This window comes from Heterodontus francisci, chromosome 5 (genome assembly GCF_036365525.1).
Source record: "Heterodontus francisci isolate sHetFra1 chromosome 5, sHetFra1.hap1, whole genome shotgun sequence".
Classification (NCBI taxonomy): Eukaryota; Metazoa; Chordata; class Chondrichthyes; order Heterodontiformes; family Heterodontidae; genus Heterodontus; species Heterodontus francisci.
In genome coordinates, this window is record NC_090375.1 from 189,582,747 (window position 1) to 189,654,835 (window position 72,089).

Consider the following 72,089-nt stretch of genomic DNA (forward strand, 5'->3'; position numbering starts at 1 on the left):
CTCATAGACTGAGAACATCTCCTCTCCTGTCTGCCTGCCTCCATCTCTTTTCCATGGAACTGAATCTTGTGAAGACACGTAAACTCAAAGAGAGAACAGACTCGCGTGTGCATGCTAGCATGGGAGTGTCATATATCCGTAGGCATTAACTGTGTTAGAGCTTAAGTTTAAGGTTTAATAAATGTCATCTTTCTGTGATGTTTGTGCTCATTTCTTTGCCTTATAATTGGAAAGTTGTGAACAAGGATTCACAAAGGGGGAGCTTAAAACACAGTGTGTTTAAAATTAAACCCTGTTACAATAAGACCAGGTGAAGATAGTAACAGACCCATAGACACCTTTCGCACCTGGTCATAACAATTGCATAGCATGCTTTGACTCAAATATTCTTAAAGTCATGGTAAAACAAATTTGAAAGATAACACTTCACTTAAGAGATGGTAATGAAGCAATTGCTGTTAATTATTAGTGTACAATGTTTCACAGAAGAACCCTTGCAATCAGACCTTATTAAAAGGCAAGTTCTCATGAAGAGACTGTTATGAAGGTATTCCGTTCTTAAAATGTTTTGAGGTCTTGTGTTAACGATTATGGACATTGGTTCATTTGGAAAACTGAAAGATTCCATGGATGTGGGTTTTTTTTTTAACAAGGGTTGCGAGGAAGACACTTGAGTTTTGTGTTTAAAAGCAACCTTTACTGGATGTCACAAACCTTAAGCTAAATAAACAACAAGAACCTGAGTGGCCAGGGTTTTTTTTTACAAAGAAGTGACATGTCAAGATTTATGGTGGTCAGGAGGGTTTGACTTGCTGTTGGGGTGTGGACTGTTTTGAAGGCAGTTGGAGGTTAGCCTGCCAAAAGAGAAGACCAGTTCATCTTTTCTCCACCTCTCTAAAGATCCCTGTGAATCCAGTATGATAGATGAAACCCTTCATATTGTATTTCTCCTGGAAATCCTACCAGACTAATTCTCGACTCTCCAGAATGAACTGTTTCTGAAAAGATCCCAGTGACCCATCTCCATGTACTTGGACACCAGACCAAAGGACAACTGATATCCTTCCATATCTTCTTTGTTTCCTTCAAGAATTAACAAGTATTTGGGCAAACTTTGGTTTTGTCTTTTTGTAAAGTGAATCTCTGCAGAGAAAACCTCTTCATTTTTATTTTAACTGCTATGTGAGCATGTGTGTTGGGTATCTAAAAGGGAAACAGCATTGGTTCAAACATGGACAAAAGAGCTGAATTCAAGAGGTGAGGTGAGAGTGACTGCCCTTGACATCAAGGCAGCATTTGACCGAGTATGGCATCAAGGAGCCCTAAGCAAAACTGAGGTCAATGGGAATCAGGGGGAAAACCCTCCACTGGCTGGAGTCACACCTAGCGCAAAGGAAGATGGTTGTGGTTGTTGGAGGTCAATCATTTCAGCTCCAGGACATCACTGCAGGAGTTCCTCAGGGTAGTGTCCTAGACCCAACCATCTTTAGCTGCTTCATCAATGACCTTCCTTCAATCATAAGGTCAGAAGTGGGGATGTTCACTGATGATTGCACAATGTTCAGCACCATTCGTGACTCCTCAGATACTGAAGTAATCCGTGTAGAAATGCAGCAAGACCTGGACAATATCCAGGCTTGGGCTGAGAAGTGGCATGTAACATTTGCGCCACACAAGTGCCAGGCAATGACCATCTCCAACAAGAGAGAATCTAACCATCTCCCCTTGACATTCAACAGCATTACCATTGCTGAATCTGCCACCATCAACATCCTAGGGGCTACCATTGACCAGAAACTGAACTGGAGTAGCCATATAAATACCATGGCTACAAGAGCAGGTCAGAGGCTAGGAATCCTGAGGCGAGTAACTCACCTCCTGATTCCCAAAGCCTGTCCACCATCTACAAGGCACAAGTCAGGAGTGTGATGGAATACTCTCCACTTGCCTGGATGGGTGCAGCTCCAACACTCAAGAAGCTCGACACCATCCAGGACAAAACAGCCCGTTTGATTGGCACCCCATCTACAAACATTCACTCCCTCCACCACCGACGCACAGTGGCAGCAGTGTGTACCATCTACAAGATGCACTGCAGCAATGCACCAAGGCTCTTTAGACAGCACCTTCCAAACCCGCGACCTCTACCAACTAGAAGGACAAGGGCAGCAAAACATGGGAACACCACCACCTGCAAGTTCCCGTCCAAGTCACACACCATCCTGATTTGGAACTATATCGCCGTTCCTTCACTGACGCTGGGTCAAAATCCTGGAACTCCCTCCCTAACAGCACTGTGGGTGTACCTACCTCACATGGACTGCAGCAGTTCAAGAAGGCAGCTCACCACCACCTTCTCAAGGGCAATTAGAGATGGGCAATAAATGCTGGCCTGGCCAGTGACGCCCACATCCCATGAATGAATTAAAAAATATATCTATTTATATTCATATTTCAAACTGTGTGTTAATGCTTTGCATCTTTACTGGATATATCTTGTTTTATAATAAACTGATAAATTTGTTGTTTATTAAAGAAACCTGATTGGTGTATTTTATTCAGGGATAAAGAGTAGAGTAAATGATTGACTGTATCGGTAACTGGGTAAACATTTAAATATATGTTGTGACCTGTGGAGACGTGGAACTAGAGAAAGGCAGTGCACTCCGCCCACCTCAGTCATAACAAAACACATTTGGCAACATTGGTTTATGAAAAGTGAAACATGTTCATATCTGACCACCATAACAAAGAAGTTATTTTGACCAAATTACCAATGACTTTCTTCTCCTATTTTATTTCAGGGTATGAGTGCATTGCGTAGAGGTCATGACAAACAGGGGTAATCACTACCTGGCTATCAGGAAGCCCCAAAAAAGAACACAAGTGTAACCTATGTTACTTTTCAACACCTGTAGATTTTACAGCACAGTAATAGACCATTCATCCCAACTGGTCCATGCCAGTGTTTATGTTCCATACAAGCCTTCTCCTACCCTACATCATCTCATCTTATCAGCATTTCCTCCTATTCCTTTCTCCCTTATGCACTGATCTAGCTTTCCTTTAAATCCATCTAAGCCACTCACTTCAGCTACTCCAGATGGTAGCGAATTGCACATTCCGTCCACTCTCTGATAAAGAAGTTTCTTCTGGATTCCCTATTGGATTTAATAGCAATTATCTTATATTTATGGCCCCTGGTTTTGTTTATCTCCCGCACAAGTGCAAACATCATCTCCTAACCTGTCAAACCCTTTCTAATCTTAAAGATGTCCATCAGGTCACCTCCTTAGCCTTCTTTTTTCTGGAGGAAAGAGCACCAGCCGATTCCATCTTTCCCAATAGGTATAATATCACAGTTCTGGTTTCATCCTTGTAGATCTTTCTTGCAGCTTCTCTAAGTGCTTCGATATCCCTTTTATAATATGGGGACCAAACTGTTCACAGTCCTCCATGTATGGTCTAAGCAAGGTTTAATACAAGTCTTTCTCCAGAATTTAAAAGTGGCAGTCCCAGTAGATAAATTAGAATTAGAATATTACAGCGCAGTACAGGCCCTTCGGCCCTCGATGTTGCGCCGACCTGTGAAACCATCTGACATACACTATTCCATTTTCATCCATATGTCTATCCAATGACCACTTAAATGCCCTTAAAGTTGGCGAGTCTACTACTGCTGCAGGAAGGGCGTTCCACGCCCCTACTACTCTCTGAGTAAAGAAACTACCTCTGACATCTGTCCTATATCTATCACCCCTCAACTTAAAGCTATGTCCCCTCGTGTTTGCCATCACCATCCGAGGAAAAAGACTCTCACTATCCACCCTATCTAACCCTCTGATTATCTTATATGTCTCTATTAAGTCACCTCTCCTCCTCCTTCTCTCCAACGAAAACAACCTCAAGTCCCTCAGCCTTTCCTCGTAAGACCTTCCCTCCATACCAGGCAACATCCTAGTAAATCTCCTCTGCACCCTTTCCAAAGCTTCCACATCCTTCCTATAATGCGGTGACCAGAACTGCACGCAATACTCCAGGTGCGGTCTCACCAGAGTTTTGTACAGCTGCAGCATGACCTCGTGGCTCTGAAACTCGATCCCCCTACTAATAAAAGCTGACACACCATATGCCTTGTTAACAGCCCTACTAACCTGGGTAGCAACCTTCAGGGATTTATGTACCTGGACACCAAGATCTCTCTGTTCATCTACACTACCAAGAATCTTCCCATTAGCCCAGTACTCTGCATTCCTGTTACTCCTTCCAAAGTGAGTCACCTCGCACTTTTCCGCATTAAACTCCATTTGCCATCTCTCAGCCCAGCTCTGCAGCCTATCTATGTCCCTCTGTACCCTACAGCATCCTTCGGCACTATCCACAACTCCACCGACCTTCGTGTCATCCGCAAATTTACTAACCCACCCTTCTACACCCTCTTCCAGGTCATTTATAAAAATGACAAACAGCAGTGGCCCCAAAACAGATCCTTGCGGTACACAACTAGTAACTAAACTCCAGGATGAACATTTGCCATCAACCACCACCCTCTGTCTTCTTTCAGCTAGCCAATTTCTGATCCAAAGCTCTAAATCACCTTCAACCCCATACTTCCATATTTTCTGCAATAGCCTACCGTGGGGAACCTTATCAAATGCCTTACTGAAATCCATATACACCACATCCACTGCTTTACCCTCATCCACCTGTTTGGTCACCTTCTCGAAAAACTCAATAAGGTTTGTGAGGCACGACCTACCCATCACAAAACCGTGCTGACTATCGCTAATGAACTTATTCTTTTCAAGATGATTATAAATCCTGTCTCTTATAACCTTTTCCAACATTTTACCCACAACCGAAGTAAGGCTCACAGGTCTATAATTACCAGGGCTGTCTCTACTCCCCTTCTTGAACAAGGGGACAACATTTGCTATCCTCCAGTCTTCCGGCACTATTCCTGTCGACAATGACGACATAAAGATCAAGGACAAAGGCTCTGCAATCTCCTCCCTAGCTTCCCAGAGAATCCTAGGATAAATCCCATCTGGCCCAGGGGACTTATCTATTTTCACACTTTCCAAAATTGATAACACCTCCTCCTTGTGAACCTCAATCCCATCTTGCCTAGTAGCCTGAATCTCAGTATTCTCCTCGACAACATTTCCTTTCTCTACTGTAAATACTGACGCAAAATATTCATTTAACGCTTCCCCTATCTCCTCTGATTCTACACACAACTTCCCACTACTATCCTTGATTGGCCCTAATCGAACTCTAGTCATTCTTTTATTCCTGATAAAGGCTCCAGAAAAATGATAAAATGAACAGTTAATAGGCAATTATAAGATTCTTGAAAGGTATGATCAAATTTAAGTATTTGAAGACTGATAGAAACTACTTGATGAACTTTGGTCAAATTTCTTTTCGGATAATGGGGCAAAAAGATTCCCAACGTGTTTATGAACTGTCAAGAACAGTTCATAATTATTTCAAGCAGTGTTGAATAATACTCCCCGATGCACCAGTGTCACTTTCTTTTTTCTCTCTCTCTCCGCTCCACTTGTGTCTTCTCCATGCGAACACAGATTGAATTAGTGCTAATTACTGCTACATTTGAAGGTAATTTTATGCTGTGCGCTGTTGTTGGAAAACACAAGGGGTCCCTTAAAAAGCTGTCAGAAGGCAAAGACTTTTATCCCATATGTTTATGAAGCATTCAGGACCCAGGTTCGACTGGTGGAGGAACAGTGCTGAAGCACAAATGGTCTTCATCGTTTGTCACTCTTATTATAGGCTGCTAATTTTAGTGCTGGTGTGGCATTTACAACATGCTGTTAAAAATATGAGCATGCCGACATCCACTTATGCATATTATGTTAATCCACTTTGTCTTTATTAACTTTGCTTTTCCCAATGGCAATATAATACAAAGTTACATGTAGTATGCTCCAAGACAGAAAACTGCACAACTGAAGACAAGTACATTTAAAGAGGCCTGGTCATTTACTGGATAGATGAGGGGGTAGGCTACATTCATAGAGCAATACAGGACAAACTCCTTTTGAAAGTTCACTGTTATGCTGCCTATCAGAACCAGCTGACACCACGTTTTCTGATAGAAATTGATCATTTCAAATGCGTTTAGTGAGAAAGTAACTTTCTAACTGGTACCAGGGATGAGGGACTTCAATTATGTGGAGAGACTGGAGAAGCTGGAATTATTCTCTGTAGAACAGAGAAGGTTAAAGGAAGACTTAATGGACGTGTTCAAAATCATGTGGAGTTTTGATGGAGGAAATAAGTAGAAACTGATCCCATTGGCAGGAAGGTCAATTGTGAGACTAGCTAAGAGGAAAAAGGAAGCATACATAAGGTCGAGGAGGCTGAAGAAAGACGAAGCTTTGAAAGAATATCGGGATTGTAGGCGCAATCTGAAACGAGGAATTAAGAGGGCTAAAAGGGGTCACGAAATATCTTTAGCAAACAGGGTTAAGGAAAATCCCAAAGCCTTTTATTCATATATAAGGAGCAAGAGGGTAACTAGAGAAAGGATTGGCCCACTCAAGGACAAAGGAGGAAAGTTATGCGTGGAGTCAGAGAAAATGGGTGAGATTAAAAACGAGTACTTTGCATCGGTATTCACCAAGGAGAGGGACATGACGGATGTTGAGGTTAGAGACAGATGTTTGATTACTCTCGGTCAAGTCGGCATAAGGAGGGAGGAAGTGTTGGGTATTCTAAAAGGCATTAAGGTGGACAAGTCCCCAGGTCCGGATGGGATCTATCCCAGGTTACTGTGGGAAGCGAGAGAGGAAATAGCTGGGGCCTTAACAGATATCTTTGCAACATCCTTAAACACGGGTGAGGTCCCGGAGGACTGGAGAATTGCTAATGTTGTCCCCTTGTTTAAGAAGGGTAGCAGGGATAATCCAGGTAATTATAGACCGGTGAGCCTGACGTCAGTGGTAGGGAAGCTACTGGAGAAGGTACTGAGGGATAGGATCTATTCCCATTTGGAAGAAAATGGGCTTATCAGTGATAGGCAACATGGTTTTGTGCAGGGAAGGTCATGTCTTACCAACTTAATAGAATTCTTTGAGGAAGTGACAATGTTGATTGATGAGGGAAGGGCTGTAGATGTCGTATACATGGACTTCAGTAAGGCATTTGATAAGGTTCCCCATGGTAGGCTGATGGAGAAAGTGAAGGCGCATGGGGTCCAAGGTGTACTAGCTAGATGGATAAAGAACTGGCTGGGCAACAGGAGACAGAGAGTAGCAGTGGAAGGGAGTTTCTCAAAATGGAGACGTGTGACCAGTGGTGTTCCACAGGGATCCGTGCTGGAACCACTGTTGTTTGTGATATACATAAATGATTTGGAGGAAAGTATAGGTGGGCTGATTAGCAAGTTTGCAGACGACACTAAGATTGGTGGAGTAGCAGATAATGAAGGGGACTGTCAGAGAATACAGCAGAATATAGATAGACTGGAGAGTTGGGCAGAGAAATGGCAGATGGAGTTCAATCAGGGCAAATGCGAGGTGATGCATTTTGGAAGATCCAATTCAAGAGTTAACTATACAGTAAATGGAAAAGTCCTGGGGAAAATTGATGTACAGAGAGATTTGGGTGTTCAGGTCCATTGTTCCCTGAAGGTGGCAACACAGGTCAATAGAGTGGTCAAGGAGGCATACGGCATGCTTTCCTTCATTGGACAGGGTATTGAGTACAAGAGTTGGCAGGTCATGTTACAGTTGTCTAGGACTTTGGTTCGGCCACATTTGGAATACTGCGTGCAGTTCTGGTCGCCACATTACCAAAAGGATGTGGATGCTTTGGAGAGGGTGCAGAGGAGGTTCACCAGGATGTTGCCTGGTAAGGAGGGCGCTCGCTATGAAGAGAGGTTGAGTAGATTAGGATTATTTTCATTAGAAAGACGGAGGTTGAGGGGGGACCTGATTGAGGTGTACAAAATCATGAGAGGTATAGACAGGGTGGATAGCAAGAAGCTTTTTCCCAGAGTGGGGGATTCAATTACAAGAGGACACGAGTTCAAAGTGAAAGGGGAAAAGTTTAAGGGGGATATGCGTGGAAAGTTCTTTATGCAGAGGGTGGTGGGTGCCTGGAACGCATTGCCAGTGGAGGTGGTAGACGCGGGCACGATAGCGTCTTTTAAGATGTAGCTAGACAGATACATGAATGGGCAGGAAGAAAAGAGATACAGACCCTTAGAAAATAGGCGACAGGTTTAGATAGAGGATTTGGATCGGCGTAGGCTTGGAGGGCCGAAGGGCCTGTTCCTGTGCTGTAATTTTCTTTGTTCTTTGTTCTTTGTTCTTTAAACAGAGGTCACAGATTTAAGGTATTTAAAAAAAAGATAAGGGAAGATAAGATTATTATTTTTTACGCAGTGAGTTGGTAAGATCTGGAATGCTCTGTCTGAAAGGGTAGTAGAATGGTTGCATAGTGGTAATGTTATTGGAGTAGTAATCCAGAGGCTGATACTAATTATCTGGAGACATGTGTTAAAATCCCACTATGATAGCGGAGGAATTAAAATTCAATTAATCAAATAAATCTGGAATTGAAAGCTAGTCTCAGTAATGGTGCCGTGAAAGCATCATCGATTATCGTTAAAAACCCATCTGGATCACTAATGTCCTTTAGGGAAGGAAATCTGCCCTCCTTACCTGGTCTGGCCTATATGTGACTCCAGACCCACAGCAAATGTGGTTGATTCTTAACTGCCCTCTGAGATAGCCTAGCCAGCCACTCAGTTGTATTCAAGAAGGTGGCACACACCACCTTCTCATGGGGCAGGTACGGATGGACAATAAATGCTGGCCTTGCCCACATGAATGAATTTTTTAAAAACAGATTTGATAGAAAATTTCAAAACAGTGCTGGATACATTATTGAAAAGGAAGTATTTGCAGGGCTATGGGGAAAGAGTAAGGGAGTGGTCCTTATTGGATAGTTTTATCAATGAGCTGACACCAGCACTATGGGCTGAACTTCGGTGAAGTTACAGTGGGAGATCAAAAAACACTGCAGAAATTCAGAGTGTTTGGGAACGATCTGGTCTATTTATAAAACTAAAGATTGGGGAAGAGGTGGGATATTTTGGGGGATGTCTGATTTACAGGTAAATGTAGGAAAATCCAGTAAAAAAAGTGCTAAAATAAAATAACAAAAGAAAAGATCTGTGTTGGGGCCTCAACTATTCACTTTATTCATTAATGACTTAGATGATGGGATAAAGAGCCACATATCCAACTTTGCCGATGACGCAAAGATCGGCAGTATTGTAAGCAATGTAGATAGAAGTGTGACATTACAAAGGGACATTGAGATTTAGTGAATGGGTAAAATTGTGGAAAATTGATTTCAATGTAGGTAAATGTGAGGTCATTCACTTGGACCTAAAAAGGAAAGACCAGAATATTTTCTAAATGGTGCAAAGCTAGAAACAGTGGAGGTCCAAAGAGACCTGGAGGTCCATGTACATAGATCATTAAAATGTCATGAACAGGTACATAAAATAATCAACAACGCTAATGAAATGCTGGCCTTTATACCTAGAGGACTAGAATACAAGGGGGTCAAAGTCATGCTACAGCTATACAAAGCCCTGGTTAGACCACACCTGGAGTACAGTGAGCAGTTCTGGGCACCATATCTTAGGAAGGATATATTGGCCTTGGAGGGAGAGCAACGTAGGTTTACCAGAATGATACCTGGACTCTAAGTATAAAATATGAGGAGAAATTACACAAACTAGGATTGTATTCACTTCAATTTAGAAGGTTCAGGGTGATTTGTTTGAAGTTTTCAAGCTATTACGGGAACAGATAGGGTGGATAGAGAAAAACTATTTCCACTGGTCAGGAGTCTAGGACTAGGAGCATAGTCTAAAAATTAGAGCTAGACCTTTCAGGAGCAAAATTAGAAAACACTTCTCCATACAAAGGGTCGTAGAAGTTTGGAACCCTCCTCCTCAATGACAATTAATGCTAGTTCTATTGTTAATTTTAAAACTGAGATCTTTGTTAGTCAAAGGTATTAAGGGATATAGGGCAGAGGCAGGTTTATAGAGTTAGGCCATGATCTCATTGGACGGCGGAACAGTCTTGAGGGGCTGGATGGCCTCCACCTTGAAATGAGCACTTGAAACGCTGCAGTGTACAAGACTACGGGCCAAGTGCTAGAAAATGGGATTAGAATAGTTAGGTGCTTGATGGCCGGCACAGACACAATGGGTCAAAGGGCCTGTTTCTGTGCTGAATAACTCTATGACTCTATGGTCTGCTTCGATGAGAGTGAAAGCTAACTCGAAATAGAAACTTCAGTGACTGTAAAGCACACACCAGAGTCTACCTTGTGAGGCATTTAGCTGTGTGAAGGGTTTCCTCAGCTACTTACTAATGTTCATCAAAACAATGGTCGGAATTGTACGGTGGGCAGACGGGAGCCAGCCTCCGACGTAAAAGTCGGTGGCAAACCCGCTTCCGCCTCGCCTGGGGATCCGTTCCGTATTTTACAGGTCCCCAGTCTTTACTTGTTTCAAGGTGGGACTTCCACCCGCTTGAAGGAGGAATTGGTTGGGCCCCTGTGGGGCAAGGGTGGTCGGTTGGGGGGAAGGGTGCTGTGTTGGGTGCTGGGGGTGGTTAGGATAGCAGGGGGGCAGGCCTCCATCTGGCACCCTGTGCCCGATGAGCAGGGCCCCCTCCCCCCGCACCCCCCCCCCCACCCCCGGGACAATCGGCAGCCACCTGGTTTTTCCAGGTGGCTTTCCCCGGCTCCAGGATGCCCGCTTGCCACGCGTAAAATCCGCGTGGAGGCGGGTGAATGCCCTTAAATGGCAGTTAAATGGCTACTTAAGGGCCCTGATTGGCCTGGGACAGATGGGCTGCTTTACCCCACCACCACCGTACACGCCCCCTGGCCCGCCCTATGTGAAGGGAGCGGGTTAGGAAAGCCTCCCGGAGCCTCCCGCTCCATTCTACACTGCCCCCCCACCCCCCCGCAACCATCCCGTTTGTTGGGGTGCCATAAAATTCCGCCCAATATGTTGATTTGTTTTTAGTCATTAGGATTCTTAATAGAACATTTATGAAACAACCATTCAAAATATTCTTCAATTGCAGAATCAAACTCGCTCATTTGAATCAGAAGGTTGTGGGTTCAAATCCCACTAGAGAGACTCAAACACAAAACCTAGGCAGACAAGTTCAGAGGAGTACTGAGGGAGTGCTGCACTGTCAGAGCTGCCAGATTTCATGTGATATGTTGAAACAAGGCCCCATTTCTCCTAACAGGTGGACGTAGAAGATCCAACGGCACTATTTCAAAGAAGAGGTTAGGTGAAAGTGACTGCCCTTGACTTCAAGGCAGCATTTCACCAAGGATGACATCAAGGACTCTCAGCAAAACTGGAGTCAATGGGAATCAGGGAGAAAACTCTCCGCTGGTTGGAGTCATACCTAGCACAAAGGAAGATGGTTGTGGTTGTTAGAGGTCAATCATCCCAGTCCCAGGACATCACTGCAGGAGTTCCTCAAGGTAGTAGCCTAGGACCAACCATCTTCAGCTGCTTCATCAATTACCTTCCTTCCTTCATAAGGTCAGAAGTGGGGATGTTCGCTGATGATTGCGCGATGTTCAGTACCATTCGCAACCCCTCAGCTACTGAAGCATCACATGCCCATATGCAGCAAGACCTGGACAACATCCAGGCCTGGGCTGATAAGCGGCAAGTAACATTTATGCCACACAAGAGCCAGGCAATGAGCATCTTAATCAAGAGGGAATGTAACCATCTCCCCTTGACATTTAATGGTATTGCCATCGCAGAATCACCAATATCAACATCCTAGGGGCTACCAGTGACCAGAAACTGAACTCAACCAGCCACATTAATGCTGTGGTTACAAGAGCAGGCCAGAGGCTGGGAATTCTGCAGCAAGTAACTCACCTCCTGTCTCCCCAATGCTTGTCCAGTATCTACAAGGCACAAGTCAGCAATGATACGGAAATACTCTCCACTTGCCTGGATGAGTGCAGCTCCAACAACACTTAAGAAGCTCGACACCATCCAGGACAAAGCAGCCCGTTTGATTGGCACCCATCCACCACCCTCAACATTCACTCCCTCCACCACCGACGCACAGTGGCAGCAGTGTGTACCATCTACAAGATGCACTGCAGCAACTCACAAAGGCTCCTGCAACAGCACCTTTAAGCCCGCGACCACTACCACCTAGAAGGACAAGGGCAGCAGATGCATGGGAACACCACCACCTGCAAGTTCCCCTCCAAGCCACACACCATCCTGACTTGAAATTATATCGCCGTTCCTTCCCTGTTACTGAGTGAAAATCCTAAAAATCCAATTCTAGAAATTCCCAACAGCACTGTGGGTGTGCCTACACCCCAAGGACTGCAGCGGTTCAAGAAGGCAGCTCACCACCACCTTCTCGAGAGCAATTAGGGATGGGCAATAAATGCTGGCCTAGCCAGCGATGCCCACATCCCATGAACAAATAAAGAAAGGAAGGGGGATTTCTCCCCAATGTCCTGGATAATACTTATCCTTTAACCAACATCATTGAAAATGGATTATCTAGTCATTATCACATTGTTGTTTGTGGGATATTGTTGTGTGCGAAATGGCTACCGTATTTCCTACATTACAACAGTGACTGCACTTCAAAAGTACTTCATTGGCTGTAAAGTGCTTTTGGACATCATGAAGTCATGAAATATGTGACTGCAAGCCTTCTTTCTTTTTGAATCTTCGTTTTGTCATGCACGAAATGAGCCATGACAAGATAAACAATGAAATGGAAGAATTATGAATTAAAAAATCAACTGTTATACAAAACCACAAGAACCACAGTCAAAAAGGAGTAGCAGTCACATGACCCCTCCTGTACTGCAAATCAACAAATGTGTCTACAAAGATGGAACTCGTTAACCTCGTCTGAAATAGCACTGGGGAGAACCCCTTTGAAATTGAAAGAGCACTTTTGCATATTAATGACTTTTATCGACAGGAATAAACTAACAAAGGATTCTGGAGACAGACTGACTCATAGCCCAAGCCAAAATGATTAGGTGTGAAATAGCACCGCGTTAATAGTCAGACATCAATCAATAACCATATTCTCCACATCCTGGTCCATTTCGTGATCACACCAGGGGAGAGGGCCATGTATCTCCAAACAGAAATGTGATGGATTTTTTACCTTAAAAAGGTAGCCCTCTAGAGAGAGAGGGAAGATCAAGCCAACACCTTCATAAAGCAGTCTGGTCAGAGGCGGTGAAAGAGAGCCAGCCAAGCAAGAAGAACCCTGCTGAACAATAACTGAACAGCCATGACAGCAGAGACATCGCAAAGTGACATTAAGATTCTCATTCTGTGAAGGTAATAAAATCAACACCACCAGATTGTGCTGAATTATAACACTAGAACTCTACAACACCTCAACAAGTTCAAGACTACAAACACTCAGGCCTGCACCTTTAAAAAGAGACTGTCTTCTTGAAAAGATTAACAGGTTTACTGTAAACTAGAAACACTTACCTCACATTGGACTTTAAACTAACTGCCTTTTTCTCTCTATCTGTCTATTCCTGTCCATGTGTGTTTTGAGTGAAAGTGTATGTGGATGGGGTTTCAACCATTTTGGGAATTGTGTAAAAATAAATAGTTATTTTTTTAACCTACGAGAAAACCTGTCATTTATCTGTTTAGTTGATCCAAAAGACACTCAGGGGCTAACGCAACATTTTCAACAGAACACAATTGCGGTCAGTTGAGAGGTGAACAGAAGGAACCACCCATACCCCTTTCCACCTCTCTGTAACAAACTCAAAGTTGAGATTGCTGAAAAATCAGATTTGGAAAAGGGAGGAAAATTGGCCTATAAAACAGTGGAAAATTGCACAAACAGGTTTTCTCATATCATTCTTTTCTTCTTTACAGTGCTAGAAACAAGCAACATGGCCACATTTAATGCTGAAGAGTTTGTCGAGCAGGAAAACATATCCCATGATACGCTAAATCAATTAAGTATTGCAGATTTAAAGACCCTAGTTCCTAGGTGGGAGACATTTTCAAACAAAAAACAAAGAAACCTGAAATTCTTAAGAACCTAGCCAGCCATTTTAATCTTACCCCAGAACCAAAAGTAAGCATGGAATCTGAAACCAAGATAGCCTTAGCTAAGATTCAATTGGAAACACGAAAATTGGAATTTCAAAAGGAAAAGGAGGAAAGGGAATTGCAGTTCCAAAAGGAAAAGGAGGAAAGGGAATTGCAGTTCCAAAAGGAAAAAAAAGATTTAGTTGAAATGAGAGGAAATAAAATTGCAGAGGAGAAGGGAGGAAGAGGTGAAGAAACTTGAGTTAGGAAGGCTGCAAGCACAAGGTGAGAATGCCACCAGCCACTCAAACCTTATCTCCAATTCAGGGCAAAACTTTGCTCTATTAAGACACTCACAGTCAGTGCCAAAATTTAATGAGGAAGAGGTCGAGTCCTATTTTATCTCTTTTGAGAATATAGGTAACAGGCTATACTGGCCGAAAGAACATTGGACCCTCGTCTTACAAAATGAATTGGTGGATAAAGCTCATGAAGCTCAGTCCTTGTTGTCAAAAGAAAGCTCCCTTGATTATGAACAGACTAAAACTGCTATGTTTCGAAATGCTAGGAAAAGACCTGCCTAAACCTTAATCAAATTTGAAAGACTTTTTTTTTTATTCATTCATGGGATGTGGCCAGCATTTATTGCCCATCCCTAATTGCCCTTGAGAAGGTGGTGGTGAGCCGCCTTCCTGAACCACTGCAGTCCATGTGGTGTAGTTACACCCACAGTGCTGTTAGGAAGGGAGTTCCAGGATTTTGACTCAGCGACAGTGAAGGAACGGGCGATATAGTTCCAACTCAGTATGGTGTGTGGCTTGGAGGGAGACTTGCAGGTGGTGGTGTTCCTTAATGATATGGCTTTCAATCACTGGATCCGATCTCTTAAGTTAGATCTCACATATGAAAATTTGAGGGAAGTAATTTTGCTGGAGGAATTTAAAAATAGCTTCCCCCTTAACATAAGGACTTATATTGAAGAACAAAGAATTATAAGGGAAGAGAATCAGCTGCGATGGCAAACAATTATGAGCTTACTTATAAATCTTTTTTTCAGGGAAAACCCTTCCATAATAATCCCCAGAGGTCTGGGAAGGACAGAAAGTGGGACAATGATAAACAATAGTGAAAAGGCAACCAAAAGTGAGAATGCAAGAAATCCTTCACCAGTAAAGAAAGTGCAGAGGGCAGGAATGCTTTCCATAGACCTGTGTTTCCCATTGCAGCAAGACAGGGCATTTAAACGCCGTTTGCTGGTAGTTAAAAGGCAAATTAATAACTTTGCTAGGAATTCACAAGGCCAGCCTAGAGAAGGATTCCCAAGAAGGCAACAAAGCAGACAGGTCTGTGACCTGAATCACAGTAAGGGACCCCTCAAAGAATACAATCCTAGATGTGATAGAAATAGAAAAGATCCCTGAAGATTATAGGATTTTGTTTCAATTGGAACAGTGTCCCCATGCTCCTCTAATGAGACAGGGAAATCCATTGTCCTGCTCTGAGATATAGGAGTCATTCAATTCTAGTTAAAGGCATGACCTTTCCACCAGAGAGCTAAGGTGCTGGTCAGAGCATTGAAGGAGGATACATGTCAGTGCCCTTGTATTGGGTCCACCTGAAGTGTGACCTGGTATCTGGACCAATTACAGTAGGGTTTGTTCATAGTCCACTGGTGGCTAGAATGGATTTGCTGCGAGGCAATGATTTGACTGGAGGTAAAGTGGTAACATCTTCAGTGGTATCACCTTCAGTGGTCTTAGACCAGGCTAATGAGGCCAGGGAGACAGAAAAAAATACAGGAGAAAGTCCCTGGCATCTTTCCTGCCTGTGTGGTAACTAGATCCATGCTAAGCAAGTTCCAACAGAGCAAGCTGAGCTAGTAATTCAGCCAGTTAACCCCACGGTCTGGCTGGCTGGCTGAAACATTTTAGGGAGGTATACAACAGACCCTCCTTAACTGAAGCTCAGCAGACAGACCGGATTTAAAAATAATAGTGCCAACAGCCTATTCTGAGGCAGAGGCAGAGGCAGAGGCAGAGAAACTGCCTGAGTGTTACTATTTTAAAAATGAAATCCTAATGAGAAAATGGAGACAATCCCCCCCCACCCCACCACGCCACCTCCCCGCCACCCTCACCCACAGTGACCTGCAGAGGAGGAGTGGACAGTAGTTTACCAAATTGTAGTTCCCCCTAAATATCGCAGGGAGATTTTGAGGATTGCCCATGAAATCCCTATGATTGGGCATGTGGGTATCAGACAGACCCCGTCTCAGATAAACCAACACTTTTACTGGCCAGAAATCCACAAAGATGTGGTTAACTTTTGCAAGGCCTGCCATACCTGCCAGGTGGCCAGGAAATCTCAATGAACAATCAAACCTGCTTCACTGATCCCCATTTCTGCTTTCGAGGAACCTTTCAGTAGAGTTCTAATCGATTGCATGGGACCCCTACCCAAAACCAGCACAGGTTACCAATACCTTTTAACCATCATGGATATAGCCACCCAATTCCCAGAAGCCATATCCTTAAGGAAAAATACTGTCAAAGCCATAATCAAGGGGCTAACCCAATTTTGCACATGATACGGCCAGCCCAAAGAAATTCAGTCCAATCAAAGTACTAATTTCATGTCCTGAGCATTCCAAGAAATACTACACAGTCTTAGTATTGACCAGTTGAAATCTTCAGCATACCACCCTCAGTCTCAAGGGGCTCTGGAATGATACCATCAAACCCTGAAAACCATGTTCAGGGTGTATTGCTCTTACTACCCCCATGACTGGGATAAAAGAATAGCTTTTTTGTTGTTTGCTACTAAAGGTTCACCATACGAATCCACAGTTTTCAGCCCATTTGAATTAGTTTTTGGACATGAGGTGAGAGGCCCCCCTAAATTAAAGAAAAATTCCTGGCTAAAAGGCAGGAAACCTCATTACTAAATTACGTGTCCATCTTTCATGAGAGACTTTTTAAAGTCTGTGCTGTAGCAGAAGAACACCAAAAAGCAGCTTTACAGACATGAAAAGGCAAGCAGACAGAAAGGCTGCAGCCCGAAAATTCAAACCAGGAGACCAGGTTCTAGACGAACCTCTAAAAGTCAGATTCAGTGGCCCATACAGTATAGGGAAAAAGGTCAGTGATGTGAATTACTTGATTAATACCCCAGACCAGAGAAAAAAGCAAAGACTGTGCCATTTCAATATGCTAAATAAATGGGAACCAGACAGACCAGTAAGTGTATGTCAAGCAGAAAGAACTAGACGAGGAAGACAGCCCGAGTGAAGACAAACTATACGAGGAAGAAAACCCAGAAAATTCTCAAATTTTACACCCCACCATAAAATTACAGAAATATTAAGGAGATTAGACACCATATTTAACTATTTCTCTGACCAGCAGAGACAAGACCTAGCAACACTGCTAAGGAAGTTAGAGGAAATTTGCAGGGACAAACCGGGTTGCAGATCCTTAACAATACACGATGTAGATGGAGAGACCCCGCCAATAAAACAACACCCATAAGACTGAAACCCAACAAATTGGCTTAGGTCTGCACAGAAATCAAATATATGCTGGACAATGATGTAATTGAACCTAGCCAAAACAGCTGGAGCTCCCCTATTGTACTGGAAGCCAAACCTGATGGATTAACCAGATTACCGCAAAATTACTGTAGTAACCCGAGCAGACTGATATCCATTCCTCCATACTGAGGACTGCACTGACCAATTAGGAAGCTCCACCTACATTAGTAAAATCGATTTATTGAAAGGAAACTGGCACGTCCCCATGACCACCCAAGCCAAACAAATTTCAGCATTTATCCGATGGCTTATTTCAATGTAAAGTAATGCCCTTTGGTTTAATGAATGCCTCAGCAACTTTCCAAAGACTCATGAACCAGCTGGTAGCTGGTTTAAACAACTGTGTCGTCTATCTGGATCACCTGTTCGTTTACAGTGATTCCTGGGAAGACCACCTGAACCATCGAAGGGAACTCTTCAAGGGTTTACAGAGAGGGCAATCTAGCAAAGAGCGAGTTCGATAAGGCTAAAGTAAACTATCTAGGTAATATCATAGGCCAAGGACGAGTGTTGCCAAGGGCAGCAGAAGTGCAAGCCCTGGTAGATTTCCCCAGTCCTAAAACAAAGAGGAAAATAATGTGTTTCATAGGAACATAGGAACAGGAGTAGGCCATTCAGCCCATCGAGCCTGCCCCGCCATTTAATATGATCATGGCTGATCATCCACTTCAATGCCTTTTTCCCATATTATTCCCATATCCCTTCATGTCATTTGTATTTAGAAATCTGTCAATCTCTGCTTTAAACATACTCGATGACTGAGCTTCCACAACCCTCTGGGATAGAGAATTCCAAAGATTCACAACCCTCTGAGTAAAGAAATTTCTCTTCATCTCTGTCCTAAGTGGCTTTCCCCCTATTTTGAAATTGTGTCCCCTGGCTCTAGACTCCCCAACCAGGGGAAACATCTTAGCTGCATCTACTCTGTCTCTCGCTTTAAGTATTTTGTAGGTTTTAATTAAATCACCTCTCATTCTTCGAAACTCTAGAGAATACAGGCCCAGTTTCCCCAATCTCTCTCCATAGGACAGTCCCACCATCCTGGGAACAAGTCTAGGGAATTTGTGTTGCACTCCCTCTATGGCACTAATATCCTTTCTACGATAAGGGGACTAAAACTGCTCACAGTACTCCAAGTGCGGTCTAACCAAGGTTCTATACAATTGAAGCAAGATTTCATTACTCCTGTACTCAAATCCTCTTGCGATAAAGGTGAACATACCATGAGCCTTCCTAATTGCTTGCTGCACCTGCATGTCAGCTTTCAGTGACTTAGTGACAAGGACATCCAGGGCCCTTTGTACATCTACACTTACACCACTCTTACCATTTAAGAAATACTCTACACATCTGTTCCTCCTACCAAAGTGGATAACCTCACATTTTTCCACATTATATTCCATCTGCCACGTTCTTGCCCACTCACTAACTCTGTCCAAATCCCGTTGAAGCCGCTTTGCATCTTCCTCACCACACAAATTCCCACCTAGATTTGTGTCATCAGCAAACTTGGAAATATTGTATTTGGTCCCCACATCCAAATCATTGATATATATTGCAAACAGCTGGGGCTCGAGCACTGATCCCTGCGGTACCCCACTAGTCACAGCCTGCCAACGCGAGAATGACCCATTTATTCCTACTCTCTGTTTTCTGCCTGTTAACCTTAATCCTTAATCCATGCCAGTATATTACCTCCTATCCCATGTGTTTTATTTTGCTAACCAACCTCCTGTGGGGAACTTTAACAAAAGCCTTCTGAAAATCCAAGTATACCACATCCTCCAACTCCCCTTTATCAATTCTGTTAGTAACATCCTCAAAAAACTCCCAACAGGTTCGTCAAACATGATTTCCCATTCATAAATCCATGTTGACTATGCCCAATCAGATCATTATTGTCCAAGTGTCCATTTATCACATCCTTTAGAATAGATTCTAGCATTTTCCCAACTCAGATGTAAGGCTAACAGGTCTGTAATTCCCTGTTTTCTTTCTCCGTCCCTTCTTAAATAGTGGGGTGACATTTGAGACCTTCCAATCTGCAGGAACTGCTCCAGAATCTATAGAATTTTGGAAGATGATCACCAACGCATCCATTATCTCCATAGCTACCTCTTTCAACACGCTGGGATGTAGAATATCAGGTCCTGGGGACTTATCAGCCTTCATTTCTCCAATACAGCCTTCTCACAAATATTAATTTCCTTCAATTCCTCATTCCCCCTAATCCCTTTGATCTCTAATTCTGGAACATTTCTTGTATCTTCCTCAGTGAAAACATACACAAAGTAATCATTGAGCTTCTCTGCCATTTCTCTATTCCCCTTGACTCTGCCTGTAATGGACCCACATTTGTCTTAGCTAAACGTTTCCTTTTTACATACCGGTAGAAGCTTTTACAGTCCCTTTTTATATTTTTTGCTAGCTTCATAGTTTATTCTCCCTTTCTTTAGCAGTTTCTTGATTCTCCTTTGCTGTATTCTAAAATCCTCCCAATCCTTAGGTTTACTATTATTTCTGGCAACTTTATAGGCCTTTTCTTTTAATCTTAGACAATCCTTAACTTCCTTTATTATCCACTGTTGACTGCCTTTGCTTTTGGGGTTTTTGTGCCTTGAAGGAATGTATAGTTGCTGTAAACTATGTAATATTTCTTTGAAGACTATCCATTGTCTATGTACTGTCATACCTTTTAATGTATTTTCCCAATCCCCCTCAGCCAATTTGCCCCTCGTACCTTCATAATTTCCTTTGTTCAAATTTAACACCCTGGCTTCAGATTGAACTACCTCACATTCAAACATAATGCAAAATTCTTTCATATTATTGTCACTCATCCCTAAAAGGTTCTTTTACAACAAGATTATTAATTAGCCCTTTCTCATTACCTAATATTAGAGCTAAAATAGCCTGTTCTCTAGTCAGTTCTTCAATATACTGCTCTAGAAAACCATCCCTAACACACTCCAGAAACACATCCTCCACAGCATTGATGCTCATTAGGTTTACCCAGTCTATATGCAGATTAGATTCACCAATTATTACTGTATTCCCATGCCACATGCTTCTCTAATCTCCTGATTAATACCATGCCCCACACTACCAATACTGTTTGGTAGCCTATAAATGGCTCCTACCAATGTTTGCTGCCCCTTGCTCTTTCTTAGCTCTACCCAAACAGATTCCACATTTTGTACTTCTGATCTGAGATCCTCCCTTACTAATGTACTGATCCCATCCCTTATTATCAGTGCAACACCACCTCCTTTTCCTTTTTGCCTGTCCCCTTCCTGAATGTCCAATATCCTTGAATATTCAGTTCCCAGTCTTGGTCACCCTGTAGCCACGTTTCCATTATGGCAATTAGATCATACCCGTTTACCTCTATTTGGGCCTTTCAATCATCTACCTTGTTGCAAATGCTGTGTGCATTCAGATAGGGTGCCCTTAACCTTGTCTTCTTGACATTCTGCATTCTAAGCCAAGTTGATGCTCGACTTTGTTTCACCTGCCTTCTAATGTCACTTGCTACTTTTCTACCTCCTGTTACCAGCTTTACTTCCTTCCAATTTGAGCTACCTCAGGTTCCCATCCCCCTGACAAGCTAGTTTAAACCCTCCCCAACAGCACTAGCAAATCTCCCTGCGAGGAGGTTAGTTCCGGTCCTGTTAAGGTGTAGCTCGTCCATCTTGTACAGGTCCCACCTGCCCCAGAACTGATCCCAATGCCTCAGAAATCTGATGCCCTCCCTCCTACGCCAATTTTCCAGCCATGTGTTCAATCGATCAATTTTCCTATTCCTATGCTCACTGGCACATGGCACTGGGAGTAATCCTGAGATTACTGCTTTCGAGGTCCTGCTTTTTAATTTCCTTCCTAACTCCCTAAAAATCTGCTTTCAGGACTTCATCCCTCTTCCTATCAATGTTATTGGTACCAATGTGGACCACGACCTCTGGCTGTTCACCCTCCCCCTGAAGGATGACCTGCAGCCGCTCTGTGACATCTTTGACCCTGGCACCAGGGAAGCAACACACCATCCTCGAGTCACATTTACTGCTGCAGAGATACCCATTTGATCCCCTGAATATTGAATCCCCTGTCACTATTGCTCTTACACTCTTCTTCCTTCCCTCCAGTGCAGCTGAGCCACCCGTGGTGGAACAGACTTTGCTCTGGCTGCACTCCCCTGAGGAACCAACATTCACACCAGTATCCAAAATAGAAAACCAATTAGCAAGGAAGATAGACTCAGGGGACTCCTGAACTGCCTGCCTGGTTCTCTTAGACTGCTTGGCGGTCACCCATTCCCTCTCTGCCTGCATGCTCCTAACCTGCGGTGTGACCACCCCCCTAAACATGCTATCCATGTAGTCCTCTGCCTCGCGGATGCACAACAGTGACTCCAGCCGCCACTTGAATTCTGAAACTTGGAACTTAAGCTTCTGCAGCCGGTGACACTTCCTGCAGATATGTTCGTCTATGAGACGTGGTGTGTTCATGACTTCCCACATACCGCAGGACGTACATTCCACTTGGCCAAGCTGACCTGCATAACGTAACTTTAAAAATCTTTTACTACAATGAGAAGGAAAATAACCTACCAGTTACTCACCAACCAACTTCTTCCCCTGTAGCAAAGAGAGAGGCAGCTACTGCAGGCTGAAAAAAGGTAGGAAAGAAAGAAAGGAGCCCCTCCTTTACGCACCAAACTCCCACTTTACACTCTGTGCACTCAAATATATTTTCTGCTTAATTTATAGTTCCCCTCCTTACCGAACTCCCTCAATTACCAAACTCCCTTAACACTCTGTGCCCTCCAGCAGCATTCAGTGCACACAAGCAGCACCGAGAGTCCCCTCAATTTATACTCTGAAAACAATGCTGTGTCAGCTCAGCTAAAGCTCTGCTGCAGCTCAGAAACCAGTTTAAGCTAGCTACCTAATTAACTAGCTACAGCTATTCCCAGAGTGTTAGTATACCCCAGTTTAAAACTACAAGAAACCTAACTTACCTCTTAACTGAAAGAGGAATTTCAATTAATTGCCAGATGTAAACAAAACAAAAACTAGCCTTGAGAGATTAACCCTTAAAATGCATTCACTTACCAAACTCCCTTTTTCACAGCTGAGTGTTTCCTGCGAATTTATGGGTTTTACCAAAAATTTGTTCCAAATTTCAGCACCATTGCTGCACCTTTAACTGACTTGTTGAAGAAAAGTGTAAAAGTGGTGTATTCAGAGTGGTGCCAGCTAGCATTCAGAATGTTGACGGCAATCTTAACAAATGACCTCGAATTGGCAGCCCCGAATTTCAACAAGCCCTTTAAAATGGCCATTGATACCAGTGATGTCTGAGTGGGTGCCATTCTACTCCAAGATGACGATTCAGGCCTAGAAAGGCCAACAGGCTATTTTTCATTTTAAAAAATTCCAGCATAGAAAAGGAGGCATTAAGGGTCCTACTTGCCCTTCAACATTTCGAAATTTTTGCCAATAAGGGACATTGAGAAATTAAAAATTTACACTGACCCCAATCCCCTAATTCAAAGTTAAAAACTCCAGACTGTTTCAATGGAGCTGCCCCTCCAGCCATTCAACCTGAACATTGCACATATAACTGGGAAGAACAACATTATAGCAGATACCTTGTGCAGAATATAAAACAATGTACAACCAAAATGCCTGTACAGAAATGAAAGCCTGAGAAATACATGGGATGAATGTGTACATGTGTACTAGCCTATATCTTTCCTTCTTTGAGAGAAAACAAAATGACAAAAAATGAAATATCAAGGAATTTCATTTTTTCCCTTTTATGGGCAGGTGTCATGCACAGAAGGAACCATGATGAAATAAACAGTAAAATGGAAAAATTATGAATGAAAAAGTCAATTGTTAAACAAAACCACAAGAACATGGATAATTGTACCACAGTCAAATTGGAGGAGCGGTCACACGACCCCTCCTGTACTGGAAATCAACAAATCTATCTACAAAAATGGAACTCATTAACGTCACCTGAAATAGCTCTGAGGAGAACCCTTTGAAACTGAAAAGAGCACTATTGTATATTAATGACTCATATCGAAGTGAATGAACTAACAGAAGATTCAGGAGATAGACTGACTCACAGCCCAACCCAAAATGATTCGGTGTGAAATAGCACCCTGTTAACAGAATGATCCCCATTCAGACATCAATTGGTAGCCATGGTCTCCACATCCTGGTCCATTTTGTGGGCACACCAGGGGAGAGAGTCATGTATCTCCTAACAGAAACTCTGATGTGATGGGCTTTTACCTTAAAAAGGTAGCCAGAGAGAGAGAGAGAGGGAGAGGGAGGGCAAAGCCAACACCTTCAGAAAGCAGACGGTTAGAGGCTGTGAAAGAGATCCAGCCAAGCAAGAAGAATGCTGATGAACAATAACTGAACAACCATGATAGCAGAGACATCACAAAGTGACTTTAAGGACTCTTCATCTAACCCTAACCCTAAAATTCACACCACTAGCTTTGTACTGAGTTATAACCACTAGAACTCTACAACACCTCAACAAGTTGAAGACGACAAACACCCAGGCCTACACCTTTACAAAGAGACTATCCTCTTGAGAAGATTCAACAGGTTTAAAATAAACCACAACCACTTACCTCACTTTGGAATTCAAACTACCTACCCTGTTCTCCCTATCTATGTATCCTTATATATGTGCATGTGAGTGAATGTGTGTGTAGGTGAGGTTGCGACCATTTCGGGAATTGTGTACAACCTACGAAAAATCTGTCATTTGTCTGTTTATTTGACCCGAGAAACACATGGGGGTGAATGCAATGTTTTAACAAAACACGATTGCAGTCAGTTGAGAGGTAAACAGAGGAAGCCGCCTATACCCCTTTCCACCTATCCATAAGACTTTAGTGTCAACTGGACTGAAATCCTGTAAGAACATCAGGGAGCCAGTATATGGCAGAAATTTTAACTAGATTTAAGTACAAGAGATGATCCTCTTGGGATGTAGGAATTGAGGGTTCGCCCATGAGTCTAGTGAGAAACACAGAAGCTTCAAATATCGAGAGTAGGAGAGATCAAATAACCCAAAAAATGTAAGATTGTTTATATTGCCATGTAAGCAGTGCTAGGTGCTTACTGAACTGAACTATTGATAACTGGAAGCTATTTTTAAAGAGCTGTTAGCCCTACCGGAATATTTAAATAATTAAAGAAAGATTTAATGAAGTTAAATAAATGTATCTCCTTTGCCCCACTTCCCCCCCCGATAATGATTAAATTAATTATTTGCCCTTCCCCCAAATCACTTACCTTTACCATCTGACCATCTCCCACCCACAAACCTTGAACTACAACCTTTCCCATCATCCCCTACACCCACGACGTCTATTTGACCCCATTCACCCACCCCCCCACCAACACTGAGAAACTTACCTCCTCCTCCCTCCCCACCCATGTTGTGCCTCATTTCCCCGGATGGGAATCCGAAGGCGCGTAAGTGCCAGCCACTGGGCTGAAGATCACAGCAGGACATCATGAACAAGGGCAAGTACATGCAAATCTAATAATATGCATTATTTGCATATGGTGATTGTGCTCCTGTCGCTTAGCAGCAGGGGGGCCACCACAGTGCCTCACCGTCAACGGGAGGATCAGTCCAAACCCTGACAGCGTCGAGGTCCATGGCAGGCCTCATCCAGGGCCATCTCCAGCAGCCCTACCCCCCCCACGAATCCTGACATCAAGGGCTCCTTAAAATCCAGCCCCTGGAATGAGACTTGAACCCACAACCTTCAGACTCAGGGATAAGAGTGCTACTAACTGAGGCACAGCTAACGTACTTGACCATCCTTTGGTCATTTAATCACTGCTGTCCTCATGGGCCTCACTAACCTTTCCCCTTTGATCTTTCTGTGCTCCCGTTCCCCGACTCTGTATTTACTTCTAAGCTGTTCATTATCCATATCTCCCAGTTCTGAAGAAAGGTCATTGACCTGAAATGTTGGGACCAATATTAACCCTGGCTATACCTGGCGGGAAAGAATCAGGCACCGTGTATGCAGTCATTGCGGTTTTCTCGGATGTGAGATGCACACCATGTCTGTATCCTACTCTCAAGAGGCGCAGGACAGCTTATTATAATATTTGCATCAGGTTTCTACGGTGCAGCTGGGAGCCTGATTTAAATTCATTGGTGGCTAGCTGGGTTTCCCAGGGCTCGGGAAACTCGGCAGTGAAATGAAGATTGGAGCAGCCAGATCAAACAGTTAAGTGTTTTTCCAGCACTGCTCGTGGGCCATGAGAAACTGCCATGCTGCCGGCCTCACCCCTCCTTATGTCATGTGATTCTTGCCTCCCTCCCTCCCTACCTCCCGATTTACAGTCCGATCCCCCTCCCCACTCCCCCTCATATACCCCGTCATCTTTGCCCATTGCTGGCAATGTCCACAAAGGTCCTCGGCTGCAGCCTTCTACTACAGGTTTGCCTGCCCAGCTGCCTGACTGCTTGCCAACCGCTTAATCCATACAAGAAACAGAATTTTTTAAGATGATCATGTGGCCCTGTCAGTGAATTCAGCAGGACTTGCGCGTTCCTGGATTTCCAACTCTTCCCCCCCTTCCCCCCTCCCCACAAACTACCACACTCCCCCGTGTCCTCCCCACCTCCCTGTAAATAATGGGCCCGTTGACTCTGCTGCTCTCTCCACAGATGCTGCCTGCTCTAATCCTGTGTCGGAACTGTTCTTTTTAAAGGCTCTAATTCCACTTCCCCGCCCCCAGCACATGGTTCCCATTTTATACAGGGTTAACATCAAAGGATGCCAACCCACTAGGATCGACCTGGACCCTCCAGGAATGAAAGCTTCACCTCCAGGACACTGCTGCAAGAAAAAACCAGGGGGAAAAAAATCATAGGGACTTTTTAAAAAAATGTTTTTTTTTTCATTTTCTGTGATCACGCTTGTTTATATTCCTGCCTTCCAACAGTGACCACACTTCAAAAGTGTTTCACTTGGTGTAAGGCGCTTTAGGGCAGTCTGAGATCATGAAAGAAGCTTCACCGTTATGAATGTTCAGGGGAGATATTTACACCAGAATTCTCTGGGCCAGTTCCCATGCTGGGCCACAAGAGGTCAGTATTGGAACCAGTGTGTGCTGAACACCTGCAAATGGATTCACTTCACTATTTAATAAACTGAACATTGCTTTGAGTATGCTGAATGGCTCAGTAAATAAATGAGATGTTCGACTGACTCATACATTCTGAGAGTGTTGCCCATATCCTAACTTGCACCAAGTCCCATTCTCCCATTGCCCCTGAGCTCACGGACCTACACTGGCTCCAGGTCCAGCAACACCACAATATTAAAATTATCACCCACGTTTTTAAATCCCTCATGGCTTCGCCCCTCACTATCTCTATAATCTCCTCCAGCCACATAACCTTCCAGTATTGGTCTCTTGCACATCCCTGATTTTAATCGCTCCACAATTGGTGGCCGTGCCATCAGCTGCCAAGGCCCAAAGCTCTGCAATTCCCTCCCTAAACCTCTCCACCTCTTTATCCCTCTCTCTTCTTTTAAGAAGCTCCTTAAAACCTACCTCTTTGTCCAAGATTTTGGACACCTATCCTAATGTCTCTTTATATGACTCGTGTCAGAACATGTTTGATAACACTCCTGTGTAGGGCCTGTGGACATAGGTTAAAGGTGTTATATAAATGCAAGTTGGTGTTGCTTCTATTGCTGTCCCAGGCAGATGCTGAAAACATCTATTAAGACCCACTTTTCTATGCAAATTCAAATCCCAACACCTGTTAAATGACTCCTTTGAGAAATTAGTTTCCGATAAACAGAGCAGGGCTCTTCGGGAGACCGCACAGTCGCCAACCAGAGGGATCTTTAGGCAAACCTGCATAAATGGAACACCTGAAACCTCTCTATCTTTCTGGGATTGAATGCTTGCTATGGCTGTGTTGCAGGGATAGGGTGGTTTCTCTACTGCTATGGATGCTGGGTAAAGGACTCACCATTCTACTGAAAATTTTTACAGTACATGCAGTGACCGTTTTGGCAACAAGAACACCTGAAAACTCAAGGCCATCTGATGCCAGTCTATAAGGTGTCTGTAATTTACAAACACCTTCCTGTGGAGCCAGGAGCAGCAGGAACACTCCTCCCCAACTCCACAGCAGTTGCAATCAGTCTTCCGCTCCCCTGTAGCTCAATCTACCACCCACACACCAACACCCTGCAACCCCACATAACTGCCTGGGACTTACCTTAGGTCCTCTGACCAATTTTGTTCAGTAATTTAAACATGAGTCTCATTAAAGATAGGATTAGATGGAGCAGTTCAGATAGTAAGAGTTCCCATAGTTATTTTTAAAAGATAGTTAACAAAGTGAGTGTTGGTCCTTTAGAAAGTGAATCTGGGGAATTAATAAGGGAAAATAAGGAGATGGCAGATGAATTGAACAGATATTTTCATCAGTCTTCACCATAGAGATACAGGTAACATCCCAGTATTAGCTGTAAATCAGGAAATGGAAGGGAGGGAGGAACTCAAGAAAATTACCAGGGAAGTGGTACTGAGCAAATTGTTGGAGCTGCAGACTGACATGTCCCCGGGTCCTGATGGACTTCATCCTAGGGTCTTAAAAGAAGTGGCTCGTGAGATAGTTGATGCGTTGGTTTCAATTTTCCAAAATTCCCGAGATTCAGGAAGGTTCCATTAGATTGGAAAATAGCAAATATAACTCTTTTATTCAAAAAGGGAAGGAGATAGAAAGCAGGAAGCTACTGGCCAGTTAGCTAAACATCTGTTATAGAGAAAATGTTAGAAGCTATTATAAAAGACATTATAGCAGGGCACTTAGAAAAATTCAAGGTAATCAGGCAGAGTCAACAGGTTTTGTGAAAGGGAAATCATGCTTAACCAATTTATTGGAGTTCTTTGAAGAAGTAACATGTGCTGTGGATAAATGGGAATTGGTGGATGTACTGTACTTAGATTTCCAGAAGTCATTTGATAAGGTGCCACATCAAAAGTTATTGCGGAAAATAAAAGCTCATGGTGTAGGGGGTGACTTTTTGGCATGGATAGAAGATTGGTTAGCTAACAGGAAACAGAGGATAGGCATAAATGGGTCATTTTCTGGTTGGCAGGATGTAACGAGAGGTGTGCCACAGGGATCAGTGCTGGGGCCTCAGTTTTTTACAATTTATATAAATGACTTGGATGACGGGACCAAAGGTATGGTTGCTAAATTTGCTGATGCCAATTTGAAGTAGGAAAGTAAGTTGTGAAGAGGACATAAGGAGGTTACAAAGGGATATAGATCGGTTAAGTGAGTGGGCAAAGACCTGGAAAATGGAGTGGGAAAGTGGGAAATTGTTCATTTTGGCAGGAAGAATAAAATAGAAGCATATTATCTAAATGGTGAGAGAGATGAAGAGGGATTTGGGTGTCCTAATGCATGAATCGGAAAAGGTTAGTATGCAGGTGCAGCAAGTAATTAGGAAAGCTAATAGAATGTTATCATTTATCGCAAGGGGAATTGAATATAAAAGTAGGGAGGTTATGCTTCAGCAATGCAGGGCATTGTTGAGACCACATCTGGAGTACTGTGTACAGTACTGGTCTCCTTATTTAAGGAAGGATATAAATGCATGGGAAGCAGTTCAGATAAGGTTTACTCGACTAATACCTGGACTGGGCAGGTTGTCTTATGAGAAAAGGTTGGACAGACTAAGCTTGTATCTGCTGGAGTTTAGAAGAGTAAGAAGTGACTTGATTGAAACATATAAGATTCTGATGAGTCTCAACAGGGTGGATGTGGAAAGGATGTTTCCTCTTGTAGGAGAATCTAGAACTAGGGATCACTGTTTAAAAATAAGGGGGTCACTCACTTAAGACAGAGATGAAGAGAATTTTTTTCTCTCAGAAGGTCGTGAGTCTTTGGAACCCTCTTCCGCAAAAGGCGGTGGAAGCAGAGTCTTTGAATATTTTTAAGACAGAGGTCGATAGATTCTTGAAAAGCAAGGAGGTGAAAAGTTATTGGGGGTAGGCGGGAATGTGAAGTTGAGGTTACAATCAAATCAGCCATGATCTTGTTGAATGGTGGAGCAGGCTCGAGGGGCTGAGTGGCCTACTCCTGCTCCTAATGCGTATGTTTGTATACGAGTGAGCTATCTTGCATTTTGCTGAGAAAAAGCATATGTGAGCTTAAAAGGGGCTCATATTTCCAAAATAAATCCAGGCCTGTTGGTAAAGGACAGCCTGAAGTGAAGCTGGCTGTCTGCTGTTTGACAAGGCCCCATCGGTTTTGGGGCCTTTTGCTTTAGTGAGCCCGAAAATACAGCCAGACAAATATTTACCACAAATATTGTCCGATGATGAGAAGCTGAGTTAAATTGGGTCTATATTCTCTGGAGTTTAGAAGAATGAGAGGTGATTTCAGTGAAACATATAAGATTCTGAAGGGGTTTGACAGGGGAGACACCAAGAGGTTGTTTCCCCTGGCTGGGGAATCTAGAACATGAGGGCACAGTGTCAGGATACAGGGACGATCATTGAGGAAGGAGATGAGCAGAAATTACTTCACTCAATGGGTTGTGAATCTCTGGAATTCTCTACCCCAGAGGGTTGTGGATGTTCCATCGTTGAATATATTCAAGACTGGGATAGACAGATTTTTGGTCTCTCAGGGAATCAAGGGATATGGGGTGCGGGCAGGAAAGTGGAGTTGAAGCTGGAGGTCAGTCAAGATCACATTGAATGGCAGAACAGGCTCGATGGGCCAAATGGGCTAATCCTGCTCCTATTTCTTGTGCTCTTAAACCTATTCAAAAGGATTTCTGATGATTCACCAATCAGCTAGTAGACCATAGCAGCTAAATCAGCCATAATTACCATTGTTAACACTGAAGGGACCTATTCCTGTTTAAAACACGATTTCCAACCTCCTCGTCCCAGTCAAACAGCCTTTTCTTTCCCCATCTCCAGTAGTTTTCCAAACCATAAACCAAATTGTTCAGGGAATAAAAAGTTAATTTTCCCTCAGCTGTTGCTCACAACAGTTTCCCAAGGAAGTAACCTCTAATTTCCGGAATAGAAACAGAAAGTGTTGGAAATACTCAGCAGGTCTGGCAGCATCTGTGGAGAAAGAAGCAGAGTTAACATTTCAAGTCTGTGACCTTTCATCAGACCTTTCATCAGGTCACAGACCTTAAACATTAGCTCTGTTTCTCTCCACAGATGCTGCCAGACCTGCGGAGTATTTCCAGCACTTCCTGTTTTTATCTCAGAATTCCTGCATCTGCAGTAATTTGCTTTTACTCTAATTTGCAGATACGGCCAATTTTGATGGTGACCAATATAAGCTTGCGTGATTACAACAAAAAGCCACATAGGTTTCTACATGCTCAGCATACCTGTTCTTATGGATGAGACGTTAAAACTGAGGCCTTGTCTGCCCTGTAAGGTGGATGCAAAAGATCCCATGGCACTTTTCGATGAACAGCAGGGGAGCTCTTCCCGGTGTCCTGGCCAACATTTATCCCTCAACCATCAACTAAAAACAGATTATCTGGTCATTATTATCAGATTGCTCCTTGTGGGTGCTTGCTGTCTGCAAATGGTCCACCGTGTTTCTTATATTACGACTGTGACTACACTTCAAAGTACTCAATTGTCTGTAAAGCACTTTGGTCACGAAAGGTACTATAGAAATGCAAGCCATTCTTTACCACAGCTGTGATTTGCTCTCTGTGGACAACTCTGACTAAAAAATTACAAACAAAAATGCCTTTCAGAAAAACCTAAAGGATGTGGTGTGTCATTGAGTCAGAGGTTTTTGATTACATTTATGAAAGCAATCCCTTTAGCTGCAGTGACTTGTCCTTGTACCACCTTATTTTCTACATCACAACAGTGACTACACTTCAAAAAGTATTTCATTGGCTGGAAAGTACATTGGGATGTCCGGTGGCACTGTATAAGTCGAAGTCTTTCTTATTCTGTCATATCATGCAGGACAAATGCCATGGTTGCTGCAGTATAAATCTTCAGCCACTAGGTGGGAGTGTCCACACTCTAACCACGACATGATGCCTGTAATTGTATTGTAGTTATGTAAGTGCCTCCACACCAGATGTGGCTGTCTGCATGATGTTTCACTTTTCGAGAATTGACTTTGATTTACGTGTTCTGCGCGAGCAGGGGTTTGTACCAACTTTGCCTTAATGCATTTTATTTCTCCCTCACTTTCTGAAAGAAAACTAAGACAACTTAAAAATTAGATTTTTCAAAGGAGTCAGCAGGGGAAGAAGGCCACTTTCAATTCTGTTCTGGCATAGGTAGGGATAGTTCTCCTTGTCCTGTGCCTTCAACAGGGGCCACCTATAAACTTTGAATGCTTGCGTGCTGTGTTAGCCGTGGCTCTCTTGTTTCTATGTCGGAAGGTTGTGGGTTTAGGTCCCACTCCCGGGCTTAAGCACAAAAGTCAAAGCTAATGCTGCAGTACAGAATTGAAGGTGTGCTACACAGTTGGAGGTGCCGCCTTTTGGATGAAACGTTAAACTAAGGTCCCATCTACCCTCGCAGGTGGATGTAAAAGATATCTTGCTGTTATTTTGAAGAGCAGAGGAGTTCTCCCCAGTGCCCTGGTCAATATTTATCCCTCAGTCAACATCACAAAAAAAAAGATTATCTGGTCATTATCACATTGCTATTTGTGGGATCTTGCTGTGTGCTAATTGGCTGCCACATTTCCTACATTACAACAGTGCCTACACTCCAAAATGTGCTTCAATGGCTGGAAAGTGCTTTAGGACATCCTGTGGTCGTGAAAGGTGTCATTTTTTCCTTTTGTTCCTGAACTTAATTGCCAGATGTCTAGACACAGGAGAAGAGTGATTATGATAATATTGGTTTGATGCATGGCTTTATTTGGCCAGCCTTTGTCAACGTGCTTTTTCGTAGATTTTCTGGGTGAAATGAGGTACGAGGTTTGGCCACGGAAGCTCGATCACTTTCTAAGTGCATCTGACAGTTGCTTTTAATTGTTAGTCACCACAGAGGACAGAGAGGTGACCTGCCTCCAGAACCCTGCTTACTTAGTAAGGAGTTACTGGCAGCTGTTTGAGGGGAGCCTTGGGTAATCAAGCCTTCAATTTTCCATCTCCCACTTGGTTTCTTCACTCCCTCTAACATGTGACATACAAAACAGAAAGAAGTTGCAATTATATAAGGCCTTTCACAACCACAGGGCTTCCCAAAGTCTCATGTTTCACACAGAGGGCCTCAAACAAGCATTGGGTCCCTCATTTGTAGTTTCAAAGGGCCTAACACTTGTTTCATGAACGTGCCTGGAATGCGCTGCCTGAAAGGCAGTGGAAGCTGGTTCATCAGTAACTTTCAAAAGGAATTGGATTAATAGTTGAAGGGGAAAAATAAATACAAGGCGATGGGGAAACAGCAAGGAAGCGGGATAAATTGGATAACTCTTTCAAAGAGCTGGCACAGGCACAATGGGCAGAATGGTCTCCTTCTGTGCAGTATCATACAATGATATCAATATTTATTTCAAAAATTTTGGAATAACTTTTGCGATCCTGAACTCCCAGTGGGAGAGTCATACACGTTGGGTGGGGCACGGAGCTGCTTTTAACCCAACTCAGTTGAAAGTAATGGGATCGATCTCAATCCGTTTTACTCTCTGTCCCGTCTTACCATTGAATGCAACAGGAAGTAAAATGGCACCGGGTGCTAAATTGGCGGCGGAATTTTAACATGGGTGAGCGTATGGGTCTGTGCGCAGGTGGGGGCTGAAATCCAATGAAAATATGAGCACATCGGGAGACAGCTCCAGCCCGCTGACTTCCCCACCTAACTGCAGAGGGTTAGGCTGCATGCATACAACCCCTTCAGGAAAGGGTGTTGGTGAGACCGCACCTAGAGTACAGTGTACAGTTTTGGTCTCCTTACTTAAGGAGAGATATACTTTCATTGGAGGCAGTTCAGAGCAGGTTCACTAGGCTGATTCCTGGGGTGAAGGGGTTGTCTTATGAGGAAAGGTTGAGCAAGTTAAGCCTATGCTCATTGGAGTTTAGAAGAATGAGAGGTAGTCTTATTGAAACATATAAGATTCTGAGGGAGCTTGGTAGGATGTTTCCCCCAGGTAGAGGAATCTAGAACTAAAGGGCACAGTTTCAAAATAAGAGATCTCTCTTTTAAGATGGAGATGAGGAGGAATTTCTATCGGGGGTCATTAATCTTTGGAATTCACTTCCACAGACAGCAGTGGAGGTTGGGTAATTGAATATATTCAAAGCTGAGTTAGACAGATTTTTGATTCACTAGGGAGTCAAGAGTTTTGGGGGGCAGGCAGGAAAGTGGAGATAAGGCCACAATCAGATCAGCCATGATCTTATTGAATGGCCAAGCAGGCTTAAGGGCCTAGTCCTGCTCCTATTTCTTATGGGAGGCATGTTGTTAATTTCAATCTATTAATCACTCAATTACACATATATTATCATGGCTTTTGCAGTTTAACTGTGGGTCTAGGAATGGCTCAGGCTTCCTGGAACTCGCCTGTGAAAGTATGGTGAAAACACAGCGGCAATTGAGAGGGTTGAAGACATGACAGGGAAATATGCCAGTAAGTACTGACACCTCTCAGCTGCTTTCTTATCGGCTTTGTTCACAGTACTTGTGCTGAGAGGTTGCTCTGCACACTTTGGAGGGGTCATCTACACTTTGGAGATTTGTACGTCTGATTTGCACTTTGGAGTTCTGATCTATCCAATCAGCATGGCTACCGCTAACGCTGTGTTACTTTGGACCTCGGCTGAGGATCGAGATGACCAGCAGCAGCAGCACCGGGAGCAGCACCAGCAGCAGCAACAGCCTGCTGCTCACAGACCTGCCACTCCACAGGAGAGAGGGAATCAGCAGAGAGGTGTAGCTCACAGGAGAGCATACCCGGCACAGGGCCTACAGACAGAGGATAAGCTTCCTCGGTATGTCGGAATTCCAGTGTCTCAGGAGACTCTGGTGATGACAGACATTTTCCAGCCTGCTGGAACAACTCCAGCTGCCAGCTGGACCTGGTGGCCGTGCTTTACCAGTGTCTGTCAGAGTCACCACCGCCCACAGCTGCTTCACCTCTGGATCATTCCAGGCCCCTGCCAGAGACATTTGCAGGATTTCCCCAGTCAGCCGCCCACAAGTGCATGAGACAGGTGACTGATGGCTTGTTTTCCAGGGCGGCAACAATGTGAATGTCGCCTGCAATGACGCCAGTCAGAGTGAGTGGGCTCTCGGGTTTGCAGCTCTGTGGCTTCCCACAGGTGCAGGGTGTCATTGACTGCACACATGGCAAATCCGACGCCCCCAGATTACCCAGGAGTGTTCACTAACCACAAAGGTTTCCACTGCATAAATGTAAAGCTGGTATTCAACCACAGAAAGATCTTCATGTAGGTGTGCAAGCATCTTCCATGATGATTTCATCCTGTGACTGTGCACCCTCCCACTTTGCACCTGGGAGCAGACTTACCGGCTGACTGCTCGGAGACACGGGATACCCACTTAAAATGAGGCCAATGACACCCTTGAGGAACCCAATCAATGAGACCCAGGAGCACGACAATGAAAGCCATATGACAACAGGATGTTTCATTGAACAAAGCTGCTGAAGATGTGTCATTGAGCAAGCTATCGACATGCTGAAGATGTGCTTATCACTTCAACTCGAGATGACGACTTAACTGATGTGTGCTGGTGGGACTGAAATCCAGGGAAAATACGAGCACATTGGGAGAGAGCTCCAACCCGCTGACTTCCCCATCTAACTGCAAAGGGTTAGTTGCGTGTGTGCAACCCCTTCGGGAGAGGGCATTGGTGAGACCGCACCTCGAGTGCAGGGTACAGTTTTGGTCTCCTTACTTAAGGAAGGAAATAGTTGCATTGGAGGCAGGTCAGAGAAGATTCGCTAGGCTGAGTCCTGGGATGCAGGGGTTGCCTTATGAGGAAAGGTTGAGCAGGTCGGGCCTATACCCATTGGAGTTTAGAAGAATGAGAGGTGATCTTATTGAAACATATAAGATTCTGAGGGAGCTTGACAGGGTAGATGTGCTTCAGGTGCCTGGACAGATCTGGAAGCGTGCTTCAGTACACACCAACCAAGGTGTCCAGAAGGATTGTGGTGTGCACAGCAGCAAGGTTTGGGCCTGCAGGAGGAACAAGGCATGGAGCACGGAGCCTCTTCAGACAATTCGGAGGACAAGGGGGCGGAAGGTGAGTTAGCCAATACACCAGCAAAAGTGCTCATTGCTGCTCGGTGATGCCCACTTTATTGCAAGGTTCATTTAGATTCCACCAGTACATCCATCCAAGAACCACATGCAAAGTTACACCGCAGCTGTTAGCTTTGCGAAAACAGCATCTCACTGCCTGCCTCGCTATTGGAATGCATTGAACAGTCTGAAGTTGTTATATTTGCTCGTTAGATAAGGACTAAATATGCCACAGAAAGTTGTCATTTCAAGTCTGAGTGATAAGTGTTAATGACTGCCAGCCAATCTCGTTGGCACTGAAAATTAACCATTTAAGTGTGGATTCTCATTTCTTCAGGTATTAATTGTTGTTGGAGATTTAAAAATGATAAATGCAACCTGTTAATTTGTTTTACCTTCCCTTTCAGTGTGTTTCCTTCCTTCGCTTAATCCGATCATTCTATCCCTCTCTTTATTTTTCTTTCTGTACCTGATTTGACATTGAATTCACCCACTGTAACTTAAAGAGAGGCACAGTCACATTCCCTGTTCTCTCAGGTCCCCAGTGCCTTGTTTCCCTTGCTGCAATGTTATCAGCTCACACTTTCAGCAATTTGCCACGCTAAATAGTTGAAAACCTAAACAGGCAAGGGACAAGTCTGACTAACGACAGATGCTGTTGGATGCCCTGTCGCAGCAAACTCTGGGCCAGATAATCAAATATGAATTCTACTGTTGATTCTTTGAATCCAGTCAAATACCCAGACCGGACTTTAACTGTGGGGCTAATGAATTACAAAACTAAATCAATATCTTGTGATCTTTGCAGAATCACTACAATCCTCTTGTAGGCAGTTGATCAAATTCTGCCAAAACATATCACATGCTAATCAGTGCCTAGCAACAAATGGAGGAGATGCATTTGCCTAATGAAAAAAAATCCATGTAAGGTTTTATTGAAAATACCTTTTTAATTGAATCTCAAACATGTAACATAATATAGAAACCTGCAAGACTACTTAGTTACAAGCCAGATCCTGTTTATTTTTTATTCATTCATGGGATGTGGGCATCACCGGCTAGGACAGCATTTATTGCCCATCCCTAATTGCCCTTGAGAAGGTGGTGGTGAGCCACCGCCTTGAACCGCTGCAGTCCATGTGAGGTAGGCACACCCACAGTGCTGTTAGGAAGGGAGTTCCAGGATTTGAACCAGCAACAGTGAAGGAACAGTGATTTAGTTCCAAGTCAGGATGGTGTGTGACTTGGAGGGGAACTTGCAGGTGGTGGTGTTCCCATGCAACTGCTGCCCTTGTCCTTCTAGGTGGTAGCGGTCGTGGGTTTCGAAGATGCTGTCTAAGGAGCCCTGGTGTGTTGCTGCAGTGCATCTTGTAGATGGTACACACTGCTGCCACTGTGCGTCAGTGGCGGAGGGAGTGAATGTTTGTGGACGGGGTGCCAATGAAGTGGGTTGCTTTGTCCTGGATGATGTCAAGCTTCTTGAGTGTTGTTGGAGTTGCAGCCATCCAGGCAAGTGGACAGTATTCCATCACACTGTTGACTTGTGCCTTGTAGATGGTGGACAGGCTTTGGGGAGTCAGGAGGTGAGTTACTCGCCGCAGGACTCCTAGCCTCTGACCTGCTCTTGTTGCCACGGTATTTATATGGCTACTCCAGTTCAGTTTCTGGTCAATGGTAACCCCCAGGATGTTGATAGTGGGGGATTCAGTGATGGTAATGCCGTTGAATGTCAAGGGGAGATGGTTAGATTCTCTCTTGTTGGAGATGGTCATTACCTGGCACTTGTGTGGCGCAAATGTTACTTGCCACTTATCAGCCCAAGCCCAGATGTTGTCCAGGTCTTGCTGCATTTCTACACAGACTGTTTCAGTATCTGAAGAATCGCGAATGGTGCTGAACAATGTGCAATCATCAGCGAACATCCCCACTTCTGACCTTATGATTGAAGGAAGGTCATTGATGAAACAGCTGAAGATGGTTGGGCCTACCCTAAGGAACTCCTGCAGTGATGCCCTGGAGCTGAGATGATTGACCTCCAACAACTACAACTATCTTCCTTTTTACTATGTATAACTCCAACCAGCAGAGAGTTTTCCCCCCAATTCCCATTGACTCCAGTTTTGCTTAGGGCTCCTTGATGCCATACTCAGTCAAATGCTGCCTTGATGTCAATGGCAGTCATGCTCACCTCACCTCTTGAGTTCAGCTCTTTTGTCTATGTTTGGACCAAGGCTGTAATGAGGTCAGGAGCTAAGTGGCCCTGGCAGAACCCAAACTGAGCGTCACTGAGCAGGTTATTGCTGAGTATTACACTGTCAATTACACCTTCCATCACTTTACTGACGATCGAGGGTAGACTAATAGGGCGGTAATTGGCTGGGTTGGATTTGTCCTGCTTCTTGTGTATAGGACATATCTGGGCAATTTTCCACATTGTCGGGTAGATGCCAATGTTGTAGCTGTACTGGAACAGCTTGGCTAGGCGTGCAACAAATTCTGGAACAGAAGTCTTCAGTACTATTGCCAGAATGTTGTCAGGGCCCATAGCCTTTGCAGTATCCAGTGCCTTCAGTCGTTTCTTGATATCACATGGAGTGAATCAGATTGACTGAAGACTGGCATCTGTGATGCTGGGGACCTCAGGAGGAAGCAGAGATGGATCATCCAGACGGCACTTCTGGCTGAATATCGTTGCAAATGCTTCAGCCTTTTCTTTTGCACTGATGTGCTGGGCTCTCCCATCGTGGAGGATGGCGATATTTGTAGGGCCACCTCTTCCTGTCAGTTGTTTAATTGTCCACCACCATTCACGACTGGATGTGGCAGGACTGGAGAGCTTAGATCTGATCCGTTGGTTGTGGGGTCGCTTAGCTCTGTCTATCGCATGCTGCTTAACACGCAAGTAGTCCTGTGTTGTAGCTTCACCAAGTTGAAACCTCATTTTGAGGTATGCCAGGTGCTGCTCCTGGCACACTCTCCTGCACTCTTCATTGAACCAGGGTTGGTCCCCCAGTTGATGGTAATTGTCGAGTGGGGGATATGCTGGGCCATGAAGTTACAGATTGTGGTGGAGTACAATTCTACTGCTGCCGATGGCCCACAGCGCCTCATGGATGAGTTGCTAGATTTGTTCAAAGTCTATCCCATTTAGCACGGTGGTAGTGTTACACAACATGATGGAGGGTATCCTCAATGTGAAGACGGGACGTCATCTCCACAAGGGCTGTGCGGTGATCATTCCTGCCACTACTGTGATGGACAGATGCATCTGTGATAGGCAGATTGGTGAGGACAAGGTCAAATCTGTTTTTCCCCTCTTGTTGGTTCCCTCACCATCTGCCACAGACCCAGTCTAGCAGCTATGTCCTTTATGACTCGCCCAGCTCGGTCCGTAATGGTGGCCGGAGCCACTCTTGGTGATGGATATTGAAGCCCCCCCACCCAGAGTACATTTCGTGCCCTTGCCACCCTCAGTGGTTTTCAACATGGAGGAATACTGATTCAACAGCTGAGGTCGGGGGTGGGTGGGTGCAGGAGGTGGGAATCAGCAGGAGGTTTCCTTGCCCATGATTCGCCTGATGTCATGAGACATCATGGGGTCCGGAATCGATGTTGAGGACTCCCAGGGTAACTCCCTCCCAACTGTATATCACTGTGCCACCACAGGACATACCCAGGAATGGTGACGGTGGCGTCGGGGACATGACATGTCTGTCAGATATGATTCCAGTTTCATTCATTGTTGACTATGTAGCGTTTGGGTACAACTGAGTGGCTTGCTCAGCCATTAAGAGTCAGCCACATTGCTGTGGGTCTGGTGTAGTGTCACATGTAGTCCAGATCAGTAGAGTACAGCATATTTCCTTCCTTCAAGGGCATGAGTGAACCAAATGGGTTTTTACGACAATGGCTTCATGGCCATCATTAGATTAGCTTTTAATTCCAGATTTATTAATTGAATTCAAATTCCACCTTCTGCCACGGTGGGATTCGAACCCATGTCCCCAGGGGACTACCCCAGGTCTGTGGGTTACTAATCCAGTGACAATACCACTATGCCACCACGTCCTATTGAGTAGCTAATGACTCATTCTTTCGTCTCAAACATTTATTCAGCTCATGGACCCCTCTAATGTTCCATAAATCTGGAGATTTATCACTGCATCTAAATCCTGAAAGACGTATTCCTTCCTCCCTTCATTTGCAAATCTTTCAGCTCCCAGTAAAATGGGGTGTTCTTCCCTCAGTTGTCAATTTGAAGTATCCTATTGACTGTCCCGAAGAGATTTATCGGAATCCCTCAAGTGTTACATTCTGTACAGCTGAGATATTCATTTCACATTCACTACATCCCTTTGTTGCCAACATCAATTGAAGCAGAATTTCTTTTAACATTCATTCTCAGGATATGGACGTCACTGGCAAGGTTGACATTTATTGCCCATCTCGAGTTGCCCTTGAGAAGGTGGTGGTGAGCCTATTTCTTGAAACGCTACAGTCCAGCAACGAGAAAGGAACAGCTGATATATTTCCAAGCCGGGATGATGTGTGACTTGGTGGTGATGGTGTTTCCATGAGCCTGCTGCCCTTGTCCTTCTAGCTAGTGGAGGCTGCAGGTTTGGGGGGGGGGGGGGGGGGGTGCTGTCAAAGGAACATAAAAGCAGGGATCAGTGTGAAGTTCCCCAAATTCTGACAGCTTAGGTTTGACATGCCAGATTTACACCGGGTGTAAAATCATTAGAAAATTTTGGCCCTGAAATTCCATTTTCAATTATAATTGTGTCCTTGGTGTTCGAAAGGTAAGGGGTTAATGGGGGCAATGTTCAACTGCTGGCTGCCCTGTTTCTCACCTGAGAAATGAGCAGCTTCTAATCGAAAATCAGATGGGGGTCTGGGGCAACTCAGCCACCCTATTGAGGCCCAAGGTTTGCCTGATCCAATTTTCACACCTAGTTGTAAATGAGTGAACCTGAAGCAGGCTACTTGAATATGCAAATGAGGTGCCACACTTGTCGTTGAACCCCAATTGGCCATTTGCACCAGCTGTTGATTGGCCTAAGAAATTTCACTTTTCTTAGTTAGAAGGTGATAGGTTCAAGTCCTGTGCCAGAGGCTTGAGCATAAAGTCTATGCTGACATTCGAGGGCAGTATTGAGGGAGTGCTGCACTTTTGGAGGTGCCGTCTTTTGGGCAAGAAATTAAAAAGAGGCCCTGTCTGCTCTCTCAGGTGGATATTAAAGGGAGGCGGTGGCATAGTGGTATTGTCACTGGGCTAGTAACCCAAAGACCGAGGGTATTGCTCTGGGGACAAGGGTTCGAATCCCACCACAGCAGAAAGTGGAATTTGAATTCAATTAGTAATTTTGAATTAAAAGCTAGTCTAATGATGGCCATGAAACCATTGTCACTTGTTGTAAAAACCCACTTCCTTCAGGAAGGAAATCTGCTGTCCTTGCCTGGACTGGCCTACATGTGACTCCAGACCCACAGCAATGTGGTTGAGTCTTACATGCCCTCTGAAATGGCCTAACAAGCCACTCAGTTGTATCTAACCGCTACAAAATCAATAAAAAGGAAAGAAACCAGACGGACCACCCGGCATCGACCTAGGCACCGGAAACGACAACGGCAAACACAGCCCTGTCGATCCTGCAAAGTGCCAAAGGTGGGAGAGTTGTCCCACAGGCTGGTCAAGCAACAGCCTGACATAGTCATACTCACGGAATCATACCTTACAGACAATATCCGAAACACTGCCATCACTATCCCCGGGTACTGGCAGGACAGACCCAGCAGACGTGGTGGCACAGTGATATACAGTAGGGAGGGTGTTGCCCTGGGAGTCCTCACCATCGACTCCGGACCCCATGAAATCTCATGGCATCAGGTCAAACATGGGCAAGGAAACCTCCTGCTGGCATTTCCCCCACTCTACCATTACCACCAAGTCAGGAGACCAACACTGGTTCAATAAAGAGTGCAGGAGGGCATGCCAGGAGCAGCACCAGGCATACCTCAAAATGAGGTGTCAACCTGGTGAAGCTACAACACAGGACTATCTGCGTGCCAAACAGCATAAGCAACATGCAATAGACAGAACTAAGTGATCCCATAACCAATGGATCAGATCTAAGCTCTGCAGTCCTGCCACATCCAGCCGTGAATGGTGGTGGACAATTAAACAACTAACTGGAGTAGGTGGCTCCACAAATATCCGCATCCTCAATGATGGGGGAGCCCAGCACATCAGTGCGAATGATAAGGCTGAAGCATTTGCAACAATCTTCAGCCAGAAGTGCCGAGTTGATGATCCATCTCGGCCTCCTCCTGAAGTCCCCAGCATCACAGATGCCAGACTTCAGCCAATTCGATTCACTCCATGTGATATCAAGGAACGACTGAAGGCACTGGATACTGCAAAAGCTATGGGCCCTGACAATATTCCGGCAATAGTACTGAAGACCTGTGCTCCAGAACTTGCCGTGCCCCTAGCCAAGCTGTTCCAGTACAGCTACAATACTGGCACCTACCCTGCAATGTGGAAAATTGCCCAGGTATGTCCTGTACACAAAAAGGAGGACAAGTCCAACACAGCCAATTACCGCCCCATCAGCCTACTCTCTATCATCAGTAAAGTGATGGAAGGTGTTCTCAACAGTGCCATCAAGCAGCACTTGCTTAGCAATGACCTGCTCAGTGATGCTCAGTTTGGGTTCTGCCAGGGCCACTCAGCTCCTGACCTCATTACAGCCTTGGTTCAAACATGGACAAAAGAGCTGAACTCAAGAGGTGAGGTGAGAGTGACTGCCCTTGACATCAAGGCAGCATTTGACCGAGTATGGCATCAAGGAGTCCTAGCAAAACTAAGGTCAATGGGAAACAGGGGGAGAACCCCTCTGCTGGCTGGAGTCATACCTAGCGCAAAGGAAGATGGTTGTGGTTGTTGGAGGTCAATCATCTGAGCTCCAGGACGTCACTGCAGGAGTTCTTCAGGGTAGTGTCCTAGGCCCAACCATCTTCAGCTGCTTCATCAATGACCTTCCTTCAATCATAAGGTCAGAAGTGGGGATGTTCGCTGATGATTACACAATGTTCAGCACCATTTGTGACTCCTCAGATACTGAAGCAGTCCATGTAGAAATGCAACAAGACCTGGACAATATCCAGGCTTGGGCTGATAAGTGGCAAGTAACATTTGCGCCACACAAGTGCCAGGCAATGACCATCTCCAACAAGAGAGAATCTAACCATCTCCCCTTGACATTCAATGGCATTACCATCACTGAATCGCCCACTATCAACATCCTGGGGGCTACCATTGACCAGAAACAGAACTGGAGTAGCCATATAAATACCGTGGTTACAAGAGCAGGCAGAGGCTAGGAACCCTGAGGCGAGTAACTCACCTCCTGACTCCCCAACGCCTATCCACCATCTACAAGACACAAGTCAGGAGTGTGATGGAATACTCTCCACTTGCCTGGATGGGTGCAGCTCCAACAACACTCAAGAAGCTCGACACCATCCAGGACAAAGCAGCCCACTTGATTGGTACCCCATCTACAAACATTTACTCTCTCCACCACCGACGCACAGTGGCAGCAGTGTGTACCATCTACAAGATGCACTGCAGCAATGCACCAAGGCTCCTTCGACAGCACCTTCCAAACCCACGACCTCTACCACGTAGGAAGACAAGGGCAGCAAATGCATGGGAACATCACCACCTGCAAGTTCCCCTTCAAGTCACACACCATCCTGACTTGGAACTATATCGCCATTCCTTCACTGTCGCTGGGTCAAAATCCTGGAACTCCCTTCCTCACAGCACTGTGAGTATACCTACCCCACACGGACTGCAGCGGTTCAAGAAGGCAGCTCACCACCACCTTCTCAAGAGCAATTAGGGATGGGCAATAAATGCTGGCCTGGCCAGTGACACCCACATCCCATGAACGAATAAAAAAAAAATTAAAGATTGCAAAGCAAGAGCAGCTCTTCCTGGAGTCCTTGCCAATATTTATCCTTCAAACAGCATCAATAAATCGGAGTATCTCATCATTCTCACACTGTAGTTTGTGGGAGCTTGCTGTGTGCAAATTGGCTGCTGTGTTGCTGACATTTTTTTATTCATTCGGGGGATGTGGGCATCACTGGCTAGGCCAGCATTTATTGCCCATCCCTAATTGTCCTTGAGAAGGTGGTGGTGAGCTGCCTGCTTGAACCGCTGCAGACCATCGGGTGTATGTACACCCACAGTGCTGTTCGGAAGGGAACAGTGACAACAGTTACAACAGTGACTACACACCTATGGCATCTTAATGAGGCCTCGTCTTCAAAATGGTTCAGGCTTCATCCCACCACCATGGGAGGGTGGAGTGACCACTCCACTGACTGCAAGCCTGTTTTGACCATAACTTGAAAATTGCCACCAATGTTAGAACAACTTGCATTTATATAGTGCCTGTCGCCTAGTAAAAACAACCCAAGGCACTTCACAGAAGTGTTATCTGACACAATTTGCCACCGAGCCACATAAGGCTATATTGGGGCCCATGATTAAAAGCTTGGCCAAAGAGGGAGGCTTTAAAAGGAATGTCTTAAAGTAGGAGCGAGAGGCGGAGAGGTTTATGGAGGGAATTCCACAGCTTGGGGCCCAGGCAGCTGAAGGCAAGGCCAATGGTGGAGCGATGAAAATTGGGAATGTGCAACAGGCCAGAATTGGAGGAACACAGGGTTCTTAGAAGGTTGTAAGGCTGGAGGAGATTACAGAAATAGGGAGGGACAAGGCCACGGAGGAATAAGAATTTTAAATTCGAAGCATTGGTGGAAATGAGAGCCCATTTAGTTTGGTTTAAGATTATCAGTCGGGCTCGCAATGTGGCTTACACTTACTGGAAGCTACATATATTCATCCGCAGGAACGTATCTTCTGCAGACAAAAGGAACATGTCCAGGTGTTGTCTCTTTTTGAATTAAAAGCATGGGGGCAACAGTTCCCTGGTGTATTCTCCATGGCAACGCCTTGACCAATCAATTTGCCAACTTTCAGCAGTTGCATGGGAACACCACCACCTGCAAGTTCCCCTCCAAGCCACACACCATCCTGACTTGGAACAGTATCACCATTCCTTCACTATCGCCGGATCAAAATCCTGGAACTCCGTCCTAACAGTACTGTGGGTGTACCTACAGCCCAAGGACTGCAGCGGTTCAAGAAGGCAGCTCACCTCCACCTTCTCAAGGGCAAGTAGGGATGGGCAATAAATGCTGGCCTCACCAGCGATGCCCACATCCCCCGAACAAATTAAAAAAAAACCTTTTCTCATGCAGTATAAATTGTTGCTCCCTTTGAAATTTGGCATTCTCGCATCTGTCCTGATGAATGCAAGATGAAAAGCTTCAACAGCATGTCTCCTTTTGCAATAATACTCTATTATGCTGATGTAATAGCAATGGAAGTGGACATGAATTGTGACCAAAAGGATATGGAGTCAGGAGCTGAGCACAAGAGCCTAACAAAGCACTGAGGTTGCAAACAGTCCTGTTCCACCTGAGACAGTGGCTGGTGAGGTGACAGTAATGCTGACAAAGGTATAGAGTTTGTGACAGAGGTCCAAAGACCATGACTTCAGCCTTTGCAATATTTTTCTGCAGGAATGTATAGCCCATCCAAGACTGGATGCCAGACAAGCATTGTAAGAACACAGAGAGATAGAGCTGGCGGTCATTGATATGTATATAAATCGGACCTTTATGTCCATTGATAATTTTGACAAGGGGAAGCATGTGATGGTTGACCCACCTGTTGGAAATGTGATGATTGCCTGCTATCTTTACTTCATTCAGTGGATGAGGGTTAAAAAGAATCCAAGCAATATTGGAGAGAGATGGAGAGTTACGTGAGATGAAATTAATTGGAAGCAATATTACATGAATCCAGTTTAATTGATGGGATGAATTGTAGCCCAGGTTGTTTTGTTTAAGGATAAAAAAAAACCTTTTTTGCAGAGTGGAGGTGTCATGATTGCTTGCCGGTTGGACTCCAGTTTTTAATGAGGCTGTGTTTGATGGGCTGTGAGCAGCTGACAGGGTCAAATTAACGTTTAATGATTTCTGGAAACCAATATTCATGCACCACTCTCAGTGTCAGTTGACAATGCTTTCTTTTTGCAAGATATTGGATTTTAATCTGTCTTTGCCAGCGTACAAATGCTTGAAACTTATTGGCGAGCCAATTAACTACTTTTTTGAAGTACAGAAGACAATTTGCAACCAGAAATTTCCCAAAAACAAGCAATGTGGTAATGAACTGATCTTCTATTTTATGTGGTGTTGGTTGAGGGATAAATGTTGGCCAGGACACTGGGGAGAACTCTTCTTCAAAATTACAACCTTTGTATATTTGCATTTAACCATGCAATCTCCCTCTTGCCTTTAATTACTTTGTCCTTTGCACCTAAATAATGGTGGCTGGCATTAGCCTCAAAATCTGGCCAAATTATCTTGCTTTGGATGTAACCAAAATGAAAAGACAGCAATTGACCCGACCAACCACTTCAGACTCCAGCGTCTTTCTCTGCATTCAGTCCCCTCTCTCCCTTTCCAGCCACTACCCTGAAACAATTTGGATAGGTCATTTCCTCCTTTCACAAACCATCAAAGTTCCTCCTTCTACCTCAATGCTTCTGAAATACTTCGAGCGATCGATTTCCCTCAGCGGGATCTAAGAATGCTGAGACACCCAAGCCCCGTGTAGGAAATGTTGATTTTGAAATTCTGTTTGGATGAAGTTACTTTGAACTCAATGGCAAACCTGGGATTTTTAAGTAATTTGTACATAATATAACTTAAACACATTCATCTGTAAAAATTGTAATATTTATAGCCTTTTTTTGATGACGATGTTAGATAAAGAAGAAAGACATGCATTTATATAGCACCTTTCACAAACACAGGACATCCCAAAGATCTTTACAGCTAATGATTTTGAAGGGTAGTCAATGTTGTAATGTAGGAAACGTGGCAGCCAATTTGTGCACAGCAAGCTCCCACAAACAGCAATGTAATAATGATCCATTAATGTGTTTTTGTGATGTTAGTTGAGGGATAAATATTGGCCAAACACTGGGGATAACTCCCATGCTCTTCTTCGAAATAGTGCAAAGGGATCTTTTACATCCACCCAAGTAGGCAGATGGGGCCTCAGTTTAATGTCGCATCCAAAAGATGGCACCTCCAACAGTGCAGCAGTCCCTCAGTACTGCACTTTATTTTTGTGCTGAAGTACTGGAGTCTGTAACAGTCCTTTGTTTACATCAGAGGGAGAAGATTTCTATTCTATTGGATGTGAATCTGTAAATCCAGAGATAAAAGAGCAGGTTACAACCCTAATGTCCCAAATGGCTTCTAACTTCTGTAGCCTTCATAGTAGAAGAGCCAAACGTACAACATGTTAGAGTTGCCAATTCTGGTTGGACATATTCCTGGAGGTTTCATCACATGACCTCCTGCTTCCAAGTGCCCATCCCTACACTTCTCCCATTAATCGCCCAACTCATCCATCCACACAGTGCCCCGCCTTCCCACACCAATCGGAAAGTAAATAGACTCTTTATTACATGATTGGATGATTCTTCATTATCAATCAAGCGGCTTTTAATCCAACATCCGATATTTTTATAACCAATAAACAAAACTGTTCAAAGATTTTTTTTAAATTATTGCCCCAATGATTTTTTTTCAGGATTGCTTGCAGCAGTTTCCTGGAGATTAATCTTCAATTCGCGGAGATGCCAGAACTATTCTGGAGGGTTGGCAACCCTACAATATATTGGGCTTCATGCTCTGCCATTTTCATCTGCCGCCAAAACTGTGATGGAATGGGAATTGCAATACACTGGCAGAGAGAGAGAGGCGGTTGCTGCCAAAGCTTCTCAGCTCATGACAGGGTGAGACAATTTCGTAAATCAGGCGGCACCTATGCCCCTATCACTTACGCCGCTCAGTTTTGCCAGATGCCAGTGTATCACTGGTATCCAGCACAATTGAAGCTCAGGGGCTGCAAGCAGTAGGAAATCAGAAAGGATCAGGCCAACCTACCCACCCTGCTCCTTTTCATATGGTAGTCTTTTAGTGGACAGTTGGCATTCTTGCCCACTTCTGCTCAAAGAAAAAATTCCCCTGGCCATGTTAGAACATTTAATTAAGTGGTAGTTAAATCGTGTGTCAACCTTTGAATAATTTGAGCGTCCAGTGATTTTTGTTCTATCACCAAAAATTATGCTGGCTCCTTATTAATGTAGTCCAAAATCAAAGGCACATGTGGTTACAAGGAAGGCTTTGACTGATATTAACTGATAGTCCCTCATGCGATCACTGAACATCACAATTGCATCCTTGCTACCTGGCCATTTATTCATTACTAATTGCAATATTACTTCCAAATTTCCAGAAAGCAATTTCGCTTCTACCAAAAGAAATATATTACAAAACAAGAACAACTTGCATTTATATAGCACCTTTACCATAGTAAAGAAAAGTCACAGGGCATTTAACAGGAGCGTTATCAGACAAAATTAGGCAACGAGGCTCATAAATATTAGGACTGGTGACCAAAATCTTTGTAGGCTTTACGGGGGATCTTAAAAGGAGGAGTGAGCGTTTATTGTCTCTTCATGGTGCACTGGAAAATCATCATTTTGACCAATTATATTTTATAAACTTTCTGCTTCGCACACTCTCAATTTGGACCACCAAAGCATATAGAGGTAAAGGTGGGTAAATGGAGTCGAGGGGCTGAACGGTCTACTCCTATTCACATCTTTCCCTGACTTCCAAATTCCACTTTTAGTCTTTTTTATCCTGATTGACAAGACTGTCTTCATCTGACTCACAGCAGAGCTCACCTCGAAATAACAATGCCAAATAAACCATTACACACACCTCTCCATCCGGTTTAAGAGCAACAGACCGTCTCCTGCCAGCAAGACCTGACAAATAACACAAACAAATCCGTTTTTGCCTATCCACACTAAATTGCTATTTAACTCATTGAGTCATCTTGACCTTTAGTTTGGCTATTTGTGGCCTGTTTGAGCTCGAAAGGACAGTGAAAATGCTTAGCTGGATCATGAAGCATGCCTCATTAAAGCAAATTATCGTCATGCCTAAGTATACTAGCTGCCAAAAAAATAGTAAGCCTGAGGATTGGGAGCATTTTAGAATTCAGCAAAGGAGGACCATGAAACTGATAACGAAAGAGAAAATAGAAAATAGCAAGAAACATAAAAATGGACTGTAAAAGCTTCCATAGGTATGTAAAAAAGGAAAAAGATTAGCAAAGACTAGTGGGCCCACTACAGGCAGACTTAGGAGCAGTTATAATGGGGAATAACGAAATGCCAGAAAACTAAACAAATACTTTGTGTCCGTTTTCACGGAGGAAGATACAAGAAACCTCCAGGAATATTAGAGAACCAAGAGACTAGCGAGAATGAGGAACTGAAAGAAATTAGTACTGGTAAAAAAAGTAGCACGGGAGGAATTAATGGGACCGAAAGTTGATTGATAAATCCCCTGGACCTGATGATCTACATCCCAGAGTGTTGAAAGAGGTGGCTTTAGAGATAATGGATGCACTGATAGTCATCTTCCAAAAGTCTATAGATTCTGGAACAGTTCCTGAAGATTGGAAGGCGGCAAATGTAACCCCACTAATTAGAAAGGAAGGAGAGAGAAAACTGGGAACTATAAACCTGTTAGCCTGACATCAGTCGTAGGGAAAATGCTAGAATCTATTATAAAGGATGTGATAACTGGACACTGAGAAAATAATGGTAGGATTGGGCAGAGTCAACATGGATTTATGAAAGGGAAATCATGTTTGACAGACCCATTAGAGATTTTCAGGATGTAACTAGCAGAATAGATAAGGGGAAACCAGTGGATGTGGTGTATTTGGATTTTCAGAAGGCTTTCAATAAGGTCCCATACAGGGGGTTAGTAAACAAAATTACAACACATGGGATTGGGGGTAATATACTGGCATGGATTGAGAATTGGTTAACAGACGGAAAACAGAGAGAAGGAATAAACGGGTCATTCTCAGGTTGGCAGGCTGTGACTAGTGGGGTGCCGCAAGGATCAGTGCATGGGCCCCAAGTATTCACAATCTATATCAATGATTCGGATGTGAGGACCAAATGTAATATTTCCAATCTTGCTGATGGCACAAAACTAGGTGGGAATGTGAGTTGCGAGGAGGATGCAAAGAGGCTTCAAGGGGATTCAGACAGACTAAGTGAGTGAGCAAGAACATGGCAGATATAATGTGGAAACATGTGAAGTTATCCATTTTGATAGGAAAAACAGAAGTGCAGAGTATTTTTCAAATGGTGAAAGATTGGGAAGTGTTGTCCAAAGGGAGCTGGGTGTCCTTGTTCATAAGTCACTGGCTAACAGGCAGGTGCAGCAATTAGGAGCACAAATGGTATGTTGGCCTTCATTGCAGGAGGATTTGAGTACAGGAGTAAAGAAGTCTTGCTGCAATTGTATAGAGCATTGGTGAGAGCACACCTGGAGTATCATGTACGGTTTTTGTCTCCTTATATAAGGAAGGATAGACTTGCCATAGAGGGAGTGCAACGGAGGTTCACCAAACTAATTCCTGGGATGGCGGGACTGTCCTATGAGGAGAGATTGAGGAGACTGGGTTGTATTCTCTAGAGTTTAGAGAATAAGAGGTGATCTCACTGAAGCAAACAAAATTCTTACAGGATTCAACAAGGTAGATGCAGGAAGGATGTTTTCCCTGGCTGGGGGATATAGAACCAGAGGACACAGTCTCAGAATAAGGGGTAGGCCATTTAGGACTGAAATGAGGAGGAATTTCTTTACTCAGTGGGTGGTGAATCTTTGGAATTCTCTATCCCAGAGGGCTGTGAAGGCTCAGTCACTGAGTATGTTCAAGGCAGAAATCACTAGATTTCTAGATTATTAAAGATATCAAGGGGGATAGTGCGAGAAAATGGCATTGAGGTAGAAGATCAGCCATGATCTAGTTGAATGGTGGAGCAGGCTCGAGGGGCCGAATGGCCTACTCCTGCTCCTATTTCCTATGTTCCTATACTGACTGTCCTATTTCTGTCCTATTACACTTTTGCAAGTCCATTTCCATTTGAGTAATTTCCTCATTTTAAACTCAAGAACGTTTTTGCTCTTTTCAAAAACCCAAGTTTAAATGGAGACAAAAGGTTCTATTCAGCTTGTTCTGAGCTTTTATGCAGCACCCACAAGTAAATGGGATAGGCTGCCCAATTTTATTTTGCTAAGGGATCTTTTGATAACCTGGATAGAGGAAACTTTTATTCCATCTAAAATAGATAGAACGCAGGCCTCAGAGATGGAAGAATGATAAGCCACTCGAATTCCAATTAGATCATTTTAAAATCATTTTGATATTCCTGCCATAATGTTCTTGCTCTTCCCTTTCTAATATTACTTGTTCCTTTGGTGTGTGAACTATTGTAAGACCATAAGAAATAGGAGCAGGAGTAGGTCATTCAACCCCTCAAGCCTGCCCCGCCATTCAATAAGATCATGGATGATCTGCCCCAAACCTCAACTCCTCTTTCATGCCAGCTCCTCATAGCCCTCAACTCCCCGAAATTTAAAAACCTATCGACATGCTCTTTAAATATTTTCAGTGATTTAGCCTCCACAACTCTCTGGGGTAGAGAATTCCAGACATTCACTACCCTCTGAGAGAAGAAATTCCTTCGCATCTCAGTTTTAAATGAGTGTCCCCTTATTCTGTAACTACATCACCTAGTTCGAGATTCCCCCATGAGTGGAAACATCTTCTGAACATCTACCCTGTCAAGCCCCCTCAGAATCTTTTACATTTCAATAAGATCACCCCTCATTCCTATAAACTCTAAGGGTGGCACAGCGGTTAGCACCGCAGCCTCACAGCTCCAGGGACCCGGGTTCGATTCCGGGTACTGCCTGTGTGGAGTTTGCAAGTTCTCCCTGTGTCTGCGTGGGTTTTGTCCAGGTGCTCCGGTTTCCTCCCACAAGCCAAAAGACTTGCAGGTTGATAGGTAAATTGGCCATTATAAATTGTCACTAGTATAGGTAGGTGGTAGGGAAATATAGGGACAGGTGGGGATGTTTGGTAGGAATATGGGATTAGTGTAGGATTAGCATAAATGGGTGGTTGATGTTCGGCACAGACTCGGTGGGCTGAAGGGCCTGTTTCAGTGCTGTATCTCTAATCTAATGAATAAAGGCCTAACCTGTTTAGCCGTTCTTGATAAGTCAACCCCTTCATCCCAGAAATCAGCCTGGTGAATCTCTTTTGAACTGCCTCCAATGCTAGTATATCCTTTTGTAAATACGGGGACCAAACTGTACAGAGTACTCCAGGTGCAGCCTCACCAACACCCTGTACAGTTGTAACAAGACTTCCCAATTTTCAAACTCCAACCCCCTAACAATAAAGGCCAAAATTCCATTTGCCTTCTTAATTACTTGCTGCAACTGCATGCTAACGTTTTGTGTTTCATGCACAAGAATACCCAGATGCCTCTGTGATGCACTTTTTTGGAGTCTCTCTCCATTTAAATAATAGTCTGCCTTTTGATTCTTCCTACCAAAGTGCAGGATCTCACACTTTCCTACATTAAACTCCATCTGCCAGGTTTTTGCCCACTCACTCAACCTATCTATATCCCCTTGCAGATTCCTTATGTCCTCATCACAACATGCCCTCCCAGCTATTTTTGTATTATCAGCAAATTTGGATATATTACACTCTGCCCTCCAAGTCATTAATATAGATAGTAAATAATTGAGGCCCTATGACTGATCTTTGTGGCACTCCACTAGTTATGACTTTCCAACCTGAAAAAGACCTATTAATCCTGACTCTCTGTTTTCTGTGAGTTAACCAATCCTCAATCCATGCTAATACATTACCCCCAATACCGTGAGCTCCTATCTTATGCAATAATCTTTTATTGGCACCTTATCAAATGCCTTCTGGAAATCCAAATACACTACATCTACCGGCTCCCCTTTATCAACTCTGCTTATTATATCCTCAAAGAACTCTAGCAAATTTGTCAAACATGATTTCCCTTTCACAAAACCATGTTGACTCTGTTTGATTGCATTAAGCTTTTCTAAATGTCCTGCTATTTCTTCCTTAATAATGGACTCTAGCATTTTACCAATGACCGATGTTAAGCTGACCGGCCCATAGTTTCTTGCTTTTAGTCTCCCTCCCTTCTTGAACAGGGACATCACATGTTCTGGAATATTTCGACCAATGCCTTCTCTATCACTGCAGCCACTTCCATTAAAACCCTGGGATGCAGGCCATCAGGTCCTGGTGACTTGTCTGCCTTTAGTCCCATTAGTTTGTCAAATACTTTGTCCCTCATGATAGAGACTGTTACAAGATCTTTCCTCCCATTAGCTCCTTGTTTATCTAATATCTGTGGGATGTTTATAGTGTCCTCCACTGTGAAGACTGATCCAAAATATTGGTTTAAATTATCTGCCATTTCCCTGTTCCCCGTTATCAATTCTCCAGTCGCATCCTCCAAGGGTCCCACGCACACTTTAGCTACTCTCTCTTTTTATATACCCATAAAAGTTCTAGTTGTTTGTTTTTATATTTCTTGCCAATTTACTCTCATAATCAATTTTCTCCCTCTTTATTAGTTTTTTAGTCATCTGCTGCTGGTTCCTAAAAAATTCCCAATCCTCTGGCCTACCACTAGTTTTCGCTGCTTTGTATGCCTTAGTTTTTGTTGCATATTCTCCTTGACCGCCCTTGTTAACCATGGGTGGTTTATGCTTCTCATCGAGTCCTTCTTTTTGACTGGGATAAATTTTTGCTAAGCGTTATGAAATATCTGCTTAAATGTCTGCCACTGCTCTTCCACTGACCTTCCACTTAGTCTATTTTCCCAGCCCACTTTAGACAACTCTTTCTTCATACCTCTGTAATTGCCCTTGTTTAAGTTGAGGACACTGGTTTGAGACCTGAGTTGTTGGCCCTCAAACTGAATTTGAAATTCCACCATGTTGTGATCGCTACCCCATAGAGGATCCTTAACTACTATATCTCTTATTAATCCTACCTCATTACACATTACTAGATCTAAAATAGCCTGTTCCCGGGTAGGTTCTGCAATGTATTGCTCTAAGTAATAATCCCTAATGGACTCTACAAATTTAGATTAGATTAGAGATACAGCACTGAAACAGGCCCTTCGGCCCACCGAGTCTGTGCCGAACATCAACCACCCATTTATACTAATCCTACACTAGTCCCATATTACTACCAAACACCCCCACCTGTTCCTATATTTCCCTACCACCTACTTATACTAGTGACAATTTATAATGGCCAATTTACCTATCAACCTGCAAGTCTTTTGGCTTGTGGGAGGAAACCGGAGCACCCGGAGAAAACCCACGCAGACACAGGGAGAACTTGCAAACTCCACACAGGCAGTACCCGGAATCGAACCCGGGTCCTTGGAGCTGCGAGGCTGCGGTGCTAACCACTGCGCCACTGTGCCGCCCTTATTTGTCTTGCATGTTACCTCTGCTAATTTGATTTGTCCAGTCAACATGCAGATTAAAATCACCCATGACAATTGTAGCGCCCTTCTTACACGCCTCCATTATTTCCCAATTTATACTTTGTCCTACAGTGAGGTAACTTTTTGGGGGCTTAGAGATGACTCCCACCCATGACTTCTTCCCCTTGCTATTCCTTATTTCCACTCAATCTATTGAACCTATATCACTACTCACCACTGCACCGATACCTTTCTTTATTAACAAAGCTACCCCACCTCCTTTTCCTTTCTGCCTATTTTCTGGAATATCAAATATCGTTGAATATTGAGTTCCCAGTCTTGGTCACCCTGCAACCACGTCTTTGTAATAGCTAACAAGTCATATTCATTTATTTCTATTTGTGCCGTCAACTCATCTATCTTGTTACAAATGCTACGTGCATTCAGATAAAGAGCCTTAAGCTTTGACTTTTTACCATTCTTATTCATTCTGGTTCTAATTTCTGCCCCACTCTTCTGCACCTTCCTGTCACACTTTGACTATCATTCACCTCTTCACTACCCTGAATATCTGCTCTCTCACAGGACTGCAAAGAAAACATGGATTTTTATTGTACTTTAAACTGGAACATATATATTATATAGAGCTGCTACAAGAACCACAGCAACACAAATCTCACTCTGTTGGGCGACACCAACAACTCCCTGGTCATGTGTGGTGTGAAATCACTTCTTCTGGTGACCTTCACTTACAGCCTCTTAAGGTAGACCCTTTAAGGTGGTCCCACAACATCCCCCTTTCTCCCAAAGATAAAAACATATGTACAATATACAATGATGCTGCAGTTCAGAATAATCATTGTTACCACCAAGGCAGGAGTAATGCACTGTTAATTCAGTCCCACTACTCCACAGATCATGGCATATCAAGCAAAGTTTCCTACCTACCAAAGAATAGCCAAATTAAATACTTTATTTTTCCCCTGGAATAAAGCACACCAAACCAGAATTCTTTAAACAACAATAACATTAACTAATTATTAGAAAAGAAATAATATGTCTTAACTACTAATGAGATAAATCTATATATATAAAAAACCCTTATTTCCTTAACCCTCATGCGCACACACATACATTTTAAAAAACGGTTAACTGGGGAAAAATAATTTTTTGGCTATAGCTGTTTCTTAGGAATAAAAGGAATAATAAAAAATAATTGAGTTTATCACATTCTGGTAGGATGTTTTCAGTATGGTGAGGTGTCCCAGAGCTGAATAGTCGGGCGCCACTCAAAGTCTCTCCAGGCGAGGTTGATGGTCAGTCTGTGATGGGCAGGCATTCACGGCAATTTAACTGCAGCAGGCGTCACATAGGTCTTTCATCAGGGGTGTACAACAGGTCTGCTTAGGTCAGTAGCAATAGCAGAGTAGCAGAAGAATTCAGACTTCAGGATTTCTTAGCACACAGGAAGCAGCAGGAATCTCACTGGATGCAGAAATTCTTCAGAGACCGGAGGCAAAAGAAATCTGCCACCTTTCAAATTCCTTTTCAAGAGATGCTAGTCTCCTTTACAGAGAGAGGTAACACTTTCCTGGATCTCCTTCTCTTGCTCCAGGCAGGTCATAGAAACATAGAAATATAGAAAATAGGAGCAGGTGTAGGCCATTTGGCCCTTCGAGCCTGCTCCACCATTCATTATGATCATGGCTGATCATCCAACTCAGTAACCGTTCCCGCTTTCCCCCCATATCCTTTGATTCCTTTCGCCCCAAGAGCTATATCTAATTCCTTCTTGAAAACATACAATGTTTTGGCCTCAACTGCTTTCTGTGGTAGCGAATTCCACAGGCTCACCACTCTCTGGGTGAAGAAATTTTTCCTCATCTCAGTCCTGAAAGGTTTACCCCGTATCCTTAGACTATGACCCCTGGTTCTGGACTCCCCCACCATCGGGAACATCCTTCCTGCATCTACCCTGTCACATCCTGTTAGAATTTTATAGGTTTCTATGAGATCCCCACTCACTCTTCTGAACTCCAGCGAATATAATCTTAACCGACTCAATCTCTCCTCATACGTCAGTCCCGCCATCCCAGGAATCAATCTGATAAACCTTCACTGCACTCCTTCTATAGCAAGAACATCCTTCCTCAGATAAAACTGCACACAATATTCCCTGTGTGGCCTCACCAAGGCCCTGCATAATTGCAGCAAGACATCCCAGCTCCCGTACTCAAATCCTCTCGCCATGAAGGACAACATACCATTTGCCTTTTTTACCGCCTGTAGGACCTGCATGCTTACCTTCAGCGACTGGTGTACGTGAACACCCAGGTCTCGTTGCATATTCCCCGCTCTCAGTTTATAGCCGTTCAGATAATAATCTGCCTTCCTGTTTTTGCTACCAAAGTGGATAACCTCACATTTATCCACATTATACTGCATCTGCCATGCATTAGCCCACTCACTTAACTTGTCCAAATCACCCTGAAGCCTCTCTGCATCCTCCTCACAACTCACCCTCCTACTGAGTTTTGTGTCATCTGTAAATTTGGAGATATTACATTTAGTTCCCTCATCTAAATCATTAATATATATTGTGAATAGCTGGGGTCCTAGCACTAATCCCTGCGGTACCCCACTAGTCACTGCCTGCCATTCGGAAAAAGACCCATTTATCCCTACTCTTTGTTTCTGTCTGCCAGACAATTTTCTATCCATCTCAATACATTAGCCCCAATCCCATGCACTTTAATTTTACACGCTAATCTCTTATGTAGCACTTTGTCGAAAGCCTTCCAAAAGTCCAAATAAACCACATCCACTGGCTCCCCCTCATCAACTCTGCTAGTTACATCCTCGAAGAATTCTAGTAAATTTGTTAAGCATGATTTCCCTTTCGTAAATCCATGCTGACTCTGTCCGATTCTATCACCGTTCTCCAAGTGCTCTGCTATAAAATCTTTGATAATAGACTCTAGAATTTTCCCCACTACTGACATCAGGCTGACAGGTCTGTAATTCCTTGTGTTCTCTCTACCTCCCTTTTTAAATAGTGGGGTTACATTAGCTACCCTCCAATCTGTAGGAACTGTTCCAGAGTCTATAGAATCTTGGAAGATGACCACCAATGCATCCACTATTTCTAGGGCCACTTCCTTAAGTACTCTGGGATGCATACCATCAGGTGCTGGGGATTTATCGGCCTTTAATCCTATCAATTTCCCCAACAACATTTCTCTACTAATACTGATTTCTTTCAGCTCCTCCCTCTCACTAAACCCTGTGTTCCCCAACATTTCTGGTATGATATTTGTGTCCTCCTTTGTGAAGACAGAACCAAAGTATGCATTTAGTTGGTCAGCCATTTCTTTGTTCCCCATAATAAATTCCCCTGTTTCTGACTGTAAGGGACCTACATTTGTCTTCACCAATCTTTTTCTCTTCATATACCTATAGAAACTTTTAGTCAGTTTTTATGTTCCTCACAAGCTTGCTCGCGTACTCTATTTTACCCTTCTTAATCAATCCCTTGGTCATTCTTTGCTGAATTCTAAACTGCTCCCAGTCCTCCGGCCTGTTGTTTTTCCTGGCAAATTTATATGCCTCTTCCTTGGATCTAATGCTATCTCTAATTTCCCTTGTAAGCCATGGTTTGGCTACCTTTTCCGTTTTACTTTTGCGCCAGACAGGGATAAAATTGTTGCAGTTCATCCATGCATTCTTTGAATGCTTGCCATTGCCTATGCACTGTCATCCCTTTAAGTAACGTTTCCCAAACCGTCATGGCCAACTCGTGCCTCATACCTTCGTAGTTTCCTTTATTAAGAATCAGGACCCTAGTCTCAGAATCAACTACGTCACTCTCCATCGTGATGAAGAATTCTATCATATTATGGTCGCTCATCCCCCAGGGGTCTCGCACAACTAGATTGTCGATTATTCCTCTCTCATTACACAATACCCAGTCTAGGATGGCCTGTTCTCTAGTTGGTTCCTCAATGTATTGGTCCAGAAAACCATCCTGCATATACTCCATGAATTCTCCTCTACGGTATTGTGACTAATTTGATTTGCCCAATCTATATGCAGATTAAAGTCACCCATAATTACAGATGTTCCTTTATCGCATGCGTCTCTAATTTCCTGTTCAATGCCATTCCCAACATCATCATTACAGTTTGGGGGTCTGTATACAACCCCCACTAACCTTTTTTTGCCCCTTCGTGTTTCTTAGCTCTACCCATTCAGATTCCACGTTGTCTGAGCGACTATCCTTCCTCACTATTGCGTTAATTTCCTATTTAACCAGCAATACAACTACACCGCCTTTTACTTTTTGTCTGTCCTTCCTAAATACTGAAAAAGCAAAGATTACAAATGCCAGCCTTTTGTTCAATTCACAGGCTTTTTAAAGGGTCCAAGGTGTAAAAAGAACCTTCATGAACATGGTCACATGTCCAACACAGTGTCTCCCCTCTCAAAGCTGCTCTAAAGAAAGGTCAAACCCCGCGGTCTCCTTGAATTTGCTGGTTTTCCTGTCCTTGTACAAGTTCAACTTCCTTTCAAAGCACCCATAAAGTTCAACTGCTGTTATGAACTTCCTTTCAAAACATTACAAGAATTCCAACTACTTGCAGGTCAGTGTCCACTGAGCAAAAACCTCTTAGCTTTTAAAAAACATTGGCCGCAATTTACGCCCCAAAAATGAACAGGCTGGTGGTGGGATGGGGGGGGGGGGGTGTAAAATGGAGTTGGTGGCTCGCGGGGTGGGGGGGGGGGGCCCTCCTGACCCGCTCCTGCCTCTGCCGCCAGTTTCCTCAGGACGGCAGAGGCGGGAAACAGACTGCCCGCCCCAGGCCAATCAAGGCCCTTAAGTGGCCACTTAATGGCCGCTTAAGTACCTCCGCTTGCCGCCACGGGGATTTTACCATTGGCAGGCAGGTGGCCCAGGCCCGAGAAAATCCACCTATAAAAAGTTGGCGGCCTTCTGCCGGCCTGGGGACGGGGTGGGGGGGACCTCCTAATCAGGCACCTTGTGCCCGATAGAGGGCCGCCCCGATGCCCCAAAAATACAAACCCCCAACACCCACCACGCACCCCCACTCCCCGTCCCCCCAATAGACCACCCTTGCTTGGCTGGAGCCCGACCTATCACCCCCAGTGAATCCCCAAGAATTGCTCTCATTTCTATCCTCTCCGTCATCTTGATCATGAAACTGGGTTGCGGTCCCAGCAGTGGTACCGCTCCCAGTGGCATTGCTGGGACTAAGTGCTGCAGACCGCTGATTGGCTGGCAGCTCCATTTGGCAGGACCTCATGCCTCAATGAGGTGGAACTCCCATCTCAGACCAATTAAGGGCCTGGGGACTGTAAAATCCAGACAGGATCCCCAGGCCCAGGCGGGATCGTCAACGATTTTCAGTCAGTGGAAAGATCTCAACCAACTAGTGCAAAAGTCTGGCCACAGAATTTTAAGTTCTGAGTACAAAAAAAAACCTTTTGTAACACTATACATGATTAAAACAAAGCGTTATTTACAAGTATGCAAATTTTACACTCTCTAAAATGTAGAGGAGGTTTGCTTATTCATGCCGGTCTTGTTATTGTACACCTTTTCCCAGAGCTGAGTTCATCTTGGTGGCTCCTCTGAGACCCTGGTGACTCAGAACTCTGGTTCGTATGTTCTTCCTCTGTGCTCGTAGCCTCTGTACATTCACCTTCAGACTTTGTCTTTGATCATGTCCGCGATGCCGCGGGAGTTGTCACATGTAGTGTTCTCGTACAGCTCTCTGAATTGACTTCAGTTCTGTCTGAGAATCGCACCAATGGGTGCTGGACCGCGTACAATACGGACTAGTTGCATATCCTCGCAACCTCTGCAGGATACCAAGTTCCCAACACATGATTGAGGACTCTGATCTTCTGTCCTACTTGCAATTGAACTAATTCTGGTCCTGCTTGCCTGTCATACGATGCCTTCATCTTCCATTGTTTGGAAAGCTTAGAAAAATGCTTGCTGGCAACATCACCGACCACCGACAATCCCTCTGGCCTCCGGGTACTTGCTGCAATGAACTGAAGCCTGAGGAGAGACTCCTGGTCATATCGCCTCTTCATGTCAAAACTCCTACCTTTGTGTCATTCTTTACATGGACCAACCCAATACACTCGACCTGAGTATTTTGTACCATCTTCAGTGCATTACTGAATTCAAGTCTTGTGACAATTCGTAAACCTCAGCATACTGGAAGCCCTGAAACATCTGGTCCAGGTGTGTCTACAATATAAAACATTTGTGATAGCCATTCGGAGCTCCCATAGCTGCACTGCAAGGTTTTCGTTCCAATGCACTTGATTGGAGAACCATTGTAGACAGTCAGCCTAGCCGTGGTGGGTTGCACCATAGATTCCCATTTCTTTAAGTACATGGCCTTCAGTATATGGAAGGGTAGAATGTTTACACTTGCTCCAGTGTCAATTTTTACTCTGAGCTTATGTGGACATATAATCCCGATCAAATGCTTGATTGTGTAATAGCATTGACATGTTGATCCAATTTAACTGTGTGAAGTGCTTGCTCGCTGTTCACACAAGTGCATTCTTCACCCACATCCTCCTGACAATCTCTCTCTTCTGACCTGATTTACCTGCTTGGGCTTTTGTTGTGTGTTGGTATACTTTTTGCTGCATTTGCCATCCTGTCTTGTAGACATTCTCTCTGCATGTGATCTGCCACCATTCCTGTGTGTAGTATCTGAGCTCGGCCTTCTGCACTGCCTTGCTTAATGTCCTCACATGCCACAAGCTTCGCACTGATCCTGGTATGCCAGACAACTGCCAATTGGGTGAGTCGGGCCACATTTGCCACAAGGCTTAGCAGACATCTGAGCCTTGGCTACCATACCAATTGTTGTAGCCACCATCAATGGTTGTAATTATTGGTGCCCAGCCATGATGGCTTTAAATTTCCTTCCATCATTGAATAGTGCATCTATGATGGGCCCTTTCTTCTTTTCTAGCAGGTCTTTTTGAAAGGCCTGTAGTGGGGTAGACGTGATTACTAGCTCTATAACCCATTCTGACTGTTCAATATCTGCGAAGTCACAATATTGAGCTTTGTCTCAGCACCTTGCAACAAATTGGTCAATGGACACAATTTGCCTTTACCAGTAGGTCACAAGCTCATGCCTATGTATTCAGAAATTGACCTTCACCTGGAGTTGCTCCACCAGGAATTTCATAGCTTGCTAGGGTCCTTTTGATCCTCAGCTGACAATCCTGAAGTGTTGATCCGTTGCAGACCCTCGTTGCCCAGTGCGATCTTGATTTTCACAGTTTGTTTCTCTGGTTCGCTCACTTCTTGATCCAGGAAATGTGGTCTTGCCATGCACAGGACCAGATCAAATCTTGATTTGCTTTTGAAAACTTAACCGAGGAAGAGCTGACCTTCAACAGATTCATCTCAATTGCTAATTAGGCTGCCCTCCCCATGTGAAGCAGGTCATCAACAGTCATATGAACACACGAAAATATGAATTAGGAGCAGGAGTAGGCCACTCACCCCCTCGAGCCTGCTCCGCCATTCAATAAGATCATGGCTGATCTGATTGTAACCTCAACTCCACGTTCCCACCTACTCACAATAACTTTTCACCTCCTTGCTTATCAAGAATCTATCTACCTCTGCCTTAAAAATATTCAAAGACTCTGCTTCCACCGCCTTTTGAGGAAGAGAATTCCAAAGATTCTCAATCCTCTAAGAGAAAAAATTTCTCCTCATCTCTGTCTGAAATGGGCGACCCCTTATTTTTAAATAGCAGTCCCTAGTTCTGATTTCTCCCACAAGTGGAAACATCCTTTCCACATCCACCCTATCAAGAACCTTCAGAATCTTATATGTTTTCCGTCAAGTCGCCTCTTACCCTTCTAAACTCCAGGAGATACAAGCCTAGCCTGTCCAACCATTCCTCATAAGACAACTTGCCTTTTTTTTAAATTCATTCATGGGATGTGGGCATCACTGGCTGGGACAGCATTTATTGCCCATCCCGAATTGCCCTTGAGAAGGTGGTGGTGAGCTGCCTTCTTGAACCGCTGCAGTCCATGTGGGGTAGGTATACCCACAATGCTGTTAGGAAGGGAGTTCCAGGATATTTAACGCAGTGACAGTGAAGGTACGGCAATATAGTTCCAAGTCAGGATGGTGTGTGACTTGGAGGGGAACTTGCATGTGGTGGTGTTCCCATGCATTTGCTGCCCTTGTCCTTCTAGTTGGGAGAGGTCGCAGGTTTGGAAGGTGCTAAGAAGCCTTGGTGCATTGCTGCAGTGCATCTTGTAGATGGTACACACTGCTGCCACTGTGCGTCGGTGGAGGAGGGAGTGAATGTTTGTGGATGGGGTGCCAATCAAGTGGGCTGCTTTTTCCTGGATGATGTCAAGCTTCTTGAGTGTTGTTGGAGCTGCACCCATCCAGGCAAGTGGAGAGTATTTCATTGCACTCCTGACTTGTGCCTTGCAGATGGTGGACAGGCTTTGGGGAGTCAGGAGATGAGTTACTCGCCACAGGATTCCTAGCCTCTGACCTGCTCTTGTAGCCACAGTCTTTATATGGCTACTCCAGTTCTGATTGTGGTCAATGGTAGCCCCAAGGATGCTGATCGTGGGGGATTCAGCAATGGTAATGCCATTGAATGTCAAGGGGAGATGGTTAAATTCTCCCTTGTTGGAGATGGTCATTGACTGGCACTTGTGTGGCGTGAATGTTACTTGCCACTTATCAACCCAAGCCTGGATATTGTCCAGGTCTCGCTGCATTTCTACATGGACTGTTTCAGTATCTGAGGTGTTGCAAATGGTGCTGAACATTGTGCAAACATCTGCGAACATCCCCACTTCCAACCTTATGATGGAGCAAAGGTCATTGATGAAAGAGCTGAAGATGGTTAGGCCTAGGACACTACACTGAGGAACTCCTGCAGTGATGTCCTGGAACTCAGATGATTGACCTCCAACAACCACAACCATCTTCCTTTGTGCTAGTATGACTCCAGCCAGTGGAGGGTTTTCCCCCAGATTCCCATTGACTTGCTAGGCTCTTTGATGCCATACTCGGTCAAATGCTGCCTTGATGTCAAAGGCAGTCACTCTCAACTCACCTCTTGAGTTCAACTCTTTTGTCTATGTTTGAACCAAGGCTGTAATGGGGTCAGGAGCTGAGTGGCCCTGGCGGAACCCAAACTGAGCATCACTGAGCAGGTTATTGCTAAGCAAGTGCTCCTTGATGGCACTGTTGATGATACCTTCCATCACTTTACCGATGATTGAGAGTACACTGATGGGGCAGTAATTGGCCAGGTTGGACTTGCCCTGCTTTTTGTGTACAGGACATACCTGGGCAATTTTCTACATTGCCGCGTAGATTCCAGTGTTGTAGCTGTACTGGAACAGCTTGGCTAGGGGCACGGCAAGTTCTGGAGCACAGCTCTTCAGTACTATTGACGGAATGTTGTCAGGGCCCAAAGCCTTTGCAGTATCCAGTGCCTTCAGTCGTTTCTTGATATCAAACGGAGTGAATCGAATTGGCTGAAGTCTGGCATCTGTGATGCTGGGGACTTCAGGAGGAAGCCGAGATGGATCATCAACTCGGCACTTCTAGCTGAAGATTGTTGCAAATGCTTCAGCCTTATCATTCGCACTGATGTGCTGGCCTCCCCCATCATTGAGGATGGGAATATTTGTGGAGCCACCTCCTCCAGTGAGTTGTTTAATTGTCCACCACCATTCACGGCTGGATGTGGCAGGACTGCAGAGCTTAGAACTGATCCGTTGGTTATGGGATCACTTAGTTCTGTCTATTGCATGTTGCTTATGCTGTTTGGCACGCAAGTAGTCCTGTGTTGTAGCTTCACCAGGTTGATACCTCATTTTGAGGTATGCCTGGTGCTGCTCCTGGCATGCCCTCCTGCACTCTTTATTGAACCAGTGTTGGTCTCCTGACTTGGTGGTAATGGTAGAGTGGGGGAACTGCCAGCAGGAGGTTTTCTTGCCCATGTTTGACCTGATGCCATGAGACTTCATGGGGTCTGGAGTCGATGGTGAGGATTCCCAGGGCAACACCTTCCCTACTGTATACCACTGTGCCACCACGTCTGCTGGGTCTGTCCTGCCAGTACCCGGGGATAGTGATGGCAGTGTTTCGGACATTGTCTGTAAGGTATGATTCCGTGAGTATGTATATGTCAGGCTGTTGCTTGACCAGCCTGTGGGACAACTCTCCCACCTTTGGCACTTTGCAGAATCGACAGGGCTGGGTTTGCCGTTGTCGTTTCCGGTGCCTAGGTCGATGCCGGATGGTCCGTCTGGTTTCATTCCTTTTTATTGATTTCGTAGCGGTTAGATACAACTGAGTGGCTTGTTAGGCCATTTCAGAGGGCATGTAAGACTCAACCACATTGCTGTGGGTCTGGAGTCACATGTAGGCCAGGCCAAGCAAGGACAGCAGATTTCCTTCCTAAAGGACATTAGTGAACAAATTAGTTTTTACAACAAGTGACAATGGTTTCATGGCCATCATTAGACTAGCTTTTAATTCAAAATTACTAATTGAGTTCAAATTCCACCTTTTGCTATGGTGGGATTCGAACCAATGTCCCCAGAGTAATACCCTCGGTTTTTGGGTTACTAGTCCAATGACAATACCACTACACCACCGCCTCCCCAGGCTTCAGTCTAGTAAACCTTATCTGAACTGCTTCCAACGCTTTTACATCTTTCCTTAAATAAGGAGACCAATACTGTATACAGTACTCCAGATGTGTTCTCACCAATGCCTGTACAACTGAAGCATAACCTCCCTACTTTTGTATTCAATTCCCCTCACAATAAACAATAACATTCTATTAGCTTTTCTAATTACTTGTTGTACATGCATGATAACCTTTTGCAATTCATGCACCAGGACACCCAGATCCCTCTGCATCTCAGTCCTCCAACTTGTGAAGAGTGACTGAACACTTGTGAAGAGTGACTGAGCGCTCACCCTGGCCAAAGTGGAGTGATGTAAGTGAACTTCTTCCGGTACAGCTTTGAAGAATAAAATATGATCGTGTTATCTGTCTCAGAAGGTGAGATGACATTCTTGCAATCTCTGACACATGCAGATTTCCCAGCTGGATAGACATGAAGTTAACTTCAAGTGTCAGTGGCTTTTCAGATTGCTCACACTAATAGGATTGTCTATTGCTTACAGCTTCACAGTCAGCCACAGGTTCCATCCTGCCAGAATATTTTTTTTTAAAGCAGAAATGCTCATTTAACATTCATTTTAACTTTAACTTACTTTAATTACTTTATTTTTAAAAAATAATAGAAGCAAAAATAATTAATTTCTCTGAAAAAACTGGAAAGACTATCATAAAATTAAGGGAAAGATTTAATAGAAATGTTCAAAATTCTGAGGGGTTTTGATAGAGTAGGTGGGGAGAAACTGGTTCCAGTAGTGAGCAGGGGATGTAGATTTATGATCATTGGCTAAAGAACTAGGGGGCAGATGAGGAGTTTTGTTTTAAATGCAGTGAGATGTGATGATCTGGAATGCACTGCCTGACAAGTTGGTGGAAGCAGAGCCAGTAAAACCTTGCAAAGGGAATTGGATAAATATTTTACAAAGGAAACATTTGCACGGCTATGAGGAGGAAAAAGCAGCAGAGTGGGACTATTGCCGGGCTTTTTTCAAAGAGCCAGCATGGGCACAATGGGCTGAATGGCCTCCTTCGGCACTGGATGATGTTATGAATTACCATTAAACAAAAATAGTGTCATAAAAATAAATGTCTCAATAAAGCACTTGCCCCTTTAAATAGCCGAGAGCCTCCAGGAATTTTAAATGACTTCTGATTGCAAAGAATAATCTTCAATTGAGTGAGTGCCTTGTAGTTGTAGGCAGCCCAGTATTTAAAATGAGCAGGTGTGCTACACTAAATGTCCAAACTAGGTCTGCTCAAACAGCATTGGAACTTGGCAGGTTTTCTTTATCGCAAGCTGTTCAGGAATCACAGTGCAGCTTATAAATCCTCACTGACTTGTTGCTCGTTCCTTGAAGCACACAGTAAAGGAAAAAAAAATTAATCTAGTTCCAGTTCACAAAGGAAAACTGCTGCTCCTAAACAGCACGTAAGAGCCAAAATGTCATCAACTTTCATTGTTCCCTGTGGACACACTCCCTAATGAGGTCTGGCAACGACATCAGTAGAGTGCATCAGACATTACTAAACACCAATCTGTTTGAAGGTCACAGTACAAGTATTCAGTGCAAGGTTATTCCTTACAGGCAAAAAAATTAACTTAAATAATTCAAGCCATCAAATGCATAAGCACTTGGCCTTGAAAAGACTGCTCACATTAGCGGACTCTTTCTGCAAAACAAGTTAGTCTAAAACCGTTGTTACCACCTCCTGTCATAAATTAGTGCCTTTATTCATTTGCTATAGGACTCTCAGTCATTTTTCATATCATTTAGTTCTTTCATCCTTCTGGTAAACTCATACTGTAACACCTCAGCTGTTGTCAGGGCAGTCTGGCCCAGCTAGCTTTCTGGCAGAGAAAGGTGGACAAAGGAAGAGATGGGAATGCCTCCATTATTTTTTTTTTAAGTTTTATTTTATGGACAAAACACAGCAAGTTTTGTTCTCTTTACTTGTCATCTGGCCAACACCTGGAGCCAAATTGGCAGACACAGACCCCACTCTTAAAACAACTCATCTAATGGCTGGCCGACGTGAGGTTTCAGAGACAGAGGAACAGGAGGAGGCCATTCAGCCCCTTGAGCTTGTTCCACCTTTCAGTTAGATCCTGGCTGATCTGTACCTTAACTCCATTTACCAACCTGCGTTCCATCACCCTGTTGTCTATCAAAAATTATCATTCTCAGTTTTGACCCCTCCAACCCCCAAGCCTCAATAACGTCTTGAGGCTTAAAGTTTCAGATTTCCACTAGCCTCTGTGTGAAGAAGTGCTTCCTGACATCACCCCTGAACATCATGGCACTGATTTTAAGGTTATGTTCACTTGTCTGGCCTCTCCCATCAGATGAAATCTGGTAGATAAGAGAGAGACTATCAAATCCATTAATTATATTAAATACCCCAATTATATCTGGATATAGTTCTAGTTCAATATTCTCTCTCCTTGCTGGGTGGAGAAGTCAAGAATGAACTTAAAAACTAATTAAAAAACTTCTACAGAATGAAAGGAAAAAACCCTTCAAACAACATGAATAAGTTTACTTGCTTAGGTGTCACCAATCAGCTTAATTTATTGGCGGTTCTCTTCCTGATTCTGACACTTAAAAGTCAATTTGAGGTTGGCATGGTGATGTTTAGGATGCACTTAAGTCAACTTTCCAAACCTGAGCTTTCGATTAAAAGAACGACTGGCCCTTCAGTGGAGTTTTCCCCCCGATGGAAATCCAATATTTTAAACTTTCTGATGTATACAAAATGAGTGGTGAAAAAAACAGTTAGTTAAGATTCTTCTGAGGAGGGAAGGTTAGAAGAGATTTGATAGCGTGGATTATGTGGAAGCCAAGCATAATAAATGTTAAAATATAAGTCTGAGGAATGAGATTGAGCTCATGAGGAACAATAGGGATGCCAATGTTCAAAGAATGTATTTACTTTTATGACAATTGTGTTTTTAGTTTTCACTTTAATAGTTTGGGATTATGTTTGAAACAAGAAAGCCACTCCTAATTAATGTCAAAATAACTCTAAGATTGCAATATTAATATTTTTCATGTTACTTTTTTTGAATTTAAAACAAACAAACTGGTTGATCTGGGGAAACGGGGAATATCCAACGACACAATTTTTTTTATCCATTCTTGGACTGTTGGTGTCACTGGCAAGGCCTACATTTATTGCCCATTCCTAATTGCCCACATGAAGAGCTGCCTTCTTGAACCGTTGCAGTCTATGTGGCTAAGATAGTCCCATAGCGTAGTTAGGGAGGGAGTTCCAGGATTTTGACCCAGCAGCAAGTCAGGATGATGTGTGACTTGGAGTGAACTTGGAAAGTGATGGTGTTCCCAAGCGCCGACTGCCCTTGTCCTTCTAGGTGGTAGAGGTCATGGATTTGGAAGGTGCTGACAATGGTTTTCTAAGATTTAAACTTCATCAAAATTATGTAAAATTTCTTTTGTATATTTTTTGTGATACAGTAATACAGCATAACAGAACACGTGACATGACCTTGGATATGTGCACATTGTTATAATCTATATTTCGCTTGGGAGATCGCTTGTGATATTGGTATCAGAGGAAAACACATGACAGCAGTTGAACATAAAATGATAAAATCGTCTCTTGTATTGAAAGCAGCAAACATTGTGTTATTACAGTTCTCAACTTTTCTTTCACAGTGGATTCACAAGAGATCCTGAATGGAGAAGTCACTTTGTGCCATTATACCTTGTGTATAACGTTTTGCCAAAGGGTCTTTGCTGTTGTTCAGTGAATGTGGTGCATCTCTCTGGCTTCAAGCCTGAAAACTTGCAGAAATCTCATCATGCGGGCACTCTACCACATTGAAACCTGGGCAGTTTTTATCTACCAATTTCTAATAAATTTCGCATTGAATTTCAAATCAACTGAACATTTACACTCTGTGAAATGTTAGGTTTAGCAATGAGGCTATCAGTATTGCTGTGGTAAAATTCAAGCTCCCATATCAGGAGGATAAATTTGCAGGTTCTTTTTTTTATTCATTCATGGGATGTGGGCGCAGGCCAGGCCACCATTTATTGCCCATCCCTAATTGCTCTTGAAAAGGTGGTGGTGAACTGCCTTCTTGAACCACTGCAGTCCTTGGGGTGCAGGTACACCCACAATGCTACGAGGAAGGGAGTTCCAGGATTTTCACCCAGCGACAGTGAAGAAATGGCGATATAGTTCCAAGTAAGGATGGTGTGTGGCTTGGAGGGGAACTTGCAGGTGATGGTGTTCTCATGCATCTGATGTCCTTGTCCTTCTAGGTAGTAGAGGTCATGGGTTTGGAAGATACTCCCTGAGTAGCCTTGGTGCATTGCTGCAGTGCATCTTGTAGATGGTACACACTGCTGCCACTGTGTGTCGGTTGTGGAGGGAGTGAATGTTTGTGGATGGGGTGCCAATCAAGCGGGCTGCTTTGTCCTGGATGGTGTCGAGCTTCTTGAGTGTTGTTGGAGCTGCACCCATCCAAGCAAGTGGAGAGTTTTTTTTTATTCATTCACGGGATGTGGGCGTCGCTGGCCAGACCAGCATTTATTGCCCATCCCTAATTGCCCTTGAGAAGGTGGTGGTGAGCTGCCTTCTTGAACCGCTGCAGTCCGCGTGGGGTAGATATACCCACAGTGCTGTAAGGAAGGGAGTTCCAGGATTTTGACCCAGCGACAGTGAAGGAACGGCGATATAGATCCAAGTCAGGGTGGTGTGTGACTTGAAGGGGAACTTGCAGGTGGTGGTGTTCCCATGTTTTGCTGCCCTTGTCCTTCTAGGTGGTAGAGGTCGCGGGTTTGGAAGGTGCTGTCGAAGGAGCCTTGGTGCATTGCTGCAGTGCATCGTGTAGATGGTACACACTGCTGCCACTGTGCATCGGTGGTGGAGGGAGTGAATGTTTGTAGATGGGGTGCCAATCAAGCGGGCCGTTTTGTCCTGGATGGTGTCGAGCTTCTTGAGTGTTGTTGGAGCTGCACCCATCCAGGCAAGTGGAGAGTATTCCATCACACTCCTGACTTGTGCCTTGTAGATTGTGGACAGGCTTTGGGCAGTCAGGAGGTGAGTTACTCGCCTCAGGAATTCGAGCCTCTGACCTGCTCTTATAGCCACGGTATTTATATGGCTACTCCAGTTCAGTTTTCGGTCAATGGTAGCCCCTAGGATGTTGATAATGGGGGATTCAGCGATGGTAATGCCGTTGAATGTCAAGGGGAGATGGTTAGATTCTCTTTTGTTGGAGATGGTCATTGCCTGGCACTTGTGTGGCGCGAATGTTTCTTGCCACTTATCAGCCCAAGCCAGGATATTGTCCAGGTCTTGCTGCATTTCTACACAGACTGCTTCAGTATCTGAGGAGTCACGAATGGTGCTGAACATTGTGCAATCATCAGCGAACATCCCCACTTCTGACCTAATGATTGAAGGAAGGTATTGATGAAGCAGCTGAAGATGGTTGGGCCTAGGACACTACCCTGAGGAACTCCTGCAGTGATGTCCTGGAGCTCAGATGATTGACCTCCAACAACCACAGCCATCTTCCTTTGCGCTAGGTATGACTCCAGCCAGCGGAGGGTTTTCCCCCTGATTCCCATTGACCTCAGTTTTGCTAGGGCTCCTTGATGCCATACTCGGTCAAATGCTGCCTTGATGTCAAGGGCAGTCACTCTCACCTCATCTCTTGAGTTCAGCTCTTTCGTCCATGTTTGAACCAAGGCTGTAATGAGGTCAGGAGCTGAGTGGCCCTGGCGGAACCCAAACTGAGCATCACTGAGCAGGTTATTGCTAAGCAAGTGCCCCTTGATAGTTCTGTCAATTACACCTTCCATCACTTTACTGATGATCGAGATGAGACTGATGGGGCGGAAATTGGCCGGGTTGGATTTGTCCTGCTTTTTATGTACAGGACATACCTAGGCAATTTTCCACATTGCCGGGTCGATGCCAGTGTTGTAGCTGTACTGGAACAGCTTGGCTAGGGGCACGACAAGTTCTGGACCACAGGTCTTCAGTACTATTACCAGAATGTTGTCAGGGCCCATAGCCTTTGCAGTATCCATTGCCTTTAGTCATTTCTCGATATCACGTGAAGTGAATTGAATTGTTTGAAGACTGGCATCTGTGATGCTGGGGACTTCAGGAGGAGGCCGAGATGGATCATCAACTCGGCACTTCTGGCTGAAGATTGTTGCAAATGCTTCAGCCTTATCATTCGCACTGATGTGCTGGGCTCCCCCATCATTGAGGGTGGGGATATTTGTGGAGTCACCTCCTCTGGTTAGTTGTTTAATTGTCCACCAACATTCACAACTGGATGTGGCAGGACTGCAGAGCTTAGATCTGATCCGTTGGTTATGGGATCACTTAGCTCTGTCTATTGCATGCTGTTTATGCCGTTTGGCATGCAAGTATGCCTGGATTGTAGCCTGTCCAGGTTGACACCTCATTTTGAGGTATGCCTGGTTCTGCATCTGGCATGCCCTCCTGTACTCTTCATTGAACCAGGGTTGATCCCCCATGGATCTCACTGCTACAGCTGGAGTGTTATTGACATTGGTAATGGTAGAGTGGGAATTTGCCGGGCCATGAGGTTACAGATTGTGGTTGAGTACAATTCTGCTGCTGCTGATGGCCCACAGTGGCTCAAGGATGCCCTGTTTTTCATTTCTAGATCTGTTTGAAATCT